The following is a 72089-nucleotide window of genomic DNA, read 5'->3' on the forward strand; positions in this document are numbered from 1 at the left end:
TCGGTCCGCTCAGAGCCTACAAGGAAATAGCAGAAACAGGATAAACTACCACAAGGTGTGGTAGCAGCTTCCAGCGGAATCAGTGACAACCTATACCGTTTGTGCACAAAGATTGCCTCTAAGGACAATTGGGATTAGGTGAAATATATCATTTATTCTGGAAGTTACTGGTTTGTGAAGGTATGGGAAAACTGCCAGCTCACCTGAACTGCAGTTATGAGTAATAACAAGGGTTATAATTGACATTCAGATTCCATTTTTAAGTTAATGAGGTATCTAGCGTGCAATCCAGCAAAAGGCCCTGTGCGCACATGACCTCCTGCTCCCTAAAATAGAAATCTGGGTTTCAATGGTACCTTTCAGACTCATCGGAACGCTTACAATATTCACTGAGAAAATAGTGACAGGGTGACTCTTCACAAAACGGAGCTACCGTCATGTGCCCAGTGAGTCACAGAAAGCAGGAAATATTTTTGTGAAGCGTGTCCAGAGTGGTTAAAGCTAAAATTGCCTACATATGTAGAAGTGAGCCTTTGGGGAGAAAAAGTCAGCTGTGAACCAGCCACCACAGAGTTGGTAATTTCTAGGTGAGGATCATATGAGGGAAGCCTATTGACAAGAAGTATAGCCCAGCTCTTAGTGGCTGACCTGAACTTATTACAGGCCTGACCCATGAATCAGACTGGACCTAGGATTTTTGCTGTTTATTCTTACCTCCCTTCCACAGGAAGCATCTCCCTGGACTTCTACCTTTGGAGTATCCTACGGCCGTCACCAGCCCATCTGCATTGGACTCCCTCCCCTGCCCCAGATTCTTGATGACCTGGCGCTGCCCTGCTCTTCTGCTCTGAAGCCCTGCTTCATAACACCTTCAAGGTCTGCATCACTTTTCTTGAACTCAGGCCCAGCTAACCACTTAGGCTCCAGAGCCCATTATTATCCCTAAACCTGGTAAAATATCAAAGAGGAGAGCCTGCCAAAGCCTCGTGGAATCTTTACTCATTCAGAAGGTCAGATGGGAAGGTAGACTAGTGAATGAGACACTATTTTGGAAAAAAAAACATATTTTTTATGCATTCAAAGTACCCAGTGAATTATCAGTGAATTCATTTGCAGTCTTCCTTTGGAGCCCTGCTTTAATGAGGGGGAAACAATGTTTTGTGATTGAGCGATCATTCCCATTTCCAGTTTGTTCTTCCCACTTTTTCCTTTTTATAGATGCCATCACACAATTAATCTTATTAGGAAACACTTTTAATGGGTTGCTCAGTGGTGAGATTCACTCCCTGGGCCTCCCACTGCATCCGAGTGCCCCTGCAGACCAGACACTGATTAGGCATTGTGGATGTGACAGAGAACAAGAAAGCGATGGCGCCTGCCCTGGCACAATTTACAGTCCCAAGTCTCACCAATTCTAAATTAGCGGAGTATTAGTTAATTAGTTTTCATGCTGCCATGCATTGGGTAGTACAAAATTTTTCTAAAAGTATACCCAGTTTCAAATTCAAGGCATGCTGAAAAATCAATAACTTCATCCCTCCATACTCTTTTTCTTCTGCCAAATTCCGTCATCTAAGTCTAGTTCAAACACCGTGTCTCAGATGCCTTCCTTTCCCTCTAGACAGTTTGTCTCCCTATCCTCTTCTCTTTCATCTCTTTGTACATGTGGTCGCACTGTCTATCAAAAGTTCAAGAGTGAGATCATCTTTGCCTGCTTGCTGCCCTAACAGACTGGAACCTCCCTGAGGCATGGTTCAGCCCCCATGAACTATGGAAGGCCCTCTTCCAGGGCTCCAGAGCATAAAATTACAAAGAAAATGACTTAAGAGACCAGAGCCCATGTTCTCAAGGATTCCCTCCCTGCCCTCCTATGAATTCTGTCCTTACCCTCTTACACATGCAATTGCCGTTCCCATTCTTGCTAGAGCAAGTTCAATAAATGATTAATCTTTGGCAAAAGGCAAGGCAATAATTGCACATGTCCCGTGACTGGACATTTAGTCAGTCAATTCATACCTAAGAAAGTCACAGTTGTGAAGCACTGCTAGGGTGCCAAGAATTAATTACCCCCAAATAAGTTCTTGGGGAGGGACCAAGTTTCCCTCATCAACATTCAAGGCAGATGCCACCACATGAAGGGAAAGAGGAAGAAAAAGCCCAGAAGCCTGAACGGGAAAGAGCATTTAAAAAGAGAGTAAGGAAAATTTTTTAAAGTATATTATAGCAGCCACACGCCTTCTTCTGCACGCAGTGCTGAAGGATGACATCTCTGTAGGGAACAGTCCAAGACCGCATTCCTGAAGTTTCCAAACCAAGATCAAGCTAAATATTTTTTTTCCTGAAAAGAGACTTTCTCCCTGTCACAATAACAGAATGCAACAAATAAGAATAAAGCTGAGTTCACACACATGGGAGCAAAAGCACCAGCTGAAGCCAGAACGAACACGAAGGTTCGTGTTCTGTGCCTACATCTCTTTCATGGGAAGGGATCGAGGTGGATGAAGCAAGGGAGTGAAGGCGCAGACGGCGGCAGGCACAGGTGCCGTCAGACCCTCTATCTGAACACGCAGATCTCGTTATGTTACATTTGCCCATTTCCTATTGCTGTGTAACAAATGACCAGGACTTTGGCAGCTTAGAACAGCACACATCAAGCACACCCTAGCTGGGCCCTCTGCTCAGGGTCTTCCAAGGCTGCAGTCAATGTGCTAACCAGGCTGTGTGCTCATCTGGAGCTCAAGGTTCTCCTCTGAACTCAATCGGATTGTTGGCGGTCTTCAGTTCCTTGGATAATAAGACTGAGACTCTGAGTTGCTAGAGGTCACTGCCCCCCATTGGCAGCTCACAGTATGGCTAGTCGCTTCACCACAGCCCTGACGGGATGTCGTGTCCGTCTCCTCAGGAAGGACCCAGACTGCTCTTAAAGACTCTCACCTGACTCATTCAGACCCACCCAGAATGATCTCTCTTTTGATTAGTTCAAAATCAACTGATTTGGGATCTTAATTACATCTCTCAAATCCCTTCACCTTTGTCTTATAATGTAACCTAGTCACAAGAATGACATAGCATCACATGCACAAGTTTTGACCACACTCAAGGGGATGGGATTATACAGGACACACACACCAGGGAGTAGAAATCCTGGAGCCATCGTGAAATTCTGCCTACCACAATGTTGCAGTTCTCTCTTGACATTTCCAGCTCCTGGTCATTTCTCTCGCATGGGGGGAACCAGGAGAAAAATGGTAGGGAAGGGAGGCAGGAACTGTTCTGTGGTCAGAGCTACTGGGCTGAACCATACAAAATCACCAATAGCTCATCGTTTTTTTGGCCGACAGAAATAAAATATAGCGGGCATGAGAGACATACGAGGGTGAGTCAAAAATTATCCCCACGCTGGCTGTAGGAGTTTTAATATAACTGGAGTGTGGATAATTTTTGACTCACCCTCGTATATGTGTGTGTGTACATATATGTACACATACATTCATAGATATAATTAGAGATAGGCGTAATCTATATACCTAGATATACAGGTATCAGTATAGATGACGGAGATACAGATAGATGTAGAGATAGATGTGAATCGGCCTGTTTTCATAAAGGCAGATCTTCCAAACCACTCTGCCTCTTGGATACCCATGAAAACCCTTTTCAGTTTGGTACATATTATGTGTATTTAAGTGAAGATTTCAGTGGTTGTTATTTACTCTCCCTTCTAACAGATTTTCCTTTTCATCTTCATCTTCATTTTTGCAGCAACCATGGAGTCTCCAGGCAAGGAGAAACAGGAGAAAGCTCATTCCAGATCAGGCCGCCACTTCTTGGTAAAGCTTTCTTTATGACTGCCTAGATCTTCAGCCGCGCACAGCTATTCTCAGTTCATGGTGGCGTATGTGTGTCTGTAGGTGCGTGTGTGGTATCCTCATGTGTCCATACACTTGGGAGACTCTGGAAGGAAATGCCTCCAAAGCACTTGTCATTTCTGACAGATGAATTAAGTTGAGTCCAACAAGCAATCCAAACAGCTCATAGGAAGCTGCACAGAGAAAGCCTTGCCCAAAGCAGGAGAACAAAGCAGACTAAACTAAACTCACGTTTCTTTTGTATGGTGGCGAAACTTCAAGAAGACATCATAAATGAACCTGGAGTAAACATTCCATGTTCGATGCCAAGAATTGCTGAAAGTGAGATTGGCGTCTGTGGACAGGCTGGACAGCACAAAGGCACAAATTGTTTGCAGGCTAAGACACACAAATATGTGCTCGTGTGTACTTTTGGTGGATAAACCCACTGCCAACAGTGTGGTGCCATAGGCTGTGATGTTTGCAGTATGAATAGGAAATTATGAAACCAAAATATCAGAATTTCACCAATTGTTTAAGCAAGGAAACGGTTTGTCAGTGTCCTGAAAATCAGAAACCATTATTTGAGTATAATTCTGCTGGAAGCATGAATTAGAATAAGAATCACTGGGACTTCCCCAGTGGTGCAGTGGTTAAGAATCCGCCTGCCAATGCAGGGGACATGGGTTTGATCCCTGGGCTGGGAAGATCCCACATGCCACGGAGCAACAAAGCCCATGCGCCACAACTGCTGAGCCTGCACTCTAGAGCCTGTGAGCCATAACTACTGAAGCCCATGTGCTCTAGGGCCCACGTGCTACAACTACTGAAGCCCACATGCCTAGAGCCTGTGCTCCACAACAAGAGAAACCACCACAATGAGAACCCGTACACCACAACGAAGAGTAGCCTCCGATCGCCACAACTAGAGAAAGCCTGCGTTCAGCAACGAAGACCCAACACAGTCAAAAAAATAAATAAATAGAGAATGAGTATCACCAATATCTGGGACCATTTCAAAGGCTCATGGTAAGTGAAATATGAACCTTTACTGACAAGCTGGGTTACAGTGCTATGTGATGGGAATTAGGAATAAGTGGGGAAGGAGGCACTTACCTAAATGTTTGAACTAAACAGCCAAAGCTAACCCCAGTTTTCTCAGTGCCTTTATGTATGACCAAAAGCAAGTTGTTTCTCCTCTCTCTGTCTCCATTTCACAGACGTATATAAAAGTGTTCATTCGTCTAACAAACATTGATTGAATGCTAAGTTTAGGCCGGGCACTGGCGTGCTCTTGGTATATTCAGGGAGATCAATACAGCCAAAAGGGGCAGCACCAGGCAACAATTATCAAATATTTGTGGGGGAAAGGCAATCGCAGATATGACTCCATGATAGACCCCTTCCAAAGTCCAAAACCATGAATACATGTGTATTATTGAAAGCTAGACATGCAGCAATAGAATTTTAAAGTTCTTTCAACTTTCATTTCTGTTCAAATTATGATAAAATATATTTAAGTTCATTGTATGACCCCTATTCTTTAAAAAGATGACTAACACATCTGAAAAATACCAGAGAACAAACTATACCGATAAGTCTGTATGGTTAATAGACTCAGAGAGCAGTGACCTCAAATAACTCTGTCTTGAGTTCAGCGTATATGTAAGCTGAGGAGTCATTTGAGGGATGACCAAAGGTAACCTCTCTTATTGGTCCAGCTGTCGCAACTGGAATTCCCGATGTTCCCATATCTTTAGGGGGGAGGAGAAAAGGGGGTTCTGGGAGAGGAAATTATAGGACCAGGAAGGAAGGGAATGGGAGTGACTCCAGAAAGAAAGGCAGGAACAGGGATGAATGAAGATCCCATAGGGTGGGAAAGATTGTGATATATTGAGGATGTGGGATGCTACCTCTCCACTTCAGCTCACTATTGCCATGTGGGGAGGTACCCAAGATGGTTAAATCTTCTGATTTTTTAAAGAAGATCCAAATTTCCATGTAAAATCTTGAAGCCCTGGTAACCAAATAAAAAAACTTTTGAACAGCATTTGGATCAAAACAAACAACCAGTTAACCAGTTGAAACCTCTACCGGTAGACCATAAAGCACTGACATTTCCATCTGCTAATATCATGCATAAAATTGTAATAATATATGATATAATTCCTGATGGCTAAAAGTGCTCTGAGGAAATGGATGATGAGGGTAAATTTTATTGGGAAAGCTAAGATCTCCATGGTAGGAGATGGGATTGAAAGAACGGGGAGCGTTTTGTACCTAAAAAATAAAAATGGTGTACACCATAATGCAGAAAAGAAAGACAGATAAGCAGAGCTTAGAGAGAGAGCGCGAGGGAGGGAGGAAGAAGGGAGAGAGAAAGAGAAAGAGAGAAAGTATCAACACACAGGACCCAAAAGAAAAAGGAAAGAGGGCAGAAATGGGCATTTGGGGAAAGTAAATATAATTCCTCTAAATTTTCACTTAGATCAGTCCTGCTGGCAAAATAATTTTTAGAAATTTTTACTGACAATGTGATCATTTTTTATAACAATCAGCATTCTTTATGACGCTCAACTTTTGGGTTGTCTTCAAGAGTGTGGGGCCCCAGAAGAAAACTCATTATTCCTGGAATTGAAGTCTTAACAGATAGAAAGAAGTGCCTGTGGACATATTTGAGAGTATGATGGTTTTGAGAAAAATATAATTTTTCCCTTGCAAAAAACTCGGAGTTAAAAAAATAAAATATGAATAAATATGCTTTAACCCTTTGGAGAAAAAAAAAGGAGGGTTATTAAGCATTAGGGTACAATCTTATATGTGAGCACATATGCACCCGTCTCTAAAAATATATCTTCAGCAGGAAGCCCAGAAAATTCCAGAACCCTGAGGGTCAAGTTGTAGCATCATAAAAATGATAACCCTCCATTCGTGAAAATAATTTTGGATTTATGAGGAAAATTAAGGGGCCTGGCCCACTCCTGAGGTATGAATATAAATAGATATTTATAGCAATCATGTGCTCCTTCCAAACATTATTTCAATTTTTACAAAATCCATTGGGATTTAGACCCAACTATTTCAATAAAGACTTGATATGAAACTATTCTCAGTTCTCTTTTTTTTTTCCCTCTCTGAACAGGTACAATTTTCTTTTTTCTTTTTTGCTTTTTTAACAAGCGTCAGTAAAAGTGTTTAAAATGTCACAAGTTACTTTTTCAAATTTCTCTCCAGATAAGTCATATTTTGAAAACGACAACTAGTCTTTCCACACATGGCCATTTTAGAAAGTTTTACAACTGATCCCATTTCATTCAGAGGGTGGATGGGTGAGGGTTCGGATGGGGGCAAATAATGCCTTATACTGCCCATAAATGCCAGTCAACCTCCAGGCAGTGGCACAGGCCTCCATCTTTCAAATGTCAGTAAGTCTCCTATTAAAAAAAATATATGGGGCCAAGCAAATGTGCAGTTCTCATTCCTCAAGATCTCATTTTCAAGTGTTCCTGAGCTTTCATCCTTGCTTGTATTTTCTGATAGAGTGACACACCGCCAGCATATCCAAGTTCACATTCTGAAATCTCCGGTAAAGCCACACTGACATGGTGACTTCTGTCTAAACCGCTAAACAAGATAGTCTCCAGCTGGGAGCCTCACCTCACTTTAATGGTTTCTTTTTTTCTAATTAAAACTAGATTTAAATCAAGCATAGCATGTGAATATTGTAACAATCTCAGAAACGCCGAAAAAATAAATAATTAAAACATAAAAAAATTGTATTCCATCACCTAGAGATACACCTAGATGAACATTTTTGGTGTGTGAGTATATACTTAAGTTGTTACTGTTTGAACAAACCATAGGATGATACTATTTTGTGACATAATGCTTCACTTGAATTGTTGTGAATACTGTTCTACCAATAACTATCAACCACTCTTAATAGCCAAATAACCAAGAGTGGTGTATTTAAATATGTGCCATGATATATTTAGCCAGTCCAGTTTTTCACTATTATAAACAATGCTGTGAGGAACATCTTTCCAACTAAACCTTTGTATATGTTCCTCCAGATGTCAGGCTAGGTTCCTAACAACAGCAACAGTAACAATAGAAATAATAATATATATGAGGACTTACCTTATACCAGACCCTGACTAAACACTTTTCATGCACTAACTCACTTAACCTTGGCACCAATCCCGGTTTTACAGGTTAGAAAACTGAGATACGATGAGGATAAGTAATTTGTCTTAGGAAGTACTATTCCCAGATCTCCCAAATTTGGTTGAAGTCAGAATCCATTCTTTTTCCCACCCACACCATTTCCTGACTCTCCAAGCCCCTCCAGAAATACCACCAACACCACCCCAACACCACCATTTAAACACCGCTTGTAAGTTACCTTTAACACCTCAGAAAATGGTGCTATAAAAATAAGCAAAAGACCTGGGACTCAAATTGAACATAAAAGTTGTTGCAGATATTGTTTCTTGACAAACAGCCTCCCCAAACCACGTAAATTGTCCAAAACCTCTTAAACCTTTGCTCTCCATTACCCACGTAGGACTGCAAAGGGAATTCCGCCAAGGAACTATGGGCTAATTGAAAAATCATTCACTTGAGATGCAGTGAGGATCGCGCTCCATTTCTACAGACGTATATAGAAACTAGAAAAACGTGGAGTCTTCCCTGAACACAGCAATTGGCTAATCCTCAAACTCAAAAGGAAATCATCTGCTTTTTCCTCCCACGTGTTGCTGGATTTGCATTTAATAATTCAAAAGAGATGGAAAATAAATCAAACAAACAAACAAACAAACAAACAAACCAAACTCTACAGGGGAGACCAGGTATCCAAACTCCTTCCACTCCCGAGTCCCAGCTGCTCCCCTTTCAAAGAAAAACTTGACTGGGTGGGATGCCAGCCTGCCACCCAAGAGCTGATGTTTCTGAAACCTATTATTCCGAGATCACGATCATGGTCCTCCATTAACAGGACTAAGTAAATGCTTTCCTAAATAATCCTGTCAATGGTTGAAAAAAATACATTTCTTTTTGGAAGAAAGGCTCAATATGGTCCTAGCAGAGGATTATATTGATCCTCATTCTCCCCCCTGCTTTTTGGAGGGACAATTAATATTGACTGTACCTATCATTAATTTTCCGCAGTCAGCAGGGGCTCTTAGGTTTTATAAGTATAATATCAATACAGACTGTCTTCAAAGCTCTTATTTATTTTAGGTTTTCCTTCTGCATTCAATGTTCTCTCTCCCCACAACACAATACTTCGCAGGTTTAAGGCAATTGGCTACTAGAGAAAGTCACTCCAATACTAGTAAGGAGATGGGCTCTCATTATCTTTCCAGACACATCAGGAAGTGTGGGTAAAACGCTGTGATTTCACAATTCGCCAGTCCTGGGGGGTGGGGTGGGTGTTGGGTGCTGAGAGAAGACAGAGGTAGAGGAAGTGGGGAAAAGAGGCGTGGAAGCATCCCCCTTTCTCTTCTTCTGCATCCCAGAGCTCAGTTTCTTACACTCCCTGTCACTTTTTTTAATTTATATTTTATATTGAAGTATAGTTGATTTACAGTGTTGTGTCAGTTTCAGGTGTATAGCGAAGTGATTCAGTTATACATATACATATATCCATTCTTCTCCAGGTTCTTTTCCCATATAGGTTATTACAGAATATTGAGTAGAGTTCCCTGTGCTGTACATTAGGCCCTTATTGGTTATCTATCTTATATATAGTAGTGTGTATATGTTACTCCCACTCCTGGGCATATAGGCAGAAAAAACCATACTTCAAAAAGACACCTGCACTCAAATGTTCATACCAGCACTGTTTACAATAACCAAGACAAGGAAGCAACCTAAATGTCCATTGACAGAAGAATGGATAAAGAAAATGTGGTACATATATACAATGGAATATTACTCAGCCATAAAAAAAGAGTGAAATAATGCCATTTGCAGCAACATGGATGGACCTAGAGATGATCATAGTAAGTGAAGTAAGTCAGAGAAAGATGAATGTCGTATGATACCACATATGTGGAATCTAAAAAGATGATACCAATGGACTTATGCATCCCCTGTGTCTTTAAAACCTCCATGGAGCACATGAACATCCAGACACGTATGTAGTTTCCTCCTCCTGGGGAACGTCAATACTTTAGGTGTAGTTTGATTCTGTGTTCTCTCTCTGTTCTTTCAGAAACCCTCTATTCTTTCAAGAATCCCTATGAAGATACCACCAAAGTGCTGACTGACAAGGGCTAAACTGTGGCCTCCCTGGCTCTGCTCGGGCCAGTGTGGCCTGGTCACCATTCCTGCCATCTGTGTTTGGTCTAACAGCTCTGAGGCTGCAGGAACATGAGTGATTCCAGTCAACAACCCAGGCTTCTTGGCAAAGGCCTGAATGGTCCTTTGGGCATCAGCGTCCTCTATAACCTTGGAGATGCCACCCGAAATGTTTGGCTTGGAGGCAGGCTTCTCAGTCCACAGGAGGGATGCAGGGTTCCCATCATCTGGCCCTCTTGCCTCTTTCAGGCACATGAGAACTTACAGAGAGTCCACTGGCCAGGCATCCGCCTCCAGATGGTCATCCACGTCCGAAGGTCTCCTGACCCAGGAGCATCCCTCCTCCAGCATCCTGCGCTATGTCAGACAGGCTGACCCCAGAGAATGTCACACAGGTCTTTCAAAGCCATGGCTAAGAAGCCCACAGGTCACTTGCTAACCCTTCTTCTGTTGGGATGTTCTAACCACATTGCATTCCTTCCTTCCTCAGGGATGTATTCAGAGCGGACTTTCTGCCACCTGCTAAGCTACGCACCAAAGATTCCTGTCCTGTCTTCAAGCAGCTCCTCGTCCAAGAGTATGCATGTATGATCTGGGGGAGGGGAGGGAAGGAGAGGCACGGAAACATCACAGAGAATGGCGATGAGTCTAGTGTTAGGGATGGGAGTAATGGGGACACATTTGTTGAGATTAGAAGAGCAGGCTGCTCTGCTATGTAGAAGCTGAGTTACCTTGGGCAAGTTTCTTAACCTCTCTGTGCCACAGCTTCATCACCTCTGACGTGGATGTTAGAGGATGTTCTGGATGCACCAAATCTGGAGCACACAGTGATTTGGTGGAGGAGAGATTTTTAAAACCCCAAACACTATAACTCAAGATAGAAATACAAAGTGGCAAAAGGAGAGTCAAAATAAAGCATGTGGGGTGATCAGAGGAGGCATCTCTGACAGTAGATGGCTGAGGTTTCTTTGTTACAAACCTCCAAAGCAGGTAGAATCTAGCTTCTCTTCAGAGAGCATTCTGCAGTGCAGCCAACTTAAGTGGAAGTTTATAGCTAAAACGCTGTCCTGAGATGTCCATGTTGCAACCGCGGCATAATTCACTTATTTCTGCCTTCCTTACAGGTGCGATCAAGACCTGGGGACCACAGCCTGCCCTCCCCTACCGCCAGACTAGAATAAGTAATGGCAAACATCCTCTCTGGGTTTGGATCAGTATTCAAGTTTAACTCACCTTCCTAAGTTCAGGGTCAGACTTCTGCCAGGACCAGACTGTGTAGAGCATGTTTTAAGTTCCAAGCACCGACCCACGTAACTTACAAAGAAACTGAGTCCTAGAGGTTAAGTCACACAGCCAGTGAGCAATGGAACCAGATTTCTGATCCACGTATGTCTGATTTCACAGGCCAGGATCTTCCTATAGCATCAACGGCCCGCTGCTCCCTGGCTTGGTTCACAAGAAGCAGCTCCTCCCGCCACCCTCACTGTCCGCCCACATCCTCCTACTTAACTCGACTCCTGCTTTTGCCTTTCTCAACAGCCTCGTCACATGGCTGCCCAAAACCTAGTGTGACAGTCCCCACATTCTGATGGGCAGCAATTTAGATCCACGTCATCCTGTCCAGCTCTTTCTCAGAGATTGTATTCAAGGGTTCCCTGGGAACGGAAAGCATCAAGCATTACGGTGTTGGGTGGCAATGTCAACAGATCAGCCGGTGGTCAAGCGCTCCGATTGCCTAAGAGTATCCAGTTAACCCCAAAGAAGCGAGTCCTGGATCTTGCTACAGCACAAGGCAAGGATGCAGAGGCACGGCCAAATATCTGCTGTGCTGCACAGTTCTGGACCATTTTTCTAATAGCTAATATAATATCAAGTGACAGTTTAAACAGGCTACTTTCACCTTATCTGTGCATGCTGTATGCAAAACAGCTCTGACCCTGGCTTGGTTCCTTAAAGCATGTAGGAGTTAATTATCTTCCACTGTTATACAAGTAATGACAAGTTACTTAGTACTTTTAAGACTGATAAATAAAGTCCTTTTGACAAGTGAGCTGCAAACCTACCCCATTACAAAGTTGCAATACAAATGCCCCTCTCCCTAAACTCAGGATTTCCTTTCTTAAGTGAAAATGATCTCTAGTCCCTGGACACTCTTAAATATGCTACACCCAGAGCAGTGAGTTATACAGTGTCTTTTCTGAAAAGGGGGATTCTTCAGGTGCTAAATGAGATAAATTGACAAAGAGAGAGGGAGAGCGTGAGGGAAAAAGAAATAAAGAGAAGCATCTATGTATTTTATTAACACTGAACTTCAAATAAACATCTGTGGGAGGTTCAATACACTTGACTACACACCCTCATCTTTATGTCACAGCTAAGGCCCTGGGTTTGGAGAGTGCAGCAGAGATTTATCTGCAGTGATAAAATTTCCAGTTTCTTTCAATTCACATTCATTTCTCCCATCTTTCTAGAAGGAAGAGTCTCTCCTCCCTCCCCAAGAATCATAGGTCCGTTCTCCCTCCCCAAGCCCCACGTTCAATCTCTCTTATTTAACTGAGTTTGACGTGTCTCTAATACTTATTTAGAGCTGCCAGTCACCTCTGTCCAATGCCTCAGCCCCTCACAGATGGGTACTCGTCACCAGGAAATAAGGTATGGGTATTAACACAGAAGTCAGCAAGGCCCCAGGTGCAACAGACTGAGGGAGATAAAGTAAGAGACATTGTCATAAATATACGTAACGTTTAGTAAAGGAGGAGTTGCTCTCAACTGACTTAAATACAACTCCAGGCCTAGACGACTTTTTAAAAATCATCATGTAATTCAATGGGAAAAGAAGCAGGAGAAAACCTGTCACCTAGTGCTGTAACGGTCATTAGCAACGCTGGCGTTTCCCCATGTTTTCTGCATCATGGTTTCTCTCTAGAACCTGAAGAGAGTTATAAATCCATGTTTGCAAACATGTGGGCCATAGTTGATATCTAACCCAACATCTTGTTGTATTTGGCCTTCACTACCTTAAACACCTTTGAATGGGTTGACTATAAAATTGAAATATTTTACATAAAGTCCAGAAAATGTACTTCTCTTGAAAAGTTTAAGGGCCTGACAATACTAGGCCAGCATGACCCCATGGTGACAATTGACCGATGCTAAGTAGCAACGTGGCCTCTCAATGGGGTGTGTAGTGTCTGGTTGGCTGCACTCTCTACCAGTCCCAACTGCCCTCCACCTGACTGCAGCACTCAGGTGCATGACCTGTGCAACCACGAAATTCCGATGCCTGCCGTAAACCTTCTCTTGCAAGAAATATTACATACACAAAATTCAGAGTGGAGGTTCAGGGATGGATAGAAGCCCTTGATATAGATTATATCATCATCCAGTGCTTCTTAAGCTTGGCCAAGTCACCTCTCTGATCTTCAGCATCCTTGTCTACAGCTTCAGAGTGTACACGATCATATTTTAGGTCCCTTTCTCCCCTTGAAGTGAAAGACAAAACCACTTTTTAAATGAATTCTCATGGCGGAAAGCTCAAAGTTTCAAAAAACATGTTTTTTTAACTCTGTAGACCAACAAATGAGCCAATACCAACAGCACATTCAAAGACTCCGTGGGGAAAATTGGCAAATCTTTAGATACACACTTGCTCCAAATAATCATCTCCCCTTCACTCCAAGTCATGCAGGGTCCATTCCGCACAACGAGCAATCTTCTGCAGTTTCTCGAAGGAGCAGGGTGTCCAGGAAAGCTGTGGGATAAGAAATCCAACCTGAGAAATCTCTCGGTCTGCAATGCAGTTCTATGGGTTTAGGAAGAGAACCGGCACTCCAGGGCTAAATCCCAAGTGAGACGCTGATGACGTGCTTCAAATTGCTCTGCTGGGCCTCCATCCTCACTCCTTTCCCCAACATGTATAAATAGGGCCTAAGTACAAATTAAGCCATTCACATGATGGCCATTTTCTAGCGGGTCAGTATCGTGGTGGAGACATACAAAGAAAGCTATGCTTTGTCCTCCTATTTACAGAGTCATAGGCTTTTAGTGGCAGAAAGGACTTTAAAGGGGCCCTCATGCAAGCCTCTAGCCTTATAGGAAAGAGAAAAGACTTAACTCAAGAAACAGGGGAACGCACCCCTGCTGCAGGCTGCTCTTCGTGTGTGTTTGTTTCTCCCCATTGTCAGCACAGTGTGGCCTATAGAACAGACTGCCTGAGCTCAAAGTGTGGTCCCAGTCTCATTACCTGACTCCTCTGCTTCCTTTGACTCTCTTTCTTCATCTATAAAAACGGGGATAATGGTAGTACTTATAGGATTGTGTGAGGATAAAGTGAGATGATTCACGTAAAGCACTTGGAACGGGGCCCACCAATTAGGACTAAGTAAATGCTACCTCATTATTTATTATCAGTTTTGCTGCTGAGTAGAATTAAGTGGAAAACAGTGTGGGGTACGGCCAGGTGGATCCTAGGTTCTACTTGGGGACCCTCTATGCACTCACTGTGGAACACTGAGCAAGTGACTTGACCACCCTGAAACTTCATCACCAGTCAGCAAAATGCGGAGAGAATTACGTGAATAATGTGTGTAGAAATGGTGAGCACTAGGTCCAGCATGTACAGATGCTAAAGACAAGTAGTTCCAATAGTTAACCATTAATATTATCATTAATTTTTGCAAACTTTTCAGTTAGAGGCCACATAGAGTTAATCTTGGAATCGATTTCCCCACAAATCAGCACCAATAATAATGACTAATATCTGCTGAGTGCTTTTATCTACAAGGCACTGTGCCAAGTGCATTGTATGTGTTGATTCATTGAATCCTCATAACAACACTCAAATAGGTCATAGTATAATCATCCCCATTTTATAGATGAGGAGACTGAGGCTTGGGAAAACAAGCTTATTCAAGAGCACACAGCTAGTAACTGGAAAAGCTGGAATATAAAACCAGGCATCAGACCCCTGCAGCTGTTTTACAGACTCCCCAAGGAAACAAAACCCATTCTCCGAATCAGTTTTGTAGCTGGCCACTTCTGCATACGGTTTAGAAATAAATGGACAAAGATATTAAAATGATAAAGTTAAATTAATTTCTTTCACAGAATAAAAAAAAATACTAAGTGTTTTCTGACAAACATGACAGTGGAGACCCACTGGCATGTGGAATAGTAACTGTAAGTAATCTACCCTAAATCATTGTCAAAGTGCCACTAGGAATTTTGACTTTGTCAAATTGAATAGCTTCTCTTTTTTGAGTACTTACATCATGCCAGGGGCCATCTATGAGGCTTTGAGATGTCATTTAATCCTAATGTCATACAGGTACTAAAAGATCAAGTCAAGACTTGCTTGGAATCCATCTCATTCTAAGCCCAAATGCTATGCACATTGTGTCAAGACAGAATGCAAGAGGTTCACAGGGAAGGTCTTGGAACCAGCTGCCTCCTTTCCATTGTGGGCTCCTCATCTCATGAGCTCTGTAGCCTTGGGAAGTTAATCCCCGTGCCTCCATCCCTTCTCCTAAAACATGAGGAAAACAATCTTTGCAAGAATGACTACATGTAAGTGGCTTAGAGAAGGGCTACTCAAAGTGTGGTCCATGAACCATGCCAGTCTTCATCCTGTATTTCATCACTTCAAGATCAGATAAACACTGAAATTGACCTTTTGAGAAAATAATTTTTATGGTCATTGACTCCAATAATAATAAAAAATGGGGCTTGTATATTCTATGCCATTTTACAAATTTGTTTTTTATTAATTGTTATATTTTAATAGGGCAACAGTCCATGACATAAAGACATTTTTTTAAGGAAAAAAAAAGGAAGGGCAGGGTGTCCTTCCCCATAAGCAGTTTGAGAAGCACTAGATTAGATGCTTACCTGTTAGGTAGAAAGTTCTCAATAAATATTAATTATCAATATTAATATCATTATATGCTATATTATTCCTCCACTTCCTAGAAAGGGAGCCAAAAATTCAAGCAGCATCAAGAAGATAAACTCTAATACATAGGATGCTGGTAACTTTACTGACCCGAGCTTGACCCTTTCCAGACCCTGGTTTCTGATCCGTGGGGAGAACCCATGAGGAAGTTCTGAGGATTTTGCTGGGTCAACTCAGTGGACTTCCAAGATGCCCATTAGTAGATATGGTGGAAAATAATTCAATCCCTGAACTTTCCCCCTGCATTCCATGTCCAATGTTCTCCAATTTTTCAGTTATAAAGTCTTTTGCCTTAACCTTTCCCTGGTCCTCTCCTTCCCCTTACAGACAGTATTTGATGGGATTCACCAGAACGTTGGAGCAAAGATAAATCTGGATTGGAAATCCCAGCTCTTCTCTTACTGGCTCTGTGATCTTAGGTGTACTACCTATTGTCTGAAAGCCCTGATATCCCACCTGAATAACTGGGATAACCATCTTAGAGGAAGGTTAAAGGAGGCGCCATATTGAAAACCCCCAACAGACTCCACTGGCCTTCTCCACTCTGCTCTGTAAAGTGGGCGATGCAGCAGTCGGTGGAGGTAGGTGGGGAGAGGAAAATGATAAAGTCTGAGAACCACATCGATAAAGTCGCTTCGCTCTTATTATTTATTTAAAGCCAAGACTCCAAAATGTCTGTTAGACCACAGGAAAAAAAATAAATAAATATGAAAGCCAACACTTTCGTACCATTGCCGGAAAAAAGAAAGTCTCCGTGAGCAGGGCTATTGACTGAAACCCTGAGAGAAACATCCTATATTAAACAATTGCTGGGGGAAGTACGAGTGGCCTGAGAATCTGTGTATCAAGGAGGAGAGTTGGTCTGGGAAGGGGTTTACAGGAAGAAGCCAACATGAGGAAGAGGTTCCCCACTCAACAAGCAGCCACCCACCGTGCAGACAGAGTGCTTTTGCTGGTGAATTGAAAGGGAGGAACCGACCTATACATTAACACTAATAACCTATTGATGAGGACAACAGACCATCGACCAACGTATGCGACCCTAATAGAATGGAATTAACTGCTACACGATAGTGTGTAACAAACACAGTCACTATCTGATTGGTTGTGTCTTTGCAGTGAGTCTGAGCTTTTGGTTTCAATAAGGGCTGGGGGTAGCAGAAGATGAAGTCACCTATATAAAAGTATCCAGTGCATCCAAAAGCTGCCTCCCCACCCCCACCCCCTAAGGCAAAAATACCGTCTCTCCCAGAAATACAGTTCACATTGGGAACATCATTTATAGTGGCTGATGCCACCAGTCTGAGAAAGGTTTACATTCGGTGTAAATAAGGCAGATTTGAGAAGTTAATGAGTTCTACCACCCAACCTGCTCCTTATTAATTCATACGACTCGAAGACATCTACTAAAAATAATACCTCTTGAGTCATATACCATCTTTATGGAGATCGTTACTATTTCCCCATAATAGAGCAGTTACCAGTCCCATTATTTCCCTTGATCACCTTCGCGCTCCTGACCCGCAGCACCGGCTCATCCACAAGTCTCGCTTGTGTTCCCGTTGCCCTCAGATCCCACTAGCCTCCCTTTCTCCAAGCGGCAGGCATCTCTGTGCAACCCTAGTGAGACCTTGGCCGGAAAGCTGTCCTCCTCACCTCTCCCCTCTCTCTTTTCAGTCTGGGATTCACAGAGCAGACTGGGGTGAAGAGGAAAAGGAGATGGAGTCTTAAGAACTGCATGAAGACTAGTGTGTGAAGCCTTGCCACGTTCGTTCATTCGTTCATTTGCTCTCTCACTCATCTTTTGAGTGCTCGCTCCGTGCCAGGCGTGAGGCAAGATGCTCAGGATACAGAGAATATTGAGATCTGATCTCTGCAGGGAAGCAGACAGAAAAAGAGCTGAGTAAGAAGGTACGTGCAGGGCTCAGTGAGGGGAGACAGGAGGGCACCTAGCTCACCCTGAGAGAGTCGGAGAAGGACGACTCTCTGATCTGAGTCTGGAAGGATTTAGGAGGACTTGCCTGTGGATGAAAAGGGGGAAGACACAGGAAAGCTCACGTAAAAGAGCAGAGCCGCGCCATTTCATCCTTGGCTACGTACCCTCAGCGACGGCACAGAGCCTGGCAAGAAACAGGGGCTCCACGCACGGCAAGAGAATGCACTGACGGCACAAAGGGGTTCCCACAAGCATCTGTCACTCAGTGCCCATCAGCCCCTTAACAAGAGAGATGGTGACCTCTCCCTATGTCGTTTATGGTGCTTTAATGCAGAGGCTGCTTCCTGCTCTCCTCTCTAAGGGGTCCCTGATTCCATTTCTTACGTCGTAGGACACCTCCTCTTTGTTCCCGACGGCCTGTCACCAAGAGACAGAAGAGCATGGGAAGAAGAGGCTCCCAAACAATAAAATTTGCATGTGGTCCCTTCAGATGACTTGGATGCCTCGTAAAACAACTGTGGATGGGGGCTTGGATGCATTTACAGTTGTGGCCCAGCCTCCACATTCGGAACACACGAGGTACATAATGAGCAAGGACTTGTCACCCTTCGTACTACGGACACTTTGGCCCAGATCGCTCTTTGCTGTAGAGGTCTGTCCCGTGCATTGTTGAAGCACTTGAAGCGCTTGGCTTCAACCCACTGCATGCCAGTAGCACCCCCCATCAGAAATGGGGACATCAGAAATGTCTCCAGACATGGCCAAGTGTCCCTGGGTGGGGGGACAGTCAAAACCATTATAGATGAGAGCTTCCTTGATAATCCAGCCCTCTGGGGGTCTCCAGCAGTCAAATGTACAATCTTAGAAGACCATCAGAGATATCCCAGTATAAAAGTGACCTTGGAGCTCATCCAGTCCAGTACAGATTTTACCTGTGGGGAAACGTAAGCCAGAGAGGGGAAGCGGTGCTTAGAAGGTCCCACCGTGCCCATGGTAGCAGACGAAGCCCCGGACGAGAATCTTTCTTGTCCCTCAAACACACCGTGATTCTATATGACATTCTTTTTTGGGGCCTCTAAAAAGAAAGGAAACTAACAATGATTTAGCAGCGATATGGCTGCTTTCTTACAATAACAAACTTAAAATAACAATAACGAACAGTAATCATGATAAAAGCTAACATTCACCAAACAATTACAAGGCACCAGATACTTTTCTAAGAACCTTGTTGCCTTTTCTCATAACCTCTTGACATGATAGTTACAGAAATCTTGCAAGGTACATATTACCAGCTCTACTTTTATAAACGAGGGGCAGAAGCTAAAGGCTAAAAATGTTTAAGGGCTAAAAACCTTATCCATGGTCCCAGAGCAGTCCAATAGCAGAGACAGGGCTTCCAGCTTCCAGCACCTGTTGTCTTTCCATTCTGTCATCTGTCCATAGAGCTCACCCTGCTGCCAGGGGGCCACCTTCCAGCTGACCACTGCCCTGTCTTCCTGACTTGTATTGGCTGCAGTTCCATCTGAGTCAGCCCTGCTCCACCGTCTGCCCTTTCAGACCACATCTTCATCTGACATTAACTGGTACATTTTCAAGTCACATTTGTTGGTAGTCTTCAGCAGCTGATGTAGTCCGTTAAATCTAACAAGGGATTTGCTGAGCTTCTCCTACAGGCCAAGCTGAAGACTCATCATGTGTAGGGAAACTAACAGTAATTTATTTCTTTTCCAGCACTTGTCAAGATTGGTTATTGTTTGTTGATTTTGTCCACCTCTCTACTGGATAGGATGCTCTGAGAAGGCATGGATCGTGTCTGTCCTGGCCATTCTTATATCCTCTGTGCCTTGTACAGAATACATGCTCAACTAAGGCTTGTGAAACCAAATTGAATTGATGGAACATCTACTCTGGGACATGTGCACTTCAATATTTAACAATATCTTATTTGATCTCACAAAAACCTCTCATGAGCTAGATAGCCAATTTGATGATAAAAACCTAGGAGCAGAAATTTTTAAGGGATTTGTTCAAAGTCACACAGCTGGTGTAGAACTGTCCCAGCAACAATCCAGAAGGAGCATGTGGTCCACAGTGAATATATATGCAAATCTAAAGAGGCTGAACAGGGCAGTGGTTAAAAACACAGCTCAGGAGCTGCACTTCTTAGGTTTACATCCCTGGTCCATCACTTACTGTGTGATGCAGGATAGGTCACTCTCTCTGCCTCAGTTTCCTCATCTGTATAATGCAGGCAATTAAAATATCTACCTTGAAAAGTCATTGTAATGATCAAATAAGTCAATATACACAAAGTGCTTTAAACGTTGCCTGGCACTTAACACTTAATTCTTATATAGCACTTACTATTTTCATAATAAAGAAGAGAGAAGGAATAAACAGATGTACACACACACTTATTCCCCAATTGGACAACAGTACAAGAGTGAATCACGGGTACTGCAGTGAAGAAGTATCACAGGGGAAAAATCCTGCTCTGCCCCATAGGAAATAACACCTATTATTTTCAGGTTTTTGAGATTCCATTTAGAGTTGAAAGAACACATCCTTTTCTCTAACATAAGCCACCCTCTTTACTGGCATTGAATTCAATGTAGCTTTATATGCTGCTTACCAAAAACAAACAAACAAAAACAACAACAACAACAAACCACTATTCCAAAATGCCTTCGAGTGGATGATAGAGGGGAAAAGGCAAAGACACAAAACAGTTACTCCCGTGTCATGCTGCTACCCTGTGTGAAACTGACCAGGCAGAGTTCTGCAGAGATGGCTTCAGATGATTGGCAGAGATGGGGGTGATGTGTGGCCAGTAGATGGGATGCTTAACTCCAACTCATAGTCATTTACTGCTACATTTAGGCTACTTTCAGGCCGATTTTCTCTCAAAAATATCTTTCACGTCAAAATGGCAAGGTTCTGGCGCTGAAGCCTTAAGGTGCTGAGTGATCCATTTTGCCCTCATCTTCCTAAACACGTGGGTGAGCAGAGCCTTGGACAGCTTAGCAATGTCAGGACATCATAAATAAATAATTATGTAGATATCTGCTGGACATGCGAAAAATGTATTTCGAAACAACAACAAAAAAGAAGCCTCATTATTTCTCCCACGGGGCAACTCAGAAGTCATTCCTAAGGTCTTTTTCTTTCAAGATACTGAAGATGGAGAGAAAAACTCCAATATCCGTATTCCAGTTTGTTACTCTAAACTCAGAAGTTGGACACCATCCGTCTTCAATGAACACATTAAACAGTAAAACGAAAGAGATGGGAGGATCTATAGAGCAAATGAAGCAGAAAAGACGAATCAACCCATAGCAACATATGGACCTTATTTAGGTCCTTATTCAAACAAACTGTTAAAACATGGCATTTATAAAATAATTGAAAGTTTTGATACTGACTGTGTATTTGATAACAAGAATTATTGTTAAATTTTGATTTGCCAATGGTATTGGGATTGTTTTTCTTTAAACACACACAATAAAATACTCGCAGAAGAAAGAATATCCTGGATTTGCTTCAAAGTTATATGAGAGGAGGAAGGGGTATTAAAGAAACAAGACTGGCCATGAATTGTGAATTGTCGAAGCTGAAAACAGGTACATAGTGGTTCACTATACTCCTTTGTCTCTTTTTTATGCATTTGTGATAAAAAGTGAAATAGATTAATTTTTAGAGGAGCAAGGAAAAATATTTTAAAAAGGAAGTGATTGAAGATAAAGATAGAATGGCTTTTTCTGCCTCTGATCAAAAAGTGGCGCATATAATCACTGACTGCCGCCTCACCAGTGTGTTGGGAAGCATGGGAGGATACGGCAGAGCTGTTTGAAAGACCGTGACGTGGAGAACGCTGGCCGGCCCTACAGAACGCGACGTATTCTGCCTTCCAGTACTATTACTTGTAGATGTACCTAATTCCCCCTCTTCTTTCTAGGACTGTAATCTCTGTGACTGAGACTGGGTCTTGCTTATCACTCTGTCTCCTGGAGAGCCAATATCTAGTAGCTAGGACAGAGTAAATGTGTGAGAAACACTTGTTGAAACTACTGAGGCGGTGTTTGTGCCTCTGTAGGGCCAATGGATTGAATTTATTGTTATGTTTTTCATCAATATATATAGCAACACAATTTGTAAAAACTTCTGAGAAGCGAATGGGCGATTTGTGGCAGGTGGATCATCACATGGCTTACATCACATGGCTTACATCAGGGCTTCCCAAAGTGTGCATTTCCACAATGACATGTATGAAGGTGGTTTTACAGGGTTCACAAACAACTTTTATTTAGGAGTTATGTATTTACTTTTAATATTTATCAAGATGAAAGTAATTGGTGTTTACATAGATGCTATAGTTTAGGAAGAGGCTACAACGATTTATATTTTAAATAAAATTTGGTAAATATTCATACTACTGTCAAAGAGCCATAGCAAAAATGTATGAAGGTACTATTCACATGTTTAAATAGCAGAATCCCAAAGAACGTCTACCTGTTTACATCTCATAAGTGCCCCGTTGTGTAGCAAAACGTTTTGGAATATAGACTCTGTGTTCAAATATCGGCTTTGCCACTGCCTAGCTGTGTGGCTTTGAACAAGTTACTTAACCTCTCTGTGCCCCAGTTTCTTCATCTGTGAAATGTGGATAATGATAGTGCCTATCTCCAGGGGTTATTTTGTGGATTAAATATAAGGCATTTAAAAGAAAAATATATAATAAGATACTACTATATATCCATCACAATGGCTAAAATTAAAAAGACTGACAATACCCAGAGCCGGCACAAATATGGAGTGACTAGAAGTCTCATATATTGCTGGGGAGGGTGTGAGTTGGTTCAACCACTTTGGAAAACTATTTAAAAGTATCTACAAAAGCCAAACACATGCCTACTCTGTTGCCCTGAAACTCCACTTCTCAGTTCATATCCAAGAGGATTAAGTGTATATATCCACCAAACATCACGTATGAGAATGTCTCTAGCAATTTTAATTATATTAGCCCCAAACTGGAAACAACTCAAACTGTCCATCAACAAGAGGACTAAATAAATTGTGGTAAATTCATAAAATACCACACAGCAGTAAAATAAAGAATTACTAATATGTATAACAGAATGAGTAAATCTCACAGGCATTCTGTTGAGCAAAAGAAGATAGACGCAAAAGAATAAATAATGTATTATTCCATTTACACGAAGTACCAGAACAGACATAACTAATTGATAATGATGGATGGAACCTCTGGGAGTGGTAACCCTTGGGTAGAGTATTGACTTGAAAAGGGCACGAGGGAATCTTGTGCTGTGTTGGAAATACTGTACACGCATACAAAGACCCAATGAGCTGCACACTTAAGATTAAAGCACTTACTTTACTGCAAATTTTGTACATGGATCAAAAGTAAATTGTACCACAAAGTACTTAGAAGGATGTCAGGTACCTAGTAAGTACATTGCTATTATTAGTTACTCTTACCTTCTAGTTATCTGTCCATTTCAAAGAGTCTACAGAATTTCTTGAGAACCTAAATATTCTATGATGGTACAAGAGTTATCAAATACAGTCCCCATTCTAACAAGTGGCCGAGCTATTTGAGGAGACCTGTTAACCAGTTCCAGTCACTCCTCAGGAAGCATCGTCATGGCTTAGCAATTGAGCACACAGTCTCTGAAGCCAGGAAAACCTGCCTTTGATTCTTGGCTCTGCCGTTTACAAGCCTTGGCAACGCTTCTTAACGTCCCAGAGTCTTGGTTTATCTTTATTACACAGCTGATAATAGAAGCTGCTTCATAAGATTGCTGTGAGATGCTTATAAAAAAGCATTTTTATAGATGGATTTCATCTTTAATTTTCAGAAAAAAAAGGATCAGGGCTAAAACTGAATATTTGAAAGGCATTAATTACAACTGAGTTATAGCCGTGTTCCCAGGTTCACCTTCCTTAGAACTGTTTCCAAATGTTTATGTAGACATTGCCTAAGAAAGGCTAAATGATCTTTCAAGATCACAGAGGAGTTTCAACTCCAATTTATTTACAGACATGCTTGTGGAAACCTGTCAATATGGCAGTCAATTATGATTTTATTTTTAAGTATTACCTCTATTACCAGCAGAGAAAGCAGGGCGTCCCTAGATGTACGTTTGCATTCGTCTCTTGATTACCGACAGATTGGCCTAAAAGGAAAAAACTCAGTGTAGGTTTCTGCATATGTGTGTATTGCACCAGTATTTGTATATGTCCCTTCCTCAACCTTGCCAAACCACCTCAGCCTCTCTCCTCTTTGTATCTATGACATGCTGTGTGTATAATACTTTTATCCTTGCCTATATTTCACAACACTGCCTGTATCCGTTTACCTGGCTGCCAGCCCCATGAGACCACAAACTACTAAAAAGCAGAAGCCATGGCTTGCTCATCCCGTACCCCCCAGAACTTAGCATGGTGCCTGGTACAAAGTAGGTGCTCAACAATCTGTGTTGACCTAAATGTCCAGAGTGATCCAGGCCGCTGCTAGCCTAAATGGCAGCTTTTGAAAACATCAAAGACACACCTTTCTTCCATCACAAGAGGTCCCACACCAGGACACACAGCTTAGCAAGCTGAGAATGGACTGGATTTCAGCCCCCCACGTTCCCTCTCAAGCCAAGTTCGTTTGTGAAGTAAACACCCTGCCCAAACATAAGTGGATGCCCAAGAGAACGCTATGACCTTGTGGAAGAAAACAACGTCAAGGGCTGATGTGCGTAATTCTCTGGTCCAGGATCATCTGCAGTCCCCTCTAGAAACCTAGTCTGGATGTCTCTGTCCCTTCCAGATAAGATTACCTCAACCCTAGGGGTACCCAAAGAGTAGCTGGCCTGGGCGCAGTAGATGGGAGCCCAAACCTTCCTTTAATGGGAGAATCCGTAGCACCCAGGTACCTACTGAGCCAACGCAATTAACTCAAGGTTGGAAAAAGTCTCTAAGTGGTATTTGTAATTCAGGGGCCAGGTACCAGAGTCATTGCCTCTCCTGATTCTGACCCTCCAAGGTTATTTGGATCTAAGCCTGCTCTTCTAATTCTCTCCCCCAGGGAGTCCAAAGCAGGAGCATTCCAAATCGGGACCCTGACACCATCCCAGCTGCTCTCCCTGAGGGCAATATTCCCTCTGGAATCCTCAGAGTCAGAGAAGGTCTCTCTATATGGGCTGCTGGCTTGGATGTTTCCTTTCAGTTGTTTCTTTTTTCTTTTTTTTTTTCTTCCTCCCTCTGGTTGTGTTTATGAAAGCAAACGGCTATATTTGGCGGTGGACCCATCCCTAGTTTAATTTCTATTTACACCCTGTAAGTGCACCCCAGACACTGCACTGAGATGGGCATTCCAGAATCCAAATAGAGCAAGTGATATATGGCAGAAGTTGGCAAATCTCCTTCGTAACTCCTCGGGCTTGGTAATTCCCCATAGAACCTGGACAGCCTCCCCTAACGTCACCACAGAGATTTAACAGCTGAGAGCCACAGTGAGGTTTTGTCTTACTCAGTTTAATTACACCCACGAAACAGACAACAGTGCATTTACTGGCCCACCATTAAATATTATCATAAGTAATTTAAACTCAACTTCACTTGTCCAAATATATGGAAAAAATACATTCTGTCATCCCAAATCTTTAATGTTCCCTCCGTAACTATGAATCATCGACAAACCCTCAGTAATTTATTCTGCTTTCCAATTGGAAGCATATCTTCAAGGAAGAAAAGTCAGAATGTGCAACACTTCTGATAGTAAACGTGTCCACCTGCTATGCAACATAAATTAAGGAGCCGTACTTTAGTGATTCAATTACAGCACTGAGTAATTGAAAATACGCAATTACAAGGAGTTGAGGTTCTTATGAGAAATATAACGTCTGCATTCCAGATTCCCCAGCATTTGATTTATAATTGGAATATTGGCATAATATTCTACATGTGAGAGGAATTGCTCCCTTCTGGATAGTTCTAGAATCCGAATATTTAGGGCTACAAAGACCCTATGAGCTCATCTTGCTTAACCTCTTGTTTTAGGTGTGGGAAAGGAGGCTCAAAGAGAGCTTATAAAATGTAAAGAGAGGCCTTCTGACTCCAATTCAGAAAGTTTAGCATCACGGTCAAATTCAGTCTCTGGAGTAGGACAAAATTCAACCTTGACCCCATACAAGCCACTTAACCTTTCTATGCCTTTGTTGCTTCTTCTTAAATATGGTAACTCCTAGATCAACTAGGTACTATCATCTAGTCAGATAAAGATGCCTTTGTTTCTTCCTCTGTTAAATAGAGATGATAGTTCTTACAGCGCTTAGCCACAAATGGAGAACAACTCCTAGAGTTCCTGACAGAGTATGTTTCCTAAAACATTTAGCATAGTGTTAGACACACAGTAAGTACTCAATAAAAATTTAGCCACTACCATCACCATCATCATGTCTAGTCCTACTCACCGTATCATTTCATAGTGTTTTACTTAAATCCTATTGTCACTTTCAATATCTAACCAACAATTTGGCCACAACATGTTGTGGTTACTGTTCCACAAATAGCCAGCATATCTTTCCATTCTATCCCAAAGACTGTACACCTTACAGCATGCTTCCCCAATTTGAAAAACTGGATCCCCCTTCGTTTTGAAGACAACATGCTAACCAACCACTAAACCTCCAATGCTCTATTCATTTCTTGGGTCATAAGCTGACTAGGTATGTCTGCATCAGGTGCAACACTGTATCCAATCAGGCTTCCTGTGCCAGCTGTCCCAACTCAAACACATGCACTGATCTGCCACTTTAGCCCTGTAACTAACAGTTGCCTCTTAATATGCAAATAGTTTAAAAATCACAAATGATTACTCCCATCATTGACCTCCATTCTTTCCCTTGACAAAGGAAACCATAGTTTCTTTGAAAGCCAAAATAAGCACATGTGATCAAATGCTAATTTAGCAATAAACAGAAAATTGACTTCAAATCATCTCTCTGTCACTCTAATTGATTAACAGTCACATGAAAATTGATAACATGATTTTCAGCAACAGAGCGTGTGGCACAAGCTCGTCGGTTCTATTGGCTTTGGATATTGACTTCCTTCCAAATAAAGCTTTTTAAGAGTACATTAGTGAGTCCACTAATAATCTTAAAAAGCAGTCTAATTACAATAATGAACTCTGTACAATGAGTTAATGCAACACTGGAGCCTACAGATCTGAGCCTCTTACTGCAATAAAAACAGAGTGCAAATTCTGTTGAATACAGGACAATCATAGTTTTGTTTCACTGGGAGTGAGTAAATGACTAGAGTCTTCTTTGCTGCTCTAGCATTCTGGCAAAATCTGCTCACATGATATCTACCTGCCTTAACATTGCCCCAACACGCGTAACACTTACCTTAACGCAAAATGAATTTTAAGCTGCCAACCCTCTAGTGTTCACTTGACTCAATCAGAAACCATCCTTAAGAAGTAGAGGAATGAAAAAATATATATAACAGAAAATAAAGCTGCATTGGTCTAGGCTGTGAATATTTCTAAACTAAATAAGTTGTTATAGTAGAACTTGACTTCAGTTCATGATGGCGATAGAAACACAGACATTGGGATGATGATAAAGCGTGCTAAGTTTCACTGCGCTGAACATTCTCTATTTGCTTCTCTAGATGTGTGCTTCACCCTTCTCCATTCTTGTGACCTTGGAGGCTGACCTTTAGAGACTGTGTCCTTGGGCCTCCTTGCCTTCCACTTCTGACATAGATTGAGATATGAGGAGGCACTAGCAGTAGATATAAGGCCTGAAGAAAAAAGAGGTGGGTATGTTCCTTCCAGCTCCCCCTCTGCTGCGCACAGGTTGAAAGGGACCACATGTCTCCACCAAAGGCTGCACTGCTGAGATGCACCATAGCCACCAGCTATAGCTACAGCTCTCTGGGTTCCATAACAAGCTCCCTTTCCAGGCATCTTCAGGTCTAGGGGTGGTCCTGGCCTTCCACTGTTGCTAACCCTGGGGATTCAGCATTTATTGAATTCCTTTAACCCTTCCCACATGCTGGAAGATAGTCTCTTCATTAAACTCTAATCTCATTTGGATGTGCCATCTGTCATCTGCCAGAACCCTGCCTGATATGTCTACCTTCCACTAACACAGTGGTCCTCTGCCTGTTGGGGGTTACAAACCCCTTTGAGAGCCTAAATGAGAAAAAAAAATTATAGAGACTGCTCTCTGCTAAAATGCAAATAGTCACAAACATGTGAATTTTCTGATACCATTTCAAAGAGCTGACAGACAGACACTTTGGAGCACAATCGGTGGATCCCCAAGTATGAACCCCTACTATATTTAAGAAAACAGTTTTTATAATCAGAAGATAATTATATGGGTACCGTGTTGTTCTTTAAAGAGTCCAAATTGGATATCTTTATGGATATCCAATAAACCCCTAAAAAATCCAAATAAAGAATAAATATAAGATATTACTCAATCATGCATCCTTAATTTTACTATTTTCCTTGTGTCACATCATTTAAGTATTTATCACATATACCCTTAGAATGTTTTTCCATCGTCCAATGTTTTACTTACTTGTAAAGCTTATTATTCATCACTCCAAGTGCCATCTGGAGTACTGATAAGTAAATGTCTTTAAAAATCTCTGAAAGAGATTTCTTAAAGTTTTACCATCTACAGACCCACTCAGCCTTCCAAAGCCTGATCTCCAAGGATGCCGATATGTATTCAGCTGTTTTTTTATTAACACTGGTGGCTTCACAATATTAAAAATGTATACACCAAGTTACCCCAATAGGAAACAAGCACGGGTTGTGATGAAAAATAAATTCCACTTCAAATAGTCACCCTCTCTGCCTATATGCCTTCCCCATGGTCCAGGATGAGCATCTTTCTATAGGAAAATCAAAAAATGAATGCTGAAGTCCAACACTCCAGCGTGCTTGAATCTCTTAAGGTCTCTATCAGTGACTATTAAAATTTAAAGTGCACTGCATAATCCTTGACTCCAAAAAACATGTGCCACTTATATTCCTTAAGCTACTGGCAGCTTAAGTTATTCTGCGTGGCTCAGAGGGGAACAAAAGAACCGATGCAACAGACACTGGACCGTATAAATGTCAACCGAAGACCATGTGAAAAGAAACCTTAGTTGATGTTTTCCTTCCAATGGCAGTCATCTTAATGACCCTGTATTTAAAAGTCATCTTTTTTATATAAACTTGTTTAAATACCATGATATAGTGTATATAACTTGTATGAGTCCTATGGCATATACATTATTCTTTTTTCAGCCCCCCAAAACAGATGAGCATAAAAGACACCATTGATGTTCATAATTTTAAAGCATACAGATTAGATATTTAGTTGGCTGCAACTGGCATTTTTAAAAAAGAAACAATGGAATAAAACAAATTGTATCAAAATGCATCACTTGTACTAAAGGTGAAATATTGTTTATAAAAAAAATTCTAACAAAAAAATGTCTAACAAAGAATACATGGAAACATAAACCCTACAGTTCACATACTTGATAGTAGTGGAGCGCCTCTTTTTATTGTTCTACATTATTTCCTTTGTTAACCAAGATCTCCTTGCATATTTTGGTGACGATCTTTAGCACCAGTCATCAGCAGTACTGAGAAACTGCCCTTATCCTCAAATGTTATTTTTGTCCTCATGATTTCCTAATCTGCCATGAAGTTACCTATTTTATAGGCAGCTCTCTGGGGTCAGCAAACTGTGAAGTCTTCCCTTCATCCTCTCACCACACTGATCCTCTCCTACTGAATTCAGATGACTTCTGTTTAATCTTAAAAAAGAATAAACGTGCAGCTGGATTCAGAAGTCCAAAGGAGAGTTCTGTCCTTGTCGTCTCCAGCCCACCTAGGGATCCTACCCCTGACTCCACCAGCTACACCGCTGCCAAATTAATCTGCCTAAAAGCACAGACCCAACCCTTCCCCACCACCCAACCATCCTGTTCAAAGCCTTTCAACGGTTTCTCCTGTCCTTCTGAAAGAAGAAATTGTTTGAACTCTATAGCCTAGGATTCAGAACCCTTAATAATCTGGCACTGGGTTTACTCTGACTTTCCAACTTCCTTCTGTGTTATTGTGGGTTCCAGATGAATTACATCATCATTCCTTGGAGGGACCGTATACTTTACAACCATGCCTTTGCCCATCTCTTCCTTCTACCAACACAGAATGGCTTTTCCAAGGCAGTTCTAGTGTCACCTCATCTATCACACATATGACATCTTTTCTGTACGTTCCTGCCCACTGCTCGCCAGCCCAACCCCAGTGACTTACCTGATAGTCATTTGCCTCTCTGCAAACTACTAGACCCAGTTTACCTATCTGTAACATGGGGTTTATAACACCGAGTAATTTTGAGGATTAAATATGTAGACTACGTAAAGCAGTTTTTGTGATGGTTGCTGTGGTTATTGCTTCTGTCTTTAAATGGTTACTATACAGTAAGGAGGTTGGAAATTGCAGGTGATTTTGTTGATTTTTGTATCTTCCACTGCCCCTACCACAGTATGAAGTTTAACTTAGGGAGAACTAGAGGAAGGACATACGAAAGAAGCAACATGTCCCCAGTATGGGGGCAAAGAAAGAACCAACAGTTTCAGATTCTGAGTATACCACATATGTAGATCAATTTGGCCTGGAAATGCCATATGTGTACACTGGCTTTCACTTAACAAAGTGTTAAATTGGGTCACTGCACTATCACTAATTGAATTCTAAGAGATGTCAACCATAACTCCTAGGCCGGGGCTCTTTGGGGCAAGACGGCAGTTGTGTGTAACAAGGACCCCTGCTGCTCTTACCGAAAGAACTGAGTCTGTCTTTGAGTCGGGCCCATTTCTTCCTTTTCAGCTTTCCTGAGCTCTCACTCACAGAGAAAGCAAATTAGATCCACTTTGTCATCTTGGTCTGCAGTGTCTCACAAAGCCTTCCTCTTTTAAAAGACCTTGAGGGTCAGATTCTAATCGGAGTTGTACTGTGATGAGTCTCTTAAAAGAACCACTCTGATGCCTGCAAGCACAGCAGGAAAGTATTAGGAAATACAACCTCATTAGTCAAAATCATGGCCACCTCCCCGACACCTCACGCAGGAGCGGGGTGGCCATGTTGGATTTGTTTTAGTAAGAAATAGGACTGAGCGCAAACGGGTTTCATCTTGTCAAAGGATGGCGTCTTTACTCCAGAGCGTGGAGTGGAAAATACGAGCTGAGCCGTATTCAGTGGTTCGGAGACATTTTAGGCATCGTACACACTCAGCCTGCAGCCCCTCTGAGCCAAAAGTGCACTGGGTACACCTCAAAATGACACATGGTGACGTCGAGTTCCACCAGAGCATGGGGCACTCGGCTAATTGGCAAGGCTGGTCACTAGGAAGCACACATCACTCTGCAGAAGCCAGAGGCCACTTGAGTGGCACCCAAAGAAACATTTTAAGTGGGCAAGAGTCACAAAGCTCCTGGCATACAGCTCACATGGCAACCAAGAGCTCCTCCTTATTTGTACTTGTCTTTTACACAGGCAGTACTCTTGGAGGGGGAAAGGGAAGCCTTCCCACACAGGCAAGTATTTTAAGCCCTACTGAGCACAGAGGTTCTCAGGGGATCTACTCACAGCCTGCAGGGTCACTGCTTCCTAATTTCCCTGGGTGGTATCTTATGACTCAGCAAGAGCCTACATCTTAATTTCTGCACAGAAGGGATCACCCTAGTTCCAGGAACGAGTATTGAAGCCAGGGGACCTCAGTACCACTCACTAGTCATTAAGGGGCAATTTTCTTAACTCACTAAGCCTCAGTTTCTTCTGCTCTGCAGAAGAAATTATGTTCTGTGAGAATGAGAATATGTATACAAATTATGTTGTAATATAAACATATTTTTAAGTTACTGATTAATTCCGATGCTGAGCAAAGATGGACCACGTCTCTGTCTAAATATCTCTGTGTTTGATCCCACACTCTGCATTAGTCCCCTAGGGCAGTTGTAACAAAGTGTTACAAACTAGGTGGCTGGCGACCACAGTTATTCTGTCACAGTTACGGAGGCTAGAGGTCCAAAATCAAGGTGTCCACAGGGCCGTGCCCTCCGTTATGGCTCCAGGAGAGGAATTCTGTGACAGTAAATTTTATGAGCCATCTTGACAAAGCCACAAAGTATCCAGATAGTTGGTTAAATCTTATTTCTGGGTGTATCTGTGAGGGAGTTTGAACAGGTAGACTGAGTAAAGTGGATTGCCCTCCCCAGTGCGGGCGAGCATCATTCAGTTCATTGAGGGCTTGCATGGAACAAAAGACAGAGGGAGGGAGACGTTGCTCTCTCTGCCTGTTTGAGTGGGGACATTGGTCTTCTCCCGCCCTCAGACTGGAATTTACATCGTTCGCTCCCCTGGTCCTCAGGCCTTCAGGTTTGGACTGGAACTTACATTCGTGGTTTTCCCGGTTCTCAGACCTTTGGACTCAGATTGGAGTTACACCACCTTTCCTGGTTTTCCAGTTTGCGGACAGCAAATTGTGGAACTCGCCAGCCCCATAAACTCCATAATCACCAGTCAATTCCTTGTGACAAATCTCCCTTTCTCTCTCTCTCTCTTTATATACATTCATATATATATATAAATACATAAATATAAATATATATACACACACACATATATATATATAACCAGGCTCACTAAAATACAGGTGTCAGAAGAAAGACAATGGGGTGTTTTGTTCTTCAAAATCTTCATTTCCCTTCACAAATTTCTTCTCCCACTATGTTTCTTCTCTCAGTGAATGCCAGTGGGGAGTTCCTAAGCCTTCTGTATCAATTCCTGTCTTCCCATCCACTAATTTATAACCTTGTCCATTCACACTCTCCCACGTTTCTCAAGTCAGCCTCCTCTGCCCCATCCCCATACCACTCCTTTGGTTGAGGGCTCATTGTGTCTCAGATGCTTCACTTTGTTAATTTGAAGTTTTGGCCCCACCAGTATGCCTACCGGATTGATCTTTACCAAATGCAGACGTGGTCATCCCTGGCTTCAGTTACCTTAGTGACTGTCTACCGCCTTCAGGATTAAATCTAAGGTCCTCAGCATGCCATGTGTGGCGGACGCTGCTGGCTCTGTGCTCATCAAAGCCCATTTCCTCTTCTCCTGGGCTTGCGGCTGGAGTTCATGGCCTAGCCATCCTTGCAGTTAGCTGTGACCATGTGAGTGGGTTTCTAGCCAATGGAACATGAAAGAAAATGACATGTGCTGTAATGACATATCCAGCCTGGTCCATAAAAACCCCCCACGCCTTCCTCCATGCTCACTCTTCCTCAGTTGGCCACTCGATGCAGAGGGTCCCCTGCAGTGCTGTGGGGCTTTAGGAAATGGTAGAGCCATAAGATGGAAAAAATCTGGGCTCCTTGGATAATACTGAAAGCTACATGCTACATGAGTGAGATATTCATGTCTATTGTATTAAGATCTCATTATCTCGCTGTATTAAGAGACTCATTTCTATTGTGTTGTATGGCTGAGTTGTGACAGTTGTTTATTGCGGCCATGTGCCTACTTTGACCAATGTACTATTTGAGGCTCTCAGTTTTCTGGCCCCTACCTACCTCTCCCATCTCATCATTCATTCATTACTCCTGTCCATCCTATACCATCTTTTTCCTCAGTAAACTATTATGGTCCTCCAGACTCATTACTTCCCTCTTGACTTTGGTTTCATCAGAGTAATGCTCTCTCTGCTCAGAAGGACCCTATAAGATAGACTATTCTTTATCCTCGTTTCACACATATGGAAACTTAAGGCTTAGCGAGGTTAAGTTCCTTGCCAGATTGTCAGCTAGTACGTAACTGAGTCAAGATTTGAACCCAATAAGATGAATGCAGAATGCTTGCACTTAACCACTAGTTTATGAATGAATAAATGTTTTGGAATGAGTCCTTCTCAGCCGACATCAGGAAAGTACTCGAGGTCTAGCTATCACCAGGCCTATCCCAGGCCACTTGGAAGTCTCAGGCACCGTTCAGAGATTCTATTCAGGAACACACACAGAGAAGCTATATAATCTCCCATACTTAATGTCACCCTTAATCTCACAGAGCAGAAAGTTAATAATATCCTTCCTTGAAGGTAACATAAACACTTAAATGTTTTCTTTCCAACTCTTCAGCTTTTACACATCACTTCCTGCCTTTTCTGGTTCAGTGTCATTGAACTTAGTGGGTAAATGGGCAAATATGTATCTCCAGACCATACTGAGCATGTCTTTTGATGTGCCCAAGTTCCGAAATGAATGTCATTCATGTTACAACCTCTCAGGTGCTCAGAAGCATTAGCGATTTCCCTTTCCCTTCGCTGTTCTTTTCTCTAGGCTATAGCTGCTATATTACTTCGATCTTGTCTCATACAGTAAGTCATGCCCTCTAATCCATTTATCACTCACTCCATCCCTGCTTACAGTATTGCCTTTTCATCTTTTTCTGAAAGCAAAATGGTGCCCTAACAAACACATTTATACAAACACACACTACCAAATCTCAGGCATTCCAGAATCAGTCTTTCCATCAGAATCCTCTCTTGACAACAGTTAATGTAATTTTTGGCCTATGTCTTCCTCCCCTCTGCTCTTTGGTCAACACTTTACTTTTTTATCCAGATCTGTCCTTCTCATTTTTGCCCAAGTATCTTCAACAGTCACAAGTGGCTCTTTGATCTGCTATAATATACACAAGTAAACATATTTTATGGTGTATTTTTTTAACTCAAGAATTCCAAAGAGTGATGAATGTCAGGAACTATAAATGGACCCTTGCAGCACCATCTGAAAAAGAAAAGACTTCAGACAGGAGTCAAGCCAGTCTTTCCAATACTGATAAAAGGCATCTCATCCCAAATGGTGCCTTGGAGAATGTTGTCTATACACAACCTGAGCCTAGAGAATTTATGAAGGAGAGAAAATTTTCCATTGCTATTCTCACACCTTTCTATAACTTCCTCCAAGTTGTCCACAGATATTATTGTCCACCCAATCATCCAGTGCTCACACTCCAGTCTTAGACACCAACCTCTTCCAACCTATCAGTCAATTAATTTGATAAATTAATGCTAACTAATGGAAATTAAGGAAAAATTTTCCTCTCTTTAGGCAACATAAGACATCTCTGAATCTCAGTTTCTTTGGTGTAAAATGGAGATGATATTCTGCTTTCTGTATTTCTGCATGTAGGGAACTGTCAATTATTCATATGCTTGTTATAGGGACAACACATTAATTTTCACAGTCTCTTCCCTTAATGCGCCCAGTCCCAAGAAAACTTCTAGTATCAGCATGTTCTCCTGCTATGAGGCCATAATATATATTAGGGTAATCAGGGAAGGGAAGAACCTGAGAAGGTCCGAAGACAGGATTTACTCTGAAAAAGGTGAAAACTAATATCCTCAGGAATGGGGTAGAGAACTAAGTCAGCAGCTTCCTGATATGGATTTGGGGGAAATTCTGGGGGAGAATGGAGAGGAATACATATTGAGGGGGATAGTTATTGTCTATCTGAAAGACAGGACAGGAACAGAGGAAAGAAGTGGTGGGTGTTATACATGTCCTACTTCCTGAGCATTTGCTGGAGAGATAGCAGTGAAAACTTAAATCAACGTCAATGACTATTTTCCTTTGACTGGATCCTTGCCAAGACTGTGCTTGAGAAGTTTGGGCTTTATAAAGGTTTGATGTAGACTATTCACTTTTCCATTATCCAAGGCCATGGTTGGTTCCACCTTCCCAAATCCAGAATGGCCCACTTCAACCTTTGCGTGCCCTTTTGAGACCCTGGCTCCCAACTTTAGTCAATGTCCACCACGGGATTTCGGAATGACATTAGCAAATATAATTAGAAGTTTAATTCTCCTCCTGTGAAGGGGACAAGCCTAGAAGCACTTCAAAACCAAACCAAGTTTAAGGATTACCCACAGATTTGATTTATCTGAATTCTCTGTTAGTGTGTTTAATCAAGGACTGACTGTGTGGAGAATTGCATATTTCCATAGTTTCTAATGTTCATTCTGATTTTTCTGAAGATTTTTTTTTCATGAATTACTCCCTTGTTAGCTCTTTAAGAACCCTTGGAATAGATAATATGATCTTACTGATTTATATGGTATAGTTTAGTGACTAGAATATTCTTTTATTTAGCCTCTTATGCAGCTTTTTGACTCTCCCACCAAAAATCTCCTTGACTCTGCCTCCTCTAAGCTTCTCCTCTGTATAATTTAGTTAAAGGGGGAAGCCAAGTAATTGCTAATTCCTTCCTAACATCACAGTTGTCTAGTCGTCTGGCTTCCCTCTTCCCATGAAGTGGCCTGTCTGGCCTTCTGCTCTCCTTTATTTTCTAATTCCATTGCTTAGGAGAAATATTTTGGTGGTGGTTGTTCTTGGCATTGTGGAATCTATTTCTGCAAAATGCAAATTGTCTGAAGCAAGTCTGATCCTTAAACACGCATTCACAACTAGCTTATTTCAAAAGCAATTTTATCAGCCTTTTTACCACATCCAATAAACACTTTATTTAGAACCCAGTCTATTCTTCAGACTCTATTCATTCATTCACATATTTTATTGAATTCCAGGTAGTGTACTAAGAACAGGGAATATGATAAAAGATATGGTTCCTTCCTTCTGGAAAGAGGTTTCAAAGGAAATATCTTCATATTTGAAAAAAGATGGAACATTTTTTAAAGGCTGTGTTCTGCCATAAGTGATATCAATAGTAATGACAGCCATTTACTGTGCACTGTATGTGGGCTTTCTCTGTGCTAAGGGTTTTATCTTCATTCTCTGTTGATTCTCACCACGCCTTCTGAGTTAAGTGCTATTGTTACCACCCATTTTACAGATAAAAAAATAGAGGATCAAAAGAAATTAAGATACTAGATCAAATTATACTGCTCACCAGTGGCAGAGCTGGAATTCATATCTACAGTGTCTTCCTTCTTAAGTTCTCAAAACGTAGCATGAGCGTGTCTGGCATATACTAGGCACCCAATCAATGCTTAGTTAATTGCTAGTAAGAAGAGGGGCAAGGAAGACAACAGTGCAGCTTAAACAGCAAATTTGAGTCAAGGAACAATGGAAGCAAGTGAACACGCAGGCTGAGGGAGTGGCCTTGGCCTCCTTTTGGAAGCCAGCTTGTAGAGTGAGCTCTGAAACCTGCAGAGAAGAGGGAAGGCACTGAAGGCTTCTGAGCAGGGAAGAAACATGGCAAATGTGTCAGCCAGCTGCTCTCAGCAGTGATGTGCACACAGTATTAAAAGTTGGAGGCTTCAAGACTCTATAGAAGAAAACAATAATAGTCTATGCATAGAATAATAGTGAATTGAACTAAGACTATGGGCATTACAGGAGATCAATGGGCAAGATCTGGATATGGGACTTTGCTGTAGGCTATAAACAATGATTCTGAGGTTCTGAAGCTGCTAACTTTGTGGTCATCAAAAATCATTTAAGTCAGGAATAGGTGTCAGTTTGGGCTGGACAAAATGGTGGGTATACAGTAGGCCCTCAGATGGTCTTACAATGAACAAAAGGATGAATGAACAGATGAGTAAATGAATGAGTGAATGAAGTATTCTTGAGAAGCTGAGTTTGAAGGAGTAGCAGAGCCTTCCAAGTAGAATCAGATCCCCCAAAATTGTCCCTGGAAACAATCAATATTCCCTGCACTCTTTCTTTCTTTTATTATTAATTCATTTATTTATTTATTTTTTGCCCCTTTTGTAGCCAAGCCTCCCTTCCTCCATATTCTATTTAAAACTCTTCTTCTGAGTTAGCTTAGATAATGTGGTAAATAAATAGTCAGATTTATAAATTTATAGAACTAATTCCAAAGAAACTCTCCTGTCATGCAGCCAGATACACATGTTTTTGTAATCGAGCAGGATTTCTCACTCTCTGAGAATGAGAAGTTCTCTGGTAACAAGAGACTCAACCAATACCTCTATTCAGTTAATGCAAGGTTTTGTAACTCTCCTTCAGAATATGTCAAATAGAGGACCCAAAGAGTTACCCAAATAACCTAAGGAATCGGTCTTATGTCATGCACTGGACACAAGGCATATATGAAAAGGGCAAAATAGAAGAGGACGTGGAATACAGTGGGTGAAAAGTCACATTCATAAAAGCCTAGGCACCAGCTTTGATAACCGCCACCACTGTGCCTTAAGAGCAGCCTAGTTAAACAAAAGATAAAATATGAAGAGCAACAAGAAGGAAAAAAAGTAACTCGATGAAAAAGTTGGTCAATCCTACATTTCTGAGACCATTAAAAATGGAATTTCTGGTGGATCCATCCTTCCATCCAAACACTGTATTTCCAGTGAATAAGAATGATGGTTTCATGGGGAGGGTGGGGGGGAATGAATTGGGAAACTGGGATCGCCATATATGCATTACTAATAAGGAAAAAAATACCAAATTGTACACTCTATATATATGCAGTTTATTGTCTGTTAACTGTACCTCAATAAAAGTTCTTAAAAAAAAATGATGGTTTCGAAGTCAGATCTGATTTGAATCTCAGCCACTTTGGCCATGAAACAAGGGAGGTTGTGTGAGATGCTTCGCTTCCCTCTGCCTCAGTTTCCTCATGTGTAACATGGAGATAAAGTCTCAGGTTAGTTGTGAGGATTAAATACAATAATGTGCTTAAACTCAGCATCTGCCTGTAAACTGCGGCTATAATTTGCATTGTTACCAAACTGTGCTACGTACAGAGGCAAATCCAAAGAAATCTAAGTCCTGCTTCTTCAACCCCCCGCTCTCCACCAGCCTCAGCCAACCACACTTCTCGCTGTAACGCTACTTCAGCCATCAGAACACTATGAAGAGGTAAAGGGAACGGGGATAATGTGTGGAGCAGATGAGAAGAATATACCCTAGTTACTGGTCTAGCATGACGGCTGCTCTGGATTAAGGAGATTTGGGTTATCAGCGAACCAGTGTTGCTCAAAGCAGTGTCAAATTCTCTAATGGAGACAGGATTAGAGGACACAACCAGCTGTTTGAGGTACTGCAATTATAAGAATCTGAACGTGATTTTAAGAAGAGAGATCCTAAAGAGAAAAAAATGCTCATGTTTAGATGCATAGTATTTTTTGCTCCTGAGGCTGCAGAGGGGGAGGGGTCTCTGGGAGGGAATTAAACACATTCCTTCTTCTATATCCTCTTTGGAAAAAAAATTACATGGGCACTTAAACCACGTGTTTGTTAGAGGAAGTAACCCACCTGAGATAACAACCTAAGACTGATCTTACGGAAAAGGAGAGTTTTTTGGAGATGTTTACTCCACTTGAGTTTTCAACTTTATATTTTACATATGTCTATTTAGGGTTTTTAAATACCACTCTCTTCTCGCTGCCACTAATCTTATTTGTACTCTGAAATAAGTTATACTGTAGTGTGGTGGGTGCTTGAAAATATGCTTTCAACTGAGTAAAACATTTACATAATTTACATTTTACATACATATTTAACTCTCATGGTAAAAACATAATCTCACTCAACTGGCAAATGAGCTACTATTAACATACTTTATTAATAATATGAGAAACCCTATTTAAATTAAGAAATGAAATCTCTTTAGAACGTCAAGTCAGGACATAGCATCTAGCCATTGTGCTTTAAGGTATATTTCATGAGATATATCTGTATCCAAGAAACAGTCATGCAACGAGTAATGCTTTTAAGCAGGTAGATGACGCCATTGTTGCATGAGTAGTACCTGCAGAAGTAAGAGCAGGAATTGTAATAGTAGCGGTGGTAAGAGTATAGTTACAATATTACTAAACTGCCCAGGAATTTGCTCTAAATGTGTCACACGTGTTATCACGTTTAATCCTCACGACCCTATGCATTTTTATGACTAACCCTTTTTACAGATGAAGCTGCTGAGGCACAACAAGCAAGCGAAGCGTTGCCCCAGATCATGCAGATCTGGAATTTACCCTGAGAAAGACGTAAGAATCTGAGATCTTTTTTACACTTCTCAGGAACACACCTCACGTGCATGACCACGAGGACGGTGAGACTGGCTTCTAGCCCGTATCTGTGTGGTTACAGAATGTGCTCTCTGATTGTAAGACTTCAGGTGTTTCTAGGAGGTTCGCATGTCCCTGGGGCAACCACTGTCCTGAAGGACCTGTCTCATGAGTGCAGAGCGTATGAGTAGCCATCTTCATCCAAGAAGTAGCTATGAATTAGGTCTGGATAGTGATGGAAAATAAAATGAATCTGTATCAGAAAAGCGGTTCCCTAGGCTTTAGTTAAGCACCTTCCTCATTTCTAGAGTGAAAGTGGGAGGGATGAAAGGATGGAGGAACAGAGAAGAGAAAGGAGAGAGAACATTTTTATTAAACAACTATGAAGTGCCAAGAAAAGTGCTGAGCACTTTATATACAATAACCCATTTCATCGAAGCATGGAATTCACAAAAAGAGCCACAAGAGTGATCAAAAGACCAAACTATGTTAACCTACAGAAAAACTAAGAAAACTAGATAGACTTATTAGGAAAGAGTCACCTCTTTATTTTGCAAATGAGAGAACTTCAGTTAGGAGAGCTTCGATGCCATGCCCCGAGTTACACATGAAGTTAACACTAAATCCTAGACTGGATCCACGCACTGGATTTCCCTCTGCCCCAGTCTCCATGTTTGCATTCAACTCAAAGGTGGCATCTTTGCTGTGCCCTCCTGCCTCTCCACTGGTGCCTGACAATAGATCATGTCTCAGCTGAGACACTCTGTCCCCAGTATTGATTGGTGACAAAGTTATCCATCTGAATCAGGGATACCCTCTGTCAAACGGAGCAGTGGTGGGTACCAAGCTTGACTTTCTAACACACATAAAAGGTTTTGTTTGCTCTCACTCTTTCTTTAGGGAGAAAAGGACAGATATTATGAGCTAGATATTTGTATTCCCATTCTATAGATGGGAAGACTGAGTTTCAAAGAGATGAATAAATTGGCCTAAGGTTACTTATCTTGGAAATAGCAGACTTACAGCTCAGCTATAAGATTATTAAACAAAAGTTTCACCAGAGGCAATGAAATGCATATATTTATGTCTATGCCTTTCACCTTGGGTCTAAGATAATACCTTCCACGCTACCAATTCTTCTTTTTAAAGGCAAGTTCTGCTTAGGCCCTTCTCCTTCCAACCCTAGGAGGAGTCGCCGGGTTACTTCCTACCTGCCCAATTAGGGACGTATTATGGCATAGAGAAGAAATGGCCCCCTTGTTGTTTAGCATAATTTTCCTTTGTTTTTCGTAGAATAATAAAAGAAGCATGTCTTCTTTGTGCTCGTATGCAATGGACAGAGCCCTGCTTCCCTGAGTAAGTATACAGCAATTTTAGCCATTAACTGGAAAAAGAAAAGCCCCCAATTCTTTGTTGATAAGCTGTCAATATAACCAGTACAGAGGACCTTACACAACAGGGGCCTTATTTTTCCTAGAATGATTCTAGAGGCAGCTAGATTTACGTTAACCAGGTATGCAGCCTTGAACAATCTATTTGACATCCCCAAGCCTCAATTTCCTGATCTTTCTTTTCCTAACTTCAATGAACTATAATTGGTAAATAAATTTGCAAATTATTTAAAGTGTACAACACGGTGACTTTATATACATTTACATCGTGAAAGGATTCTCCCCCCACCCCTGCACTGAGTTAATTAATACATCCATCACCTCACACATTTACTGAGTTCTTTTTGTTTTTTGAGGACATATAAGTTCAATTTTCTGATCTTTAAAATGAGGGAAATAATACTGCCTACTGCACAAGGTGGTTGTGAGGCACAAAGCGCTTAGGGTACCACCCTGCACCCGATAGGATGACTATTATCAAAAAGGCAGAAAATAGCAAGTGTCGGCCAGGATGGGGAGCAATTAGAACCCTTGGGCTCTGTTGATGAAATTGTAAAATGGGCCACTGCTGTGGAAAACTGTATGGAGTTTCCTCAAAAAATTTAAAATAGAATTATCACATGATCCTGTAATTCTACTTCTGATTATACACCCAAAAGAATTGAAAGCAAGACCTCAAAGAGATATTGTATAGCCATATTCATAGCAGCGTTATTCACAAGAACTAAGAAGTGCAAGCAACTAAAGTGTCCATCAACAGATGAAAGGATAAGCCAAATGTGGTCTGCATGTAGAGGGGAATATTACGTGGCCTTAAAAAGAAAGGAAATTCTGACACACGCTATGATATGGATGAATCTAGACCATATCATGCTAAGTGAAATAAGCCAGTCACAGAAAGACAAATACCGATTCCACTTACACGAGATACCTAGAAAAGTCAAAGTCATAGGAAGTAGAATGGTGGTTCCCAGGAGCTGGAGGAAGGGAGAATGGGGAATCATCGTTTAACGGGTAGAGAGTCTTGGTTTGCAAGCTGGAAAGAGTACTGGAGATGCAAGGTGGTGATGGTTGCACAACAATGTGAATATACTTAATATCACTTAAAATACACTTAAAAATGGTTAAGAGTTTTTTTTAAAGTCATGCAGATAGCCAACGTGGGGGAGGGGAAGCAATGACATAAATTTTAAATGTCTGCAATGAAAAAAGAAAAAGTACCCAGCGTAGGGCTGGCCCATTGGGATTGTTGAGTGAACGTTGACCCGCCGGTAAAATGGCGAGGAAGGTGGTGGTGAAGTGGTGGTGAGCTGGAAGAGACAGTGACGTGATATTAACGCAGCGTGTACACATCTCTCCTCCTTAGAAGAGGTTGGCTTCCTGAGAGAAAGATGCATGCGTTCCACCTCAGGACGCAAAGCAACACGAAATGAACTGACTTCTTTTGCACAAGATGAGCCTGTGGGGGAGCCGAATACAGGGAGGAACTGAGCAGGCCCAGCGCAGTGGTGGCAAAGCGTAGCACGGGGGGAATTGTTCCAGCAATTGGAAAATCGCGTTTTAATTAGGTTGGTTGGTTGGCAGTTCCCAAAGCAATGGGCTCTGAGCAGAAGGTAGAGGGTGTGTATGCGCGTGCATGAGAGAGAGAGAGAGATGGAGAGAGAGGGGAGAGTGATTGATTGGAGAGAAGGGACACAATCTGCTATAAACAGCCCATTAGGTTCTGAGCGCATGACGCGAACCACAGAGAGCGAACTCCTGCACTTTTGGATCTTAGGGGCCAGTGGCATCTTCCTGTGGCACCGGTGAGAAGCACCGCCCTAAAGGGATGGACGGGGAGGCTGGGGGGGTGGGGGAGGGGGGTGGCCAGCCCATCACTCCCACTTCCTCAGCTAACTCTGCCTGTTTTTTGACGACCAAGAAGGCCAGTGAGGCGAGCGTCTCATAGTCCAAGGCTAATAACGATGATAAACCTGCAAGGATGAAATTGACTCTACAGAATAAAATTTTTAAAGTGAGACAGTTCTCTACAGTTCTCTGTCATTTCTGCCTCGGATTATGTTGAGGAAGGTTGAACACAATTTTATTGAAAAATCGACTGTAATTGGCACTCTGCATGCTCTCTGGCAGAGGACACTGAAAACAGGCTCTACTGACATCAGCAAGCTAATTCACTTCTGCGGCAGACACTCTCGCAAACAAGCCCGAATTAGGGGCCCCTCTTCCCACCACCTTACTGGGAAGACATTGATTTTGCAGCCCTTTCCTCCGGTTGATGAGATAAACGATAAATTTGGGAAAGGAAACAAAGGGATGAGTCTGGGGCAGCTAGTGAAAATACAGCTGAGACGATAACTGCAGGTGAGAGTCTGTGCTAAGGACCGGGGATTTCTAGGGTACAGGTGACCAGAGAGTAGAAGGAAAAGTAACTCTATGTGGGTGGGTGGGGGTGTGGTGTTTGACATGGTTTTTTATTGTGTTTTACCAATAAAACCCGACATAAGATCTCTTTCTAAGTTCTTTTCTGTTTCTTTCAATCAAGCTGCACTATTCTAACCAAAGAGAACATGCCAATACTGTGCTATTCGAGAAGGAAAATCTGAACAAAATGCATAGTTAGTTACCAGGAGCAAAATGTAAAAACGTGCTTTTTAATGCAATGCCAACCGGACCTTTCCAAGGGGAACAGCAACTGGCCTCACCAGACTCGTGGATTACAGGACTTGCCTCAGAATTTATCCAAGGCATTGATGCAAATCCACCCAAAGTATCCTTTGTTTAGGTGGGAACGGCAATGCTGGAGGCTTAAGGTTCACCCACGTGTCCCTCGGGTTGCACTGTCCCTATGACAAGGCCAAGTGAACGGCTTTTGAATAAGTAAACAGCCAGCAGTTTTCAAGCTTCATACTTGCCAAGCGTCCTGAGTCTCTCCCGAGGTGTTCTTCGGTGTGGAAGAAAGAAAAGGAAGGACAGCCACAGCCGTGTCTCCTCTTCCAAAGGACCCGCTGCATTTGACTCTGTACCCATGCTCATCCCTCCCCAGCCCCCCATCCTGGGCACAGCTGTGACTGCCACACATTCTTGACAGGGGTCACTTCCCTGAAAAGCATAGTGGCATCTTCAAGACAATTTACCACGCATAACGACAGCCAAATGCAGCCAGCTTCCCGACTGCCTTCATAATCTGGGTTCAGCACCCTGCAGGTTGTCCTGCCCAGTCTCCCCTGTGGGGTCCCCAGCTTCTTTCAACTCCTCAAACAAGGATCCCTTTTCTCCATGTTATTCCCAGCAGCCACCAAAAGCTAGGACAGCATGACCCTAAATGATCGATCCTCTAAAGTGCCAGCAATTCCGAAGCCACCCAGGTCCCTATCTCTCAAGATCCTACTCTAGAAGGAGTGAATTGGGAGTTGCCTCCCTACCTCCACCTCCACCTCCACCACACACAAGCCCACCTTCGACCCTGCCTCGTGCACCTGGCACCAGGGAGCTCTCAGCGTCTACCTTCCAGAAACGTTCATCACAGAGCTATATTTTCCAGACTCGAGCTTACCAGCAGTACGTGGCTTTGAGCTCTGAAGATCCAAACGGAGCAAGACGGAATTTCATCTGACTATAGCCCAGTAAGTTAAAAACAAACAAACAAAAATATGATACAATAAACAAGCACAAATTTGGAAGTATTTGCTGGTCTGCATACTGCCACACAAGCAGACCTTGAAAACGGGCTTGCTTTCATTTTGCAAGCAAACCACCACAGAGCACAATTTCAAGAAATATATGCCATTAAAGAATATTACAAGCAGCTTACTGCATTAACACCTATAATTTTTCATTCATTTTAATATGCCTGTTTTTCACGTTTAGAATTTCTAGTAACTCTCCCTTATTATGTTCTCTTGGTTGATGTGCCTATATAATCGGATAAACATTTGTCTAATACAGGGTTGTGCTATTTTTAAAAGTACTTTTGTGGAGCAACAAAAACAAACAAACAAAAATCACTATAAAAACCCAAGCACCCAAGCAGTGCATTTTAATATTTAAGTCTTTCTAAGGTTGAGGAAAAGATGTATTTTCTAAAAAGGAATTTTAAGGAAATGCTCTCAGGTTGTCAGTTGACCACAATGTCCTTGCCACTTGGACTTAAATCAAATCTTTCTTTTTACCAGGTGAGCGGGAAAGGGTAGCGTTTCATGAGGTCTTCCATGGAAATCTTAATATAAATGTATAAAAATAATAGCAATGAGTATATTTTAGTAAAAATAACATTTATTGAGCGATCACTGCATGCTAGGGTATTATGTGAATTAACTCATTTAATCCTAACAAAAATCCTGTGAGATCCAAATAAAAGGTATCCCCATTTTACAGATCAGGACATTAAGGCAGCTATCACATTCCAAGCACGGAGCTAACTATTTTACAGACATTATTACTTTCATCCTTGCAGCTCTCATGGTTATCCTCATAACATCAACATCTTTGCCTTAAAAAATGAAGAAAAAGGAGATCGAACACTTGCAGGATGTGCCCAGCATCATCCAGGAATTCAGCCCTGAGCCACCTTCCTCTAGAAGCCACACTCTTAACCACCATGTTAATGTCATGCTGATAAACTTCCTCTACAAACTGACCCAGTTTGCACTGTTCCAGCCTTAAATCGATGGAGGCGGTTGGATTCACGATGCTGAAGAACAGCCACCTGGCTGGTACCTGGGTTTGGCCTAAAGACTTGATTCCAACGTGTAGACAACTTGGGAGAGGCTTCACTAAGCCCGGCAAGTTGGGCCAAAAGGAGTGCTGGACCAGTGTCTTAGAAACTGCATAAAGTTTATGGGCACAACCATCCCGTCACTACTTCCTTGGCACTCACACCAACCACCAGAGGAAGATGAAGATCCTCTTTCCCTCCAAGCACCAAGAACTGTCCTCAACACAAGAAATATTTGCTTGTCCTTCAGAGAGGAGTCAGGATTGCGGGAAAGATCCTATACTGGGCCGTGGTCAGCCGGCTGGGCCAAGAGAAGGTGGTCGAGGACAGTATTCACACTAGGGAGACCTAAAAGGCCTGCTTTCTCTTGGTTCTATTTCAGCTCTAAGCCTGTCCTTGATGCCACTTGTGAGCATCAGTGTAGAGCAAACGTTTCAAGAGAAAGGCCACAGAGACCAGGATGCCCGAGAGCTTGGATCCAAAGGGACCATAGCAAGCCGACTCAACTGCTTTGAAGTCTCTTCCTCCATCATGCTTCATGTAGTACCATGACAGAGTCTGGGGGGACCACAGTCTCAATTATTAATTGAATGTGGTACTTTGTCATCTATGTAATCTTCTTCAGGCACTTTATGGGAAGAAGTGATCATGGCTCCAGCAGGTCTGGTCAAGGCTTTAACACATAGAACCCTGGACCCTATCAAGTACAGCACACCACAAAACATATCCTACCATCTATTCATACTCCCAGCAATAAACAAAGCCCTTTGCAAACTCTATCCTAGGATGCTGTTAAAACATTGAAGACTTGAGAAACAGAGAAACAGCATGACTTGGACCCAAGAGAACAATGTTGATCTCCTTTCCTAATGGTACTGCAGCTGCACTACAGATGACAAGGGTGCTATTCTCATACCTGCAGGAGATTCCTGCCTTTTGATGCCTCCTAAAATTCCACAGGACATGACTAGCATTCGCCTAGATCAAGCGTTTGGGAACAGCTTTTGTTTATCCATTAAATGAACCAGGTGGTCACCATTCTAATAGGTAAAATGTGCCAAACTCATCAAGGCTAGTTTGGGAAGAATATAATCTGCAAGTAGAACTTCCCCGACATGAATCATCTCTTCCTCTGTGCTCCCACGGCACCGTGGACCAATCTCTGTGGCCATTCATCTCACAATCCTATAATTATTCATCTGCAAGTCTGCTTCCCCCATCCAGCCTGGGGCCCCACCAGCAGGGCAGAAGCTCCATCCTATGTCGCTGTGTGTGCTGGTGCCACACAGTCCACGGCCCATCGCAAGAGATTTACGAGTGGTTAGCGAATGCTTGGTGAAGCACCACGCCAGCCACTTGTTCAGTTTTCTACCGTAGCCAGAAACTAAGTGCTGGAAAAGAAAACTGCAGCATTGTCTCCTGGAGTCAACCCAAAGAGTCAGATATGTGCCTTCACAATGGATGCCTCATCTATAAATGTCTTCCAACCACTTTTTTAAATCAATGTATTTTTTCCAGACATAGAATTTCTCCCATTAACACAGAAAAACGTAGAACTACCCTTTGTTCCTCCTGAACAGCTTCAAGGTAAAGAAGAAAATATACCCCCAGTTCTAGAATTCTGGACCTTATAACCGAGGGCTCACCCCCTCTAGGATTCTCAAGACCCCTTCGCTTTGGATGATATTCTCTTGGCCATCATCTTTCCAGACTGAGAGAGAGATTCTGTTGCCTTTCTGTGAGAGGACCTCTTCTCCTTGACCATTATAGATGTTCATCTCCCAAGTGGGCCCTTTTCATACTTTCCGAAAGTTCTGTAACTGAAACTGTTCACTGCTCTCCAACCATGCATTCTGAACTGGCGGATATAATTGGCAAGGTTGGCAGAGAAGTGAAAAACCAAACTGGCCATGAGAGTCAACTCCCTCAAGCCTGACAAGAGAGAAACCAAAGTCAGAGAGAGAAGAGAAGACTCACTGCCCTGCCTCCCTCCAGCTTGTTCAGAGCACACTGTGTTTTCTTTCATTTAAACAAAGGCCCTTCTCCCATTCTGCCAAGGGCTCCGAAGACTTTTCTGGGATCTAGCCCAGGGCATGGCCCCGCCACTCAGTAGGTAGGGAGTGACTCCTGCCAAGCCACTTAACTGCCCAATCTCAAGCTCCTCATCTGTAAAATTGGGATAATATTTCTCCACCGACATCCCAGGTTCCTAGCGATAAATATTAATGTCTGTAGAGGGCTTTGAGATCCTGGGGTGAAGGATGCAGCAGAGTGTTATTTTTATGACGTTGCAGCTTCCATAAAGCATCAAATTCAATGAGAAAGAGGAGAGAGGGGGCACTGAGCCGGAACCAAGACTAATGCAGGCAGATGCTGGTGGAGCTTCCCCTACTGCTAATGCGTCCGGACAGTCACCTGCAAGTCTGCTGCTATTCCACTCCTGGGGCTTTCACTTTTACTGGTGACCGCGCTCACTGTTTCCCCAACCCCCCTCTTGCAGGCCTCGGAATCCCTATTTAGCTTCATATGAATATGGAACTTCACAGCTCTGATACGGATCCGTGTATTCCAAACACCAGGGGGCCCGCCTGGCAGTCTGCTGGCATCAACGTGCTCCTCAGCAGGGAATCTGTGTTCGAGGCTCTGGAGTGGGCCAGCCTTCCGGTGCTGGCCAGATGCCCACATCCCAACTGCCCAAGCAGCACCTCCCCACCCTCCTTCCCCTCCCAGCAGAGGCTTTCCAGGCCCCCAGGCACCAAAACGGAGTGAAGACTGCTGCGCACAGACCTCTGTGGCCGGAAAAGAAGTTGATTTTATTTTGGGATAAAAACGTAGGAGAGGAACCCAATAAGGAAAAAGAGCTGGGAAGATAATTCAATGGTCATAAGAAAGGATGAAAGGGGGCTGTTAGAACACGATGCTCCGCTTCATAGCAGGTCAGTGATCATTCAGTCTCGACGTGTCTGCAAGGTCTTCCGGAACTTGGTTGAAGGAAAAGGACGACGGGGCCTGCTGCAATGGAGGGGCAGGGGCAGTGAGTCCATGCGTAGTTACAATAGTTCATTGTGTGGGACGTGGACCACAGACCGAGAAGGAAAGAATCGAGGACAGGAGGGAATGGGAGTAACCCTTGCCTCCTCTCCCCGACGTGGGTGGGAAAACCAGAGCTGTCCCTAGGGTTGGCAAACCCGGACCGCTGGACCTGGTTAGAGCTGTCAGCGAGCAGAGGCAGAAGCCGGGGTTTGGAGAAGATGCTGTAGCACTAGACTCTGCCAGAAACGTGAGCAGAAGCCCACTCAAGATGCTCACACACACACGTCCTCCCTGACATGCCCCACTGCTGCCTCCTTGTCCTCTTGTAACAACCCTTCTTCAAAATTCCCCTGCACCTTCCTTTTTCAGATTTCACCTACATAAAACTCTGTCCTTTCTGGATCTTTAAGTGCGGACATGTACATGTTGCTAATGATGAAATGCCTGCTCATCCTGCCTTTTCCTTTCAACACTGCCCTTCGTGGGGCTCACATACAATCCAGGAATCAAAAAATAAGGACCATAAAGATGACCACTCTAGAACATCAAAGTTGGGGGACTTGGTCCTAACACATCATTAAGAAAGTTATGTTTAAAGAATGGACTCAGGGACACTTTGCAACCTGTTAAGGAGGAATGGTTGTTCCTCACGTGTCGTGTTTCCCTGGGGGGAGCTGTCATTTAAAGACTATCGGCCTCCCTCCACCCCATGCCTCCCTCCTTTCCAGGGCAGGAGAAGGGACTTAACTTGAATGGCAAATTAGGAAGAAGGAACCCAGTCTGTGCAGTTCAGTCCCTTCTGGGTCCTCTCATGAGGTCCTGCCTACCTGCATCTGCTCCCCCAGGCAGGACTCTTGCTCTGCCAGTGTCTGGGTGGTCAGTTTAACTCTGGTGTGCAGACTTTAGAAAGACTCTCCCCCACAGAGTGACGGCACGTCCTTTGTGCAAGCTTTTATCTACAACAGCACTGACCTCAAAAGATCTTCAGCTCTTTGCCTGCTGTGCCTACCCAACTCAGGTGGAGAAGTGAACCCCAAAACCCCAGTGCAGCTCAGCTTCTTCTCTGTTTTGCCATGGCCTCAGTGTGGCTAAGAAAAGGGGTGCGCTCATGAAAAGCTGCTCAGCATCGCTAATTATTAGAGAGATGCAGATCAAAACCACCATGAGGAAGCACCTCACATCAGACAGAATGGCCATCATTAAAAAACCTACAAATAACAAATGCTGGAGAGGGTGTGGAGAAAAGGGAACCCTCTTACACTGTTGGTGGGAATGTAAATTGGTGCAGCCACTGTGGAAAACAGTATGGAAGTTCCTCAAACACTAAAAACAGAGTTGACATGATCCAGCAATCCCACTTTTGGGCATATATCTGGAAAGAACTACAATTCGAAAAGACACAGGCACCCCTATGTTCATAGCAGCACTATTTACCATAACCAAGACACGGAAACAACCTAAATGTCCATCAACAGAGGAATGGTTAAAGACATGGTACATATATACAATGGGATATTAGCCATAAAAAAGAATGAAATAATGTTATTTGCAGCAACATGAATGGACCTAGATATGATCATACTAAGTGAAGTACGTCAGACAGAGAAAGACAAATATCATATGCTATCACCTATATGTGGAATCTAAAATATGATGCAAATGAACTTATCTGTGAAAGAGAAACAGACTCAGTCATAGAGAACAGACTTGTGGTTGCCAAGGGGGAGGGGGTGGAGGAGAGGTAGGCTGGGAATTTGGGATCAGCAGATGCAAACTATTAGATGCAGGATGGATAAACAGCAAGGTCCTCCTGTAGAGCACAGGGAACTCTATTCAATGTCCTGGGATGAACCGTAATGGAAAAGAATGTGAAAAAATATATATAATATATATATTATATATATAACTGAATCGCTTTGCTGTACAGCGGAAATTAACACAACATTGTAAGTCAACTATACTTCAATAAAATTAAAAAAGAAAAAAGAAAAGGGGGCATGTTTAATAGAATCCATCCCTTCCTTCTGCTGGACTGCTCGTAGGCCAGTTCAGTGCAACAGTTTGTCCCTGTTGAGGATGATCCTCAGTCTGAGAGCTACAGCCTCCGTGGGCTTTACCTCCCTGACTCCCCAGGAAGGTACCATGAGATCTGAGCAAATTCCCTTTCCTAGGTTACAGGTAAGGATGCTGAGACCTGAGGAGCTTATGAAACCAGTAAGAGAAAAGGATAAAAGGCAACATCAGTCTTATGTGTCCACTCTCCATTCACACAGCTGCTGGCTCATCACACACCTACTGAGAAACCACTGTGTGCCCTCTGCAAGACCAAGCCCAGGTCGGGGTGAGCACCCTCCATCCCTTCTCAGAAGCTCTGGAGGAACTTGCCTGTGGGATACTAGAACCCGACCAACCCCGGGAATCCAAAATCTGCTTTCCAATGCAAATGGGTTTCAGCATTCAGCTCCCACAAAATCTCAAGCTACCACGTCACCTCTTTTTGCCTTGCTGTCCACTGAGCTCCTCTCTCCCTGTGGTCCTCCAAGACTCCTGAATATAGAGACACGTGGGGGAGGATGATTGAAGCTGAGCCCCGAGCTCAGGGCAAGTCAGGTAGAAGGATGTTTGGAAACCCCAAGCTGAGGGAAAATCGCCTTCCACAAACTCTTGCTGAGTGAGTAAAATAGCCATTTATTTTGTTGTCGTGGTGAGGATGGTGCTTGTTCGTTTGCAACAACAACAACAAAAAATTAATATTTAAAAATGTATTTCGGCCAAAAGAGAGTTTTAAAAGTAGAATTATGACGCTCTAAAAAAGAGCTGACACAAATCTCTCTTAGCGTAATGGCGCCGCAATGCTATCAAAACCCTGTGCATGCAGCCCTCTGTCCGTCTCCAAACACCAGATAAATGAAGCAAGAATATTATTCAGAGGTCTGTTCCCCCATCAAGGAGAGGACAGTTTGTACGCGGGCAGCCCCCATTAGCACTAATGGGAGCCACAGATGTAAATCCCCAGGCACTGGTAGGGGAAACGGTCCCCTGGGATTTTCCGCCAAGAACCCCTCCACTGTGATAGGTACTTAGGAACCAGAAAGTCCTTCCTCATTAGGCCAGCCCCACTCTGGGAATGATCTGCAACCTCGCCCCAAGTATGAGAGGCTGAACTAGTCTTTCTTTGCTGTGACATCTATAGCCGCCCATGTTTTTTGCCTTTAGATATTGTGCCACCGAAGCCTCATCTGAGACAAATGCCATTTTAATTTGCTTTAGGCGGTGAAGGCCAATACACATTTCAGTGGAGAAAGTTATGTGTTTTAATTGCTTTATGAAGACATAGCATATGCCCTGACACAGTTAAATGATTAACAGATTACTCCAAACGCCTTTGGCATAGAATATCTATACGTTCATTAGCCAGAACCATTTGTCTTCTTGATAAAACTAAAATTACTTATACAGCAGGTTTACTTTCCATGATTAATAAATGATAAAAATCTAAATTATCCATCTGAAATGTCTCTTTTTGGCCATTAATCTCACATTTATCAGTTCCTATAACACATATTAGTAATATAAAAATTCAATTTTCCAAGTATTTTAATCTGCTAAGAAAAACAAAATACTTTCAATGCAAAGAAGGATCTCAATGACTAGGATATTCTATGGTGATTCCAAAATAGTCAGAGAGTGAAAAGACAGAGTTAGCTTTAAATATGCTTTATGAAAACAGATAAACAAAATCTGGGGTGTAGACAAGCCTCAAAATGTTCCCAAAGCAATCCCCCGCTCAAACATCTTTCCAGTAGCAGGCCATCGGAATTAACCGGGGAGTTTAGTATCATTCTGTCTGTGCTCAAAAGGACAAAATGAAGAGCACCCTCAGAAGCAGAGCTGGGCACGGAGCGATCTAGAATCCACGAAAGGTCAGCATGCAAGCACTGCACTTGTCCGAGAAAGTGAGCTTCCAGCACAGGTTTAGCTGGAGGGGAAGCCTGGGGAATTAGATCCTTCTGTCAGCTTTTTTAAATGTTTAAGACCGTCTGTCCCCCAATTAAACTGATCAAGGGAGTCCAGGATGGTTTGTGAGCAACTCTGCTCCGGAGAACACTCATTAAAGGGCCCGAGGCTGATTCCGGACCTCCGTCTCAGGCCCTCGCTTCTGCTGTCAGAGGCTGATTTCTCTGAATTCCAACTGCCAGGGTAAAGGAGGAGGCTGGGCCGCGCCGCCCCCGCTGCCAGAAAAGGAGGAGGCAGACATCTGCCACTGTCCTGAGTCACCTGTTACTCACCTCGGTGACTCAGTCTCCGAGGGGCCGGAACAGAACGGCTCCTGAAAGGACGTGTGTGTGTGTATCCACGCCCGCACACTCACCTGTGACCTCACCGGTGTTCCCAGACAGGCCTTGGGCCCTCCTGGGGTTCTGATGCTCTGCTAGGCTCAGGGTATGTGGTGCAAGGGAAGAAAATCTCTGTGTCACCCTTCAGGAAGCCACAGCTGAATGAGGTGGAAAGACGAATAAAGAGGAGATTGAATTGTCACTTGCAATGGATGGACCTAGAGATGATCTTGCTAAGTGAAGGAAGCCAGACAGAGGACGATAAATGCCATATGATACTGCGTATATGTGGAATCTAAAAGCAGTGATACAAAGGAACTTATTTACAAACAGAAATAGACGCACAGACATAGGAAACAAACTTGTGGTTACCAAAGGGGAAAAGCAGGGGCAAAGGATAAATTAAAGCATTGGGCATTAACAGATACACATTACTATATATAAAATAGATAAACAACATGGGCCTACAGAATAGCACAGGGAACTATATTCAATATTCTGTAATAACCTATAATGAAAAAGCATCTGAAAAATATATATATACATATATATTTATACAGAACTGCATCATTTTGCTATACACCCTGTACACTGTAAATCAACTATACGTCAACAACAAATACATACACACATATATATAAAACAAAAAAGTTCAAAATAAAGAGAGAGAATTGCAGTGCAACGTGATGAACGCTGAGGAGAGAGTGAGGGTGGTTCCTATGTACACAGGACTCGGGTTTTAAGAAAGGAGGAGGGAAGAAGCAGGACATGCCTTCTGGAAGAGGTGATTGACAAAATTAAGTTAATGGAAATGGGAAGATTGTCCCAGTCAGAGGAAACAGGATGTGCAAAAGCCCAGAGGTGTGAGAGAATCCTCTTTCAGTCCTTCCTTCACTTTTTCACCCATCATTCACAGAGCATCTGCTATACACTAGGTGCTACCCTAGGCAGTAGGGATACAGTGCGGGGCGTGGGGCGGGGGGGGGGGGGGGGTGCCGAACGCACATGGCCCGGCCTTCATGGGGCTTCGGGAAACGGCAAATTCATTCCGTGTGACTAGAGCACAGTGGGGGGATGAGGGCTGAGAGCCGAGCCTGGGGACGTATGCATGGCTTAGTCCACGTCACACTTAGGATTCAGATGTTATACTCAGCTCCTCTGTGTGTGTGTGGTGTGTGTGTGTGTGTGTGTGTGTGTGTGTGTGCGCGTGCACATGCACGCACGTGCATACATGTGTATTGTGGGATGAGTGTGGTATCAGAACAGCACACATGCACCTGGCGTGAGCTGAAGTCAAAGGGAAAGGTGTGTAGTCCTGTTCACCTAGTCACAGCCTTACGTGAGCCGTGCATCCTGCCCTGGAGGGGACACTAGTACTGCCCCCTACACACCCAACTTTCTCTCACACTACTAAGCACCCCAGATCCTCTACTGCATCACAGCACTCTCCTCAGGGCCCCTCATGGACCATCGTAGTACCGCATCCTGCACTCCAGCCTTCTCCCATGCTGGGTCCATCAGGACCACCTTCCACAACGGGGCTGGAGTGAAGTGAGCACAGAGGTAGGGTCAGACCTGCATTCCCATCTCAGCCCTGCTCCTGGGCAAGGTGTTTGGTAGTGATATTAATAACTGTACCTGGTATCTATTGAGTTAATACATGCCGGCCCTTGACATGCATTAACTCCACTAACCCATTCAAACTTCACAATAATGCTACCTAGGTGGGTACTATTACCATCTCCGCTTTACAAAGAGGAAAACCAAGGCAAAGAACGGTTCAGTGTCTTGCCTGCAGTCACATAGCTAGTAAAATGGTAGTGCCTAGAGCCAGTCTCAGAGTGTATACTTTTAACCATTGGCTAGCCTACCTCTCTTGGGTGACTTGATTTCCTTAACTTCAAGGTGGAGCTAGTAATACTGATGTTCAGTCAGGATTAAATGAGTAACTTCAGTGCCCAGCTCAGTACACACTCCAAAAATACTGATTTTTTTTCTGTCTGTCTCAATCCTCCTCATTTCCAGAGCCCAGGTCAAATCTGTGCTTTTTCATGAAGACTTTCCCAGACACTGAGTTTATACTGACCTCTTCTTTCTTAGAAATCTCCAGCTTTAGTATGTCTGCCATTAATGTCAGCGCTGGTCATACTGTCATGTATTGTTATTGAATTATTTCAAGATGTCTTGGTTTTTCCAACATCATACATTTCTTGGGCCAGTAATCAGGTTTTATCTTCTCCAGCACCTTCCCCAGGATCCTGGGCATTGCTAAGGCATGGGTTTTCAAAGTGGGTTGGCAGAATAAAGAGTAAGTAATACTACAAGCATCCACATGTGTGATAAATACTCATTGGAAAAGAAATCACGTAATTTATAAATTAGTTGAGATAGGGGTTTTTCTACATATCTCCTTCCATCCTACAGACTCCCAAGAACTTAAATTTCAAGTTCTGTTCTAAGGTTTTTTTTAACTTCTCTTGCTTCCTTATATCTATTTTCTTTTAATACCCAAAGGCAAAAATCCCCAGGTCAACATAGGGAAAGAGGGGCTAATTGCTCAACAAATTTGAATGTGGGTATTCATTTTTCACTCTCTAAAGCATGAGATGCCCTCCTACACTCAAGTCAATGACTTTCATTTAGGAGGAAGCAAACACATTAATAAAATACATAAACACTCTCTAATGGCAATAAATTTTAAGAATAATTGACCTCATCTAATCAAAGCTTACAAGTGGCTTTAGAGTCCAAGCCTTATAAACTCTAAACTAGAGGCAAGGCTGCGTGGCTGAGTGGAAGGCAAAATGCATCAGGAGCCTAGTTTGGCTTTGAGCTGTGGTTCCACCACTTTCCACCTGTGTGATTTCCCTGAGTGTCAGTATGCCATCTGCATCAGAGTTTTAGTTGGAAAAAAACTTGTCACCTTGAAAGCATGCCATTAGTATATGGTATTACAGTCATAAAAAGGGCCAGGAACCAATCCAAGTGTAGGGATTAGAAATATGAATCATACTAAGTACAAATGAGGGATGTCAGTGACCTTTGAGGGATTTAACCCGGAACTCTTCACCGAGTGCACTTCTGGGGGTTAGTCAGCAAAGCAGAGCCCCCTGACATATGGGAGGAAGTCAGAACCCAAAGGACACATGGAAAGGTTTTCCCACACATACACCCCACACAGAACTATATCCGAATGCAGAATGCACTTCAGAACAACAAACGTTTTTAGAAGTGTTACACCTTGGTCATGATGGCAAACACATGCAGCAAATGGCCTGTACAATGCGGTAAAGAACCTCTTTGTTTTGTCCACTGGAGTGCTCTGTGGATCAGGAAGTGAGGTATTAGAGTGAAAAGATCACACACAGATCTTACTCTGTCTCCTGTCAAGACTGCTGGTCTACGGAAAACAAAGCAAAACAGAGAGTACTTAGATTCCGGAAACCACAGAATTAGAGACAGAGAAAAGGAGCAGCTCCTCTCTACTCCTTTGCTGGAACAGCAGAATCACTCCTTAAATGCTAGACCCTAACCCTTTGTTAGCCCAGCCCAGTGTTACCCCAAACTATAGTCCGTGAGCCCAGTCCAGCTGACTGCCTATTTCTCTACAGCCCTGTGATCTAAGAATGGCTTCTATAGTTTTAAATAGTTGAAAACAATATGAAAAAAAGATTGTGTGACATACGACAATTACATGAAATTCAAATTCCTGCGACCATAAATAAAGTTTGATTGGCCCACGGCCACGCTCACTTGTCTACATCGTGTCTGTAGCCACTTTTGTGCTACAACAGCAGAGTTGAGTAATGGCAACAGAGACTTCATGGCTGGCAAAGCCCAAAATGTTTACTCCCTGGTTCTTCACAGAATAATTTTGCCAACCACTTGTCTAGGCCAATTATGTTTTCTTTCAGTTGGTGAAACCAACCTACCTAGCCTGGCTGATACCTGATCAACCTCTTTCTGACCTTTTAAGACTGGATTTCAAATGTGTCGGCTGCTGTTCAAGACAGTTCCTAGGACTCCAAACCACTCTCTTGACTCTTGCCTCTGATTTACCATCATCACTTCCGTATATACAGATAGCCCCCATGAACGCATGCTCCCCAAACTCTGATTTCTATGCCCCCACTCTTTACACTCTGATTTCCCCTGTCTATTACACTACCTTCCATAGTTCCTGAAGCATCGGTACTCTGTTTCCTCAGCAAATGACAAATGGAAGGAACCATCAAGTATGGAAAGATGTTGTTGGAACTTAATATTAACATTAGAAAGTTCCCACCAACTATACTTTCTAACATTACATAGTTCCCTGCATCAACAGTGCTTTATTTTTCATGCTCCAAATTGCCTCTTTCTTTTTTCTTGCCAAACTGGGTCAATTTTACAGGTACATTATCATTTCATAGGTACGTTATAATTTGCACTAGTCTCTAAAAGACAAATGCATCACTTATTGCATTCACATTCGCTAGCATTTAAAATAGGCTGTCTAAAGAAGAGACCTAGTTTATCAGAGCGCTGCTCAGAATGTACCTGAATTGTGTCAAAACACATCCTGAGAAGCAGTATAGTAGAGGGGAAGGGGCATCAGACCCAAGTTTTAGTTCATAGAGTGTGATGAACTAAATGCTTGACCTTGGACTAGTCACAGGACAAGTCACCCTTTAGACTTTGTTGTCTTCATTTATAAGTGAATTCGTTCAGATCATGAGGAACTTTCCCACTCTCACATTCCCTAATTCTAGGATGATAACTCACTCATCAATTCTATTTATCGTTTAGCATCATATCAGAATTTGATATATTAAATGGCAATTTGAATCAGAGTAGTTCAGTTTTTGTTTTGTTTTGTTAGGCCCTGAGAAGCAGGAGGGGGTAATGGTATTTGCTACTAAGGAACAAGGCTCAGCGTGGAGAGAGGTGGACCAATTGTTTTTCATTACAAGTTCTTTTGAAATATTTGATTTTTTTAAGAAAATATAAGCACATATTATTTTGATTTTTAAAAATGTTTTAAATAAAGCTAGGAAGGATTTTAGATTATATATAATTCATACATTGATGGATGGGGACATAAACTATTGAATTTTAGACATGCATGTGGATTTTACACACATTTCCCAAGGGTCACCAAGAGGACCAAGGAAGGCTAAATAACCCTAAAGTCCCTTCCAATGCCAGATTCTATACTTTGGCCTCTCTTCAATGCTCTCATTTTCTCTCCGAACAATTCTCATTTCATGAGCAATCTTTTCCTTGGGAACTAGGCAGGTGGAAAGTTTCAACTTTTAAAGTTCATTTGTTTGAGTCCTCCCAGAACAACAACAAAAAAAATTAATGAGATTAAAATAAAAATATTTTATTTCTTCAAATCTTCAAAAAATCATTTAAAACAGATCTTGTATGAGATTTATCCCTTCAGGCTAAAATAAAGCATTAGAGTTTTTTTTGTTAAGAGAAACATTTCCTCAAATTGAAAGAAAACAGAGCTGTAATGGAAATATGAATGCAGGCTTTGCAGTTGCAACCATCTAATATAACATTAGAATTCTGCATTTGTGAATTGCTCTAATTTTATGTACATATATTTTTCAACAGGAATAGCATTTCTTTAGTTTTATAGATTTTTTTCACTCATTTAATTGGTGATATAATTACTTGCTCTTATAAATCTGAAAATTAGGAATTCAAACACACACACAAAAAGAAAAACGATTCTTAATGGCTTAGCCATTTTCCCCAGTGCATTGTCATCCCTTCAGTGGGAATCTACAGGCCCTGTGCACCCAATGATCAAAGATTTCTAAGCTACCCTTCTTGAAACGCTCACACAAACTTCTCCAGGCAACCTCAAGCAGCCTCGGCATTTTGAACCATGATTGTTTGAAAAGTCTCAGGTATTCTAAAGGGCTGAGGCTGACTCAGCCTTGATCAGAGGTGCTACAGCAATTCAGTGACTCCTAGAAAGGCCCATTGGTGCCAGGGAGACAAAACCAGGTGGAAACATTGGCACAATGTAACTGCATGGGGATTGCTGGCCAAGAAAGACTTGCTAAAGGAAAGTCACTGGGTGGACATTCCTTGAATCACAGTGACTAACTTGCATTGTCACAAATTTAAGTCTAACTGGAGTTGCACTAAAGAGATGTATCAACAAGAGCTCCCAGGATAGCATGGAGGTCTAGGTGTCTTAAAATGCTCCCTGATGTCTTCCTTCATTTAATACAGAAAAGTGATCCAGAAAAGTTTTAGGTTTTCTGAGAGACAGTCTTCAGAGAATTCTGATGATTGGTGAACTTTATCCATAATTAAAATGGAGAGGGGTGTGTGTGTGTGTATGTGTGTGTGCGTGTGAAGTGGCTGGAGTGTTCATAAGGGTTAAGAGGAGAAACATCAAGGATAGTAGGGAGTTTATGTTCATAAGCCTTATTTCATATTTCGTAAGTTCAATTTCTGCTTTTCCTTCTCTTGAACCCTGGACCTCCCCTAAACTCCTATTCCTGCAAATCCAAACTTCAAACAGCTGAAACCAATCTTAGATGAAAAAAGCCACATGTCCTGGGCACCCTCTATGGGCAGGCCTTTTTGGAGTGGTGGTGAGAGGATGGTGTTATTATCACCATTTTACAGATGGTGAAACACAGAAGTTAGCACAAAGAGGTTAGGAAATTGTCAAGTTCTCACAGCTTCTAAGAGGTAGAACCGGGATCTGGACCATTTAATGCTAATGGCCAGCATTAAACTTGGCCTCTCCCCTTTACAGGCACCTCTCCCCTTTACAGGCAATCAGGAGGAATTACTGGTCAACCATGGGTCTCAATTTGTGGAATGTGAGTGTGTGGGGCTGGAGGAGAGAGGACAGGGAAGAGCTGTGATGTTTTTGGACCCCTTGTTGGCTCCTGGTGGGTGTTGGGCCCACCACCCAAAGGCAAACATGGAAACAGCACTCAGCCTAGATGCCCAGATCCTCCTCCTCACCCATGTAGAAGGTCCTGTAAAAGTAAGTCATCATCAGAAAGAAAAGGGGATTGGCCCAACAAACACTGGGAAGGGAGGATCCCAAAAAACAGGATTTCCGGTAACTGTAAAATACCTAGAAAAGAAAGGGGGAAGGAAAATGATAGCCTTTGGGACTGGAAAGACCTGAGAAGTTACTACCTACTATTACCTATGTGGGCTTGGGTACCCTCCAGAAAACCAACATCCTCATCCTTCAGCTTCCTCATCTGGGAATGGGAATCATTGTATAATTATATCGGCAGGTTTGCCATGAGAATTAAATGTAAACTACCACACACATCTGCATCGTTTTACCTAAGTTGCCCTCCCCTGATTTCCTAATTACTTCCTTCTCCACAGAAGTCATTTCTCCCACATGCTCCTTTTCCTACATTTACGTGCCCTAATCTTTCTACTGTGAAATCAGCCTTGCCCTTTCATTTCTTCATAGGATTCTCTGATATTTTGGGTATTCTCCCTGTGATGACTTCCACTGACTGCAAATATTTGCCCAGTGCAGTGAGATGCAAATAATTGGATGCTTTGGCCCATAAGCGTCTGCCTGACCAAGTGTTTCCTACATCCCTAACTCTGCACAGAGAGATGTTTAGATTTTTTGAACCACAAGCATAAACAGAAGAAAATGAACGAAAGATCCCACCTTCACTAAGTGTCAGAGAGTGTTTTCCCTAAAGCAGGGGGAAGGAAAATCCTCCTGATACCCCTCACAGATTCTAGCTTTTTGCTCCAGAGATACCTAGGGGAGCCCTAAGCATCCGCTCCCTTCCCTTGAAGCCCCAGAAGCCAATGGCAGTCTCAGGTGAGAGAGACAAATGCATCATTTCCCTACAGGTGAAGACAAAAATTTCCCTCTCTGCAGAAACCTTCAGGTTTGTATGAGCCCATATCCACCTCATATATCAGAGACAGGGCTTGTCTTCTAATAATACATTATGTTTGAAAATACTCTGTACCACAACTGGTGTTTTCTTAAGAACCAGAAATTGCTACATGGGCTTTACACTGCAGACCAAGCAACCTAGTGGCCCATTCTGCTTCCTTGTGAAAATGAGTGATCAGCAGTGGTCTCCACCAGGGCTAAGCTCTAAAGATGGGAATCAAGGCGAAGCATCTCCCTTTGGCTTAGCAATGTCTTGAAACTATTATCCATGAATTTTCAAATAATTCTCAAGCCCACCTTCATATTCAGAGATGTCCCATGGAGAAGTATTCTGAATTACTGAGAGAGATAACAAACCTTGTAATATATTATTACTACCAGTTCTGCTCCAGTTGTTAAATACCACTACCAAAGGTCAGGCCTTTTTTTAACCCATGCCAGTGGTTGGTGAAGGCATGAGCCCTAAAATTGGTGCCATGTCACTTTGATTAGATTCCCTACAAGTCTCCATGTTCCTCCTATATTTTTATGTCATAGTTCCGAACAGCCATGTAATGTAATATTAACATTCTAAATATGTTAAAAAGGGGCAATATTTGTAGTGATTTCTGGGATCAACTGCTTCCCCTGCCCCCCACCCTACAACTATGCTCCTGCTGTTACTACAATCACTAACATATCAAAAGGTCTTCTGTGAGCTGAGCACTGTGTTCATCCCTTTACATTCATAATCTGATTTAATCTTATGAGATGCCTATTATTTTTGTTCCCATTTCACAGATGAGAAAACCAAAGCTTGGAGAAATGAAGTAGTTTGCCCAAGATCAGACAGCTAATTAATAGAAAAGGTAGCCCTCAAATCCAGATCCAGAGTAACAACAAAGGCAGCCCATTCAAATTATAATTTATAGATAAATTCTGCCTATTCTTAGAAAATAGTTTCCTTACCTGCACAATTGCTGTATCTCAGAGTGAAACTCACATAAAATACATGATAAAAATCACTGGTTACCTATTTTAATTCAATACAAATTCATGGAGAGAGGAATTTCTATTGAGTCAGCCAACTTAGAGGTATGGCAAGAGCTAGAGAAAGGCAGATGTATTTTGATAGACCTTTCTGTCATAGACAGGACCAAGACTAGACAGACAGCTAAGTTCTAGTTCTGGCTCTACCATGAGCTTGCTGTGAAATCTTGAACAAATCATCAAACCCTTAGGCTCATTTCCTTATTTGTAAATTATAATAGTCCCTCTAACCAGGTTGTTGCATCAGATATTATCTACTGATTTTCAAACATGGAAGTGGAGGCTTAGGTCTTATACCACCCCTATCGACACATACACTTCCTCTACTCTCACCCTCCCAATACAGTTATGTCATAGTATTTTGTAAAATAAATTACATTTGTTTTGTTATGTTATTAAAAACTATTTGTTTTGTTCACTGCTGAGCCCTGTAGTATCTCATAATTAAATTTTTTTCTTACATACTTTTTTGTTTTTCCTGGAGTTAATAGTAGTCTACATTTTTTATTTCCATTTTCATTTCTTCACTCAGTGACAAACTCTTTGTCAGAGTTGAAAGAAAACTTCTCGATATGTTCACATCAGACAGATATTCAGTTCCATTTTTTTCCAGAAGGCATCCTTCTAGGAATCCTTAATCCTCTTGCTCTGATCTGGACTGGCTTCTCTTCAGGCATTCAGCACAGCTAATATCTTAGAGCTCCCTTCTGCCATCATCCCAGGAATATTCTTTGTCTCTCTTATTTCCTGGATACCATGTCTTCTTCCTTCTTTGATTCACTCTCTTGTTTTTATGGTGCACATCCTTCGGTAGCTTTCTGAGAAATTTGTAAAGATCTCGCAATCTGAAAATATCTTATTTGAACAATTTTACATTCATTATCTCATTTAATCCTATGAGATGCCTCCAATTTTATTCCCATAGCAGTGAAAGGCAGTAGCAGAATATTGACGTCTAGGTTGAAAATCAGTTAAAATTTTAAATATAATACTCTAGTCTCTTTTAGCTTCAAGTGGCAATTTCCAATGTGATTCTCAATCCCTTATATGTGACATATTTTTGTCTGGAATCACTTTGTAAATTTTCTTTATTTCAAATGTTCTGAAATTTTTCAGTGATGTGTCTAGGTGTGCATGTGTGTGTTTCATTTGTTATGCTAGCATTAAGTAAATGGACCCTTATATTTATAAACTCATGTCTTTCAGATCAAGAGAATTGTCTTATATTATTTCAACAGTTCCCATCCCTCCATTTTATCTGGTGTCACTTTTTGTATCTCCTCTGGATTTTAGACTTTCTGAGCTGCTCATCATATTTTCTTGATTTTCTTTCTTTTTCTTTTTTTTTTCTTTCTTATTTTCCATCTCTTTTTTACCTAATTTGTCAGAGATTTTTTTCAAATGTGTTTCTCAACTCTTCTAGTAAGTTTAATTTCTGCATTCATATTTTTATTTCCAAGAGCTCACTCTGGTTTTCTGAATGTTCCTTCTCATAGTGGTCTGTTCTTATATCTTGAATGCAATATATTCTCTTACTTTTCAAAATAAATTTAAGATTTTTAAAAATGTTTCCCTCTGGCCTGTGTTGCCTGTGTTTGCTCCAATTACTTTTATTTGTTTCTGTTTTAGTCTGTCTCTTTCATATTAGAATGCCTTCCTGTAATGTTTGGTCATTCAAGAGTAAAATATCCAAGGCTGACTGGAAGTTCCAGGAGCATGGAAAGGAATTACAGGTGGTGGGCTTTACTGCAGTGTGGCATGGAGAAGAGTTGATCTTTTCAAAGGATGCATTTTCTATTGGACTGGTCAGTTTCCCCAGAAAGGAATCCTTCACTTTCCTCTCCTGCAGAGAATGAAGCAAGGCACCAACACTTTGGAAGAGAAGAGAGAACTGGGATCTCACTATTCAGCATGCAGACTTTCACCTGAAACCCTATTTTCACACTGCTTACTACCTGTCCCTCCACAGTGCCTGATTGTCCTTTTCTCAACTCTGTTAGGATATGAACTATATCTGTTTTCTGCCTTCATCTAGTGAAAAAGGGATCTGGTCTCTTTGATTTTTCTGTATATCTTCAGCCTGTTCACCTATTTTCCATTCTACTTCTCATCCTCACCTTCTAAGTTACTTGGCACATCCAATTCCTGAGCATTTCCAGAATTCTGCAGTACCAAACAGCCTGCTTTTTGTTGATTTTCCCCCCACTGAAAGCTTAAGTTTCACTATTATTTTACTGCTGTGCCAAGTCAGTTACTATTTGTTTATTCTTTTTCGGGCTTTCAAAACCCAGTAGACATTTTTCCACAAATGTCATCTCCTCTTTCATTCTTTTTGTCCTTTGGGGTTTAAAACTTTTTTATGTCTTTATTGTTTTTTATTAGGTCTCAATTACTATATTTAATCCAAAGTATATTGTTCACAGTTTTCACTTAATAGTCTATCAAAAGCATTCTCCCCCTACATTAAATATGGAAAACACAATTTTTGATGCTGTATCATAGTGTGTTTGACCATCAACCTATAATTGGAAATTTAGAATGAGCCAAACTTTTATTATTATAAAGAATATCAAAATAAACATCCTTTTACATGAAGTTTTATCTTTTTCTCTAATAACTTCCTTAAGATCTATTTCCAGAAGAATATTGTCATTTTTTTTATAATTTTTAAGCTATTGATATATATTATATAGCTGACTTCCAGAAAGGTGTCAATAATTCACACTCTCCCCCCAAAAAGGCAGGGGCAGTAATTATATGGGATTCATTCCATCATCACCAACACCATCACCAACATAACTGCTTCTCAAAATCTTTACCAGTTGTGTCTCGTTGTTTTAATTTGAATTTCTGTGCTGATAAGTGATTGCAATTTTTTCATGTATTTATTGGTAATATGTCCCTTGTTCATGGACCAAACTCATTTTTTTCAAGTGGAATATTAGGCTATTTCTTATTGATAATCTCTTAATTTGTTAAAGATATCAAGCCATTTAGACCAGACTCGTCAAAAATATTTTTCCATTTTACTATTTGTTGAGTTTTTGTTTATTACATTTCTGACATAGGGAATTTTTAAATTTTTACATAACCATAATTATCACTTTTTCTTCATGCCTAGAGAGACTTACCATTCCAGAATCAGATAAATATTACCCTATATTTTCTTCTTTCATTTGTATGTTTTGAATCTTTTACATTTTACTCTTTCTCCCTGGAATTTAATTTGTAGTCTTTTCTGCTATTACTTAACAACAGTTCAACACCATTTATTGCATAATTGTCAGTTTTTCAACTAATATGTAATCTAGCCTTGACCACATCCACATCCACATCCTAAACTCTTATTTTTACTAGAGTCTGTTTCTGGTCTATTTCAATCCCATTTGTCTGTTGATTCTTACTCCAGAACATCCTGTGTTAATTACCACATTTTACAGTACATTACAAAATCTACTAGAGAAAAGTCTCCTTTACTGCTCTTCTTTTAAAATATTTTTTAGCTCTTTCATCCAGCTCTTTCATCCTATTTACTCTTCAAGATTAACGTTAGATTACTTGGTCAAGTTTCCAAAAAACAACAGCAGCAAAATGATTTCGACTAGAATTACATTAACTATGTACATTCATTTGAGATGAGCCAACATGTTGACAGTATTCATTCCTCCTTTCTAAGAAAATGACTCCTTTTCCACTTATCCAAGCCTTCTTTTATGTCTCCTGCTAAAGTTTTACTGGTTTTTTCATACTGAGTCTGTGTTATTACTCAATGAATTTATTTTAGATAGTTTATATTTTAGTGCCATTTTGAATGATTTTAATCTTCATATTTTCTAACTGGTTATCACTACTACACCAGAAAGCTATTAATTTTTGTGTATTTACTTTCTGCTGAATCAATTCACTCAACTCTCACTTTTTAAAATAATTTTTCAGTTTTTCTAAATACATTTGCTTTCCTATATAGACAATAATTTTACCTGGTCATATACTTTTTATCTCTTTTTTTTTTCTGTGTCTTACTTCTGTCCCATGTATGAGTAAACTGGCATAATGGAATTGTGAACAGCATTGGTCATAATCCTGGTTTTAATGGGAACACCTTTACAATGAGAATAATAATTGCTGATTTTTACCGAGTATTTTCTACATGCCAGCCACTTTGCCAAAAGATTTAGGTATATTACTTCCTTTAATTTTCATAATCATTTTAGGATAAAGTTACTATTGTAAACTTATTTTAAAGATAGTGAAACTGATGCTTTAAAGCAGAAATATATCCAAAGTTATCCAGCTAGTCAATGGCAAAGCAGATTTCAACTTTACATCAGTTTGACTTCAGAGCTTAAGTTTGTAATACAACTGAGATTATATTCCAGAATTTCAAGTACGAGTTGCTGATAGGAGTTTTTAAGGATGACTAGAAGATTTTTTGAAAAGGTTTTCATTGAGAAAGGAGATGGGAGAGAGAAGAGTGGATTGATTTTAGGCAGATGAAACATAGACACAGAGTACAATAACAATGCAAGAAAAGTGCAGCAAAAAATGCTTCTCCCGGTAGCTCCTCCAGTTATGTGTGAAGACCACAGCCAGTTACTAACGAAAACAGTATATTTCGAAGACCAGTGCATCTGAGTTCGGTATTATTCCCACAAAAATAACAAAAGCTATACTATGTAACCTCTTGACCATTTCAGTTTCCAAAAATTTCTAAAGAAAACATTTGGTTTCATCAGCTCAGATGTTTGCTTCACTGAAACACTGATTCATCCAAAAGGTGGAACTGAGGTGATTCATGCCATGTAAGTCACATCTTGGCAAGGAGCTAAGCTGCAGGAGATGGTGTACCTCCTTCTCCAATGTGGGGGGGAAGAAAAAAGGAATCTATCAATATTCAAAATAAAGTCTTTACAGTGTTACGCGAAATTACGTATTTGCAGATTACTGATTGTGTAATAGCTCTGCTAGACTCCCACCACTGTAAGAAGCCCACGCCTGAAGCATGAGAAGCAGCATGGAGAAACGTGAACATTTTGCTTTTTCACCAGACATTTTCATTGTTGGGGTTGAGGAGGGGAGCTCTTCCTCAGAAATGATTACATAAAAGTTTTTAACTTTAAATGTCACCCTTTTTTAGGAAGAGGACAATTGATTGAGGCTAAGGAAGTATTAATTTAAGAACATTATTTTTTACAAGCTTCTGGGAAGCTTACCCTTGACCAGTGAACAGAGAGGTACCTGGGTCTGAGCACACAAGCGCAGCACTGCACTTCCAACTCAGGTTCTAGTCCTGGTCCTGCGGGGCAAGGCTCTTAACCTGTCAGCCCTCAGTTTATGCATTTGACGATTGGTAATAATAACATGGTTGCCATTTCCTTCATAGGCCTTCCGTGAGATTGAAAAAGGAATATAAATGGATATGTGCTTCTGAAAACTGAAATACACTTGACGTATGTAAGGAAAGACCCAACAGTTTCCAGGATGCACTCCCTATAGAGCAGTCGTATTTATTGCTCGCCCGAACTCCTCTGAAAAAGACAAACAGCCAACAGTAATGGAGTTCTGCAGAGAGCCAGCCCGTTTCCATTTCAATTCAAAGCCCTGGAGGCAGCAAACTTTCAATCCAGGCACTACCCCCAAGTCTCCAGTAAATTTGTCTGTTTCCCCAATATATGTGGTGAGCATTTGAACAGAAGCATCAGGCTATGTCTGATCAGATTAGCCTATCAGGCGGAGATAATTACCATTTAAAGGCTAAAAGAGAAATGACCTATTTTACACACACTTGGTGAGAGGCGCTGGGGAGAGATGGCGCGTGATCCCTGAACTACTCGGTAACTCAAGCTTTGGTCACCACGTGGCTCCAGCTTCCCCTCAGTCCCTTTGGCCAGTCATTTCTTTATCCACTGTACAGTGGCTCCGTGTACTGGGGACTGAGCTTAAATTGAGCTTGAGACAGGGGCCATGGAATGATTGAGGAGTGAATTAGATAGAAAATTGCGGCTTTTGCGCCCTAAGTGAGAATCACTGCATTCACCCAGCTACTACAACTTGAGTATTTCTCACTTCTTTTGACATTTTTTTTAAGAGGGGAACTTGATGTAAAACAAATCTGTCTCCTTAGAGAGTCCAGAGCTGCCTTTCCCCCGCAACCTTCTTTTAAGATCTGTCCTTCAAGGGACTTCCCTGGTGGCACAGTGGTTAAGAATCTGCCTGCCAATGCAAGGGACACGGGTTCAAGCCCTGGTCTGGGAAGATCCCACATGCTGTGTGCAGAGTAACTAAGCCCGTGTGCCACAACTACCGTAGCCTGCCTGCCTACAGCCCGTGCTCTGCAACAAGAGAAGCCACTGCAATGAGAAGCCTGCGCACCGCAAAGAAGAATAGCCCCTGCTCACCGTAACTAGAGAAAGCTTGTGCACAGCAATGAACACCCAACACAGACAATAAATAAATAAATAAATAGATAAACTTATTAAAAAAAATGACTGCCCTTCACATCTCAAATGTCCTATAGCCAACATCAGCATGGATTGTGACCTATGTAAGCCAATGCTCAAGAAAGAGTTCAAGAAGGGAAGAGTCTAAGTCTTAAACTCAGTGTTCATTGGGCCCCCATCAAAATAATCAGCTGTGAATGTAGCACATAGGAGCACAGGAAGCCAAATGTAAAAGCCAAAGACACCACAGGGAAAATCTGTGTCTCGTATAGGTTTTTTGGGTTTTACACAAAACGATTCCCTTCCCAAGAGGTGCTCGAAATTGAGTCAAAGTTGAAAATCGCAAAATTCTTGGATTCATTTATTAGCGTGTGTTCATTCACACATAAGCACAATTGGTTGTTCTAGAACAGGTAGGTGAGGGCACTGGTTATACATGGCAAACTTGATTTCAACATGCATGACTTAAGCCTGACCCATGCCTGGTACTATGCTAGGCCCTGAGAGAAATAGGAAAATGAATATGATTCAGATTCTGGCCTCCAGGGGTTGATACAGAACTCTGATCTAAGACAGTGCAAGTAAACTCCTAGGAGAGAAACATCAAATGCGGTGGTAGCCTCCCTAACATATCTACAGCTTTTTAGAATAAAGCTCCATGAGCATGGGTAGGTTAAGCACATGGCAAATGCTTCCGCAAGGCCTCCTGCTCCATCCACAACCTGAGGCCACCCGCATGCAAGAGCCTCTTCCAGCATCACTGCCCATCACATTCCCTGACACAGCCAGCCACCCTCCATCTTTCAAACATGTGCCAAATGTCTATTCTTCTAGTTCTTTGTTCACAAGGCTCCCTCCGACTAGGATGCCTTTTCAGCCTCTTTACCACCCCACCTAGAAAGCCCTTACTCTTCCCTAAGATCCAACTCAGTCATCTGTAGGGTGAAAATGAACAAGGAGATGTCATCCCAGGGTCTCTCCCAGCCTTTTATGTCAATGACATGTGAATTTAAGACATGCCTCCAACAGCCCACCTTCCTCGAACCATGAAGTCATTCCTGACGCCCTGGGGCATGATTGCTCGTCCTCCTCTGAACGTGCATCACACATGCTCAGACTGCTGCTACCAGAGCACTGAACAGACTCAGCTGTCATTAACTATTTATTCATTCATCCTTCCAAATAGAGTGAGTACAACTAGAGGGCAGGATCTGCATCTTATTTCATTTTTATTTTCTTTAACAAGGAATTACATGGCCATAACTATGCGTCGACCACTATTCTAAGTGCATTACACGTATGTATCGATTTAATCTTCACGACAATCCAGTGAGGTAGATACTATCATAATCTCAATTGGCCTATGAAGGAACTGAGACATAGAGAGTTTAAGTAACATGCTCAAGGTCATACAGCTGGTAAGTAGTGACCCATGATGTGAGCCCAGCTCCTAGTGCTACCTCATGCTATTTTGCTTATCTTTGCACCCTCAGGACTTTGCCCAGAGGTCTAGTATTTAAAACGTGGAGCTCGGGCTTCCCAGGTGGCGCAGTGGTTAAGAATCCGCCTGCCAATGCAGGGGACGCAAGTTTGATCCCTGCGCCAGGAAGATCCCACAAGCCGCGGAGCAACTAAGCCCGTGTGCCACAACTATTAAGCCTGTGCTTTAGAGCCCATGAGCCACAACTATTGAGCCCATGTGCTGCAACTACTGAAGCCCACGTGCCTAGAGCCCGTGCTCTGCAACAAGAGAAGCCACGGCAATGAGGAGCCCGCGCACCACAACAAAGAGTAGCCCCCACTCGCAGCAACTAGAGAAAGCCTGCATGCAGCAACGAAGACCCAACACAGCCAAAAAATAAATAAATAAATAAAATTAAAAAAAAAAAACAAAAACGTGGAGCTCCATAAACATGCACTAGCTGATTAAATAAAAGAGCAGATGACCGCTACTTGTTAGCCCTGGCTAGATCTTCTTGAAAAGTTCTAGACTGTAGAAGCTAAAGGTAATTAGCAGATTGAGAGATGCTTCAGAGAAACTCAGGAAGATGGAAATGAAGAATTATACCTAAGGATTTAAGTTGCTTAGCCTTGGGAAGCCAAAGCTGAGGTCTGCTTTCATAATGATCTTCAAGGCCAGGAAGGCTGATTCCTGAGGACAGTGACTGAGCTGTTTTTCTCCACCTCCAGGGAGGGTGAAGGAGCAGGACTGGTCCTGAGCTGCAACAGGCGTGGTTTAAATCCACCACAAGGAAGAATTCCCTTAACCTAAGAATCATTTATTAGACTCAGGGATGAGTTATGGAGAGAAGCTATAGAAGGTCATCTTTCTTCAGCATCTTAGACTTGCTTCTGCTCAGAGTGAGGAACATGGAGGGTGAAAACAAACAATGACATGTCATCCCAAGGTCTCTTCGAGCCTTATAAATCGATGACATTTGAATCTAAGAAATACATCACTTTACCTTCCTGGACCAAACGAATGAATGAGTGAGTGAGTCCCAAGTAATTTAAAAGGCAACAAAAAATTATAACCAGCAGGAAAAAAAGGGGTCTTCTCAAACATACCAGTGTGCCAGAAATGTAGCAACAGAAGAAAAACAGAACCTGTTTTCTGAGAAACCTAAACTCTTACAGCTTCTACATTCAAACCATCTCTTGCTAGGGGCACCATACTCCTGACATAGAGTTAGAGTTGGTCAGTCTATATCCTTGGGTGCTGATTTTATCCAACACCACAATTTGCATATTTGATAGATGACATTAGTATCTTGAAGCAGATTTCTCGAACTATGAAGTAAACTCAAAATATGAACCACTATTCCATCAATCCAATGTAAGGAGTATCAAACGTAAAGAAATGAATCCTTTCCTGGGAGCAGGAAACAACCTCGTGCATACTTTTTTTTCCTTCCTGCATGGAAAACAAGACACCAAGTAGCAACGGAATTGGAAGGGAAGGCAGAGAGTAACATAAAGCTATTTTTGTATTTGGTATTATTTCAAAGATACAATTCTACTTTATTTTCTGTTATTAGAGATGAAGATTTTACACTTATAGAATGGTTTCCATTAGGCAAAATTCTTTGAAGCACACATTATTTTACCTGGGAAGTGGGTATTTTG

Source organism: Hippopotamus amphibius, chromosome 3, assembly GCF_030028045.1.
Source record: "Hippopotamus amphibius kiboko isolate mHipAmp2 chromosome 3, mHipAmp2.hap2, whole genome shotgun sequence".
NCBI classification, from domain to species: Eukaryota; Metazoa; Chordata; class Mammalia; order Artiodactyla; family Hippopotamidae; genus Hippopotamus; species Hippopotamus amphibius.